The sequence below is a fragment of the Lycium barbarum genome, chromosome 10 (assembly GCF_019175385.1).
Source record: "Lycium barbarum isolate Lr01 chromosome 10, ASM1917538v2, whole genome shotgun sequence".
Taxonomy (NCBI): Eukaryota; Viridiplantae; Streptophyta; class Magnoliopsida; order Solanales; family Solanaceae; genus Lycium; species Lycium barbarum.
The window spans coordinates 120,639,314-120,709,049 of NC_083346.1; the positions used below are offsets into that span (position 1 = coordinate 120,639,314).

At 35.2% G+C, this 69,736-nt stretch overlaps 3 protein-coding genes and 1 pseudogene across 6 annotated transcripts; 1 reads left to right on the forward strand and 3 right to left on the reverse strand.

The window, feature by feature from the left end:
• Positions 1–7,734: 7,734 nt before the first annotated feature.
• Positions 7,735–41,570, reverse strand: LOC132616226 (tricalbin-3-like). Of its 2 annotated transcripts, none has more exons than XM_060330844.1 (9): positions 40,109–41,570; positions 39,264–39,505; positions 38,523–38,541; positions 38,178–38,407; positions 36,994–37,103; positions 36,768–36,866; positions 35,907–36,354; positions 35,572–35,793; positions 7,735–8,350 (listed from the first exon to the last, which is right to left on the reverse strand). In XM_060330844.1, the coding sequence occupies exons 1-8, from the start codon at positions 40,933–40,935 to the stop codon at positions 35,705–35,707; spliced, it is 2,064 nt and encodes a 687-aa protein (XP_060186827.1). In that variant the 5' UTR covers positions 40,936–41,570; the 3' UTR covers positions 7,735–8,350; positions 35,572–35,704. The 2 variants fall into 2 exon arrangements, with proteins under 2 accessions (XP_060186827.1, XP_060186826.1); XM_060330843.1 differs by lacking the exon at positions 7,735–8,350 and adding an exon at positions 32,940–33,589.
• LOC132616269 (U2 spliceosomal RNA) lies at positions 8,611–8,743 on the reverse strand (annotated as a pseudogene).
• LOC132616225 (disease resistance protein RPP13-like) lies at positions 12,456–16,336 on the forward strand. The gene is made up of 2 exons (XM_060330842.1): positions 12,456–15,509; positions 16,081–16,336. Exon 1 carries the CDS (start codon positions 12,889–12,891, stop codon positions 15,460–15,462), a length of 2,574 nt encoding a protein of 857 aa, XP_060186825.1. The 5' UTR covers positions 12,456–12,888; the 3' UTR covers positions 15,463–15,509; positions 16,081–16,336.
• Positions 41,571–46,392: 4,822 nt separating the features above from the next.
• On the reverse strand, positions 46,393–55,359 carry LOC132616231 (autophagy-related protein 9). 3 transcript variants are annotated; one of them, XM_060330852.1, is made up of 10 exons: positions 55,181–55,359; positions 50,524–51,161; positions 50,000–50,320; positions 49,633–49,855; positions 48,939–49,118; positions 48,623–48,829; positions 47,937–48,014; positions 47,770–47,840; positions 47,565–47,675; positions 46,393–47,477 (listed from the first exon to the last, which is right to left on the reverse strand). In XM_060330852.1, the coding sequence occupies exons 2-10, from the start codon at positions 51,099–51,101 to the stop codon at positions 46,643–46,645; spliced, it is 2,604 nt and encodes an 867-aa protein (XP_060186835.1). In that variant the 5' UTR covers positions 51,102–51,161; positions 55,181–55,359; the 3' UTR covers positions 46,393–46,642. The 3 variants fall into 3 exon arrangements, with proteins under 3 accessions (XP_060186835.1, XP_060186833.1, XP_060186834.1); XM_060330850.1 differs by having other exon boundaries at positions 54,534–55,359; XM_060330851.1 differs by lacking the exon at positions 55,181–55,359 and adding an exon at positions 53,822–54,445.
• Between the last annotated feature and the right edge of the window lie 14,377 nt (positions 55,360–69,736).

Consider the following 69,736-nt stretch of genomic DNA (forward strand, 5'->3'; position numbering starts at 1 on the left):
ATGCCTTTCGGATTAAAAAATGCCGGTGCAACTTACCAACGCCTAGTTAATGGAATGTTCGAAGAACAAATAGGGAAAACAATGGAAGTTTACGTTGACGATATGGTTGTTAAGTCCCTGGAAACAGAGGACCATTTAAAGCATTTGCAGGAAACCTTCGATGTGCTTCGCAAATACAACATGAAGCTCAACCCGGAGAAGTGTGCCTTCGGAGTAAGATCTGGCAGATTCCTGGGCTTCATGGTGTCAAACCGAGGGATCGAAATCAACCCGGACAAGATCAAAGCCATCGAAGATATCGAGGTGGTGAACAACATAAAGGGGGTCCAGAGGCTCACCGGGAGAATCGTAGCGCTAAGTCGCTTCATATCGAGATCCTCGGACAGGAGTCACCGGTTCTTCTCCTTGCTCAGGAAGAAGAACGATTTTGTCTGGACACCCGAGTGCCAAGAAGCTCTACAGGATTTGAAGAAATACTTGTCTAGCCCCCCTCTACTGCACACGCCGAAGGCGGGTGAGACACTATTTCTATATCTAGCTGTCTCCAAAGTGGCGGTAAGCGGCGTTTTGGTCCGAGAAGAATCAGGTACGCAATTCCCTTTCTATTATGTGAGTAGAACATTGGGGGACGCGGAGACCCGTTACCCCCATTTGGAAAAGCTGGCATTAGCACTGGTGAGCGCCTCTCGAATGCTTAAACCTTATTTTCAAAGCCATCCCATATGTGTAGTAACTACTTATCCTTTGAAAAACATCATGCATAAACCGGAGTTGTCGGGTAGGCTAACGAAGTGGGCTGTAGAGGTTAGCGGTTACGACCTCGAATACAGACCCCGAACGGCCATCAAATCCCAAATCTTGGCCGATTTCGTAGCAGACTTCGCCCCGGCCATGGTCCCCGAGGTCGAAAAAGAATTCCTACTAACCTCAGGAAAGGCCACGGGCATTTGGTCTCTGCATACGGACGGGGCCTCGAACCTTAGAGGTTCCGGGCTTGGTATTGTCCTTAGGGCCCCGACCGGTGATGTCATCCGACAGTCCATCAAAACTGCCAAATTAACTAACAATGAAGCCGAGTATGAGGCTATGATTGAAGGTTTGGAATTGGCCCGGAGCATGGGGGCAGAAACTATCGAGGAAAGTGCGACTCGCTTTTGGTCGCAAACCAGGTGAATGGCACATTTGAAGTCAAGGACGAACGGATGCAGAGGTAAGTGGTGCTTCACCGATTTAAAAAATGGACCATGCAGCATATACCAAGAGAACAGAACTGCGAGGCCAATGCATTAGCAAATTTGGGATCTGCGGTCGAAGGGGCCGAAATCAACCCCGGGTCAACGGTGCTACTTTCAAACACGACCATAGAAAGCGGACACGCCGAAATATATTCAACAGGTTTGACTTGGGATTGGCGCAACAAATACATTGATTACTTGCGTGATGATAAGCTCCCAAGCGACCCAAAGGAGTCACGCTCGTTACGAACAACGGCAGCCCGTTTTTGCTTAGTGGACGGCCAATTATACCGACGCTCTTTCCACGGACCCTTGGCTAAATGTTTGGGCCCTGGGGAAACGGAGTATGTGATGAGAGAAGTACATGAAGGAACCTGTGACAATCACTCCGGTGCGGAAGCTCTGGTCCGAAAGCTTATCAGAGTCGGATATTACTGGAATCAGATGGATGAAGACACGAGAAACTTTATCCGAAAGTGTGACGGGTGTCAGAGGCATGCCCCGATGGTTCACCGGCCCGGGGAGTTGCTGCATTCGGTGGTCTCACTATGGCCGTTCATGAAGTGGGGAATGGACATCGTGGGCCCGTTACCCCGGGCACCAGGTAAGGCACGCTTTATCTTATTTATGACTGACTATTTTTCTAAGTGGGTCGAAGCACAGGCCTTTGAAAAAATTAGAGAAAAGGAGGTTATCGACTTCATTTGGGATCACATCGTCTGTCGTTTTGGCATTCCGGCCGAAATAACTTGTGATAACGGTCCTCAGTTCGTGGGTAGCAAGGTCAACAGTTTTCTTGAACGGTTGAAGATCAAGAAGATTGTGTCGACCCCATATCACCCATGTGCAAACGGACAAGCGGAATCCACAAACAAAACAATAATCCAAAACCTAAGGAAAAGGCTAGAAGCATCAAAGCACCATTGGAGAGAAGTATTACCCGAGGTGCTGTGGGCGTACCGAACCACGGCCAAGTCTAGCACGGGCGAAACCCCTTTCTCATTGGTGTACGGGGCCGAAGCCCTTATCCCCGTCGAGGTTGGCGAACCGACTCTCCGGTTCAGGTATACAACCGAGGAATTAAACGGGGAGGCCATGGCCGTAAGACTCGACCTCGCCGATGAGATGCGTGAAAGAACATTGGTCCGAATTGCGGCCCAAAAGCAGAGAACGGAAAGATACTACAATCGGAGAGCCAACTTTCGGCATTTTCGAGTTGGGGACTTAGTACTTCGAAAGGTCACTTTGCATACAAAGAACCCAAACGAGGGAAAGCTAGGACCAAACTGGGAAGGACCGTACAAGGTGACCGGTGTAACGGGCAAAGGGTCATACCAGCTGGAGTCCATGGATGGGCAATGCCTGCGCAACAACTGGAACGTAGCCCATCTAAAAAGATACTACTGCAAAGGTATGATCCTCTCATATACCTTTTGTTAACCGTACTGCCTTTTTACAGGAAGTCGAGGACGGCACAAAAATAGAATTTAGGACTGAAAGCACGTGTTGCACTCTTTTCCTTAGTGCGGTTTTGTCCCAAAATGGGTTTTCCGACGAGGCTTTTAATGAGGCAACAAGTACAACGTGCTACACAACGAAGATAAAGGGCCAGAACTCGGGCACCCGGGGTTACATCTTCCGAGTAGGGGCTTGGTAACACTCACCCGACCCCGAAGCTCGGACAAGTGTTAGGGGGGCACAGTACCCATATCGGAGCATGAAATGATAAAGAGAAATAAAGAAAGAAGCTCATCATTTGCCATGGCAAAAACAAAGGCCGGCCACCAGCCACCTCCTCCGATGTAAGGACCAAACGATCATAATGAATCGTGTCCCATCCAACATTTGCCACGGCAAAAACAAAGGCCGGCCACCAGCCACCTCCTCCGATGTAAGGACCAAACGATCATAATGAATCGTGTCCCGTTTAGTGTTTGCTACGGCAAAGATACAAGAAATGAAAATTCTCATATGTACAAACACTTGCAATACAGAAACCATTACAATGACCGTATTTCGGCATTGCTCAATTGATACGCCCTGTACCGGACACTATGGCCGATATTAGACAAGGCCAATGAGGTCATCACAAACCGGCCATGAAAAACGCCGGTCCTAGAGAAGCCCCTATCATGGGCACAGAAAGGTCCGAAGCCCACAAAACATTTGGTAAGTCCCACGGGCAGAATTAATCAATGACTACGGATCATCTCTTCCGAAAAACGGACCAATAATTCAAGGTAAAATAAAAACAAGCACTCAAACGAAGACACAAGAGGAGTGCAACTTTCATGTACGCAAAGGATACTTTTATAAAGAGTACATTTACATCAAAAGAGTACATTTACATAAAAAATCCTATGCTACTCGGCATGGCTAGAGGCAGAATGATCGGACTCGGTTCGTTCGGAATCATCCGAGTCGGACTCGAGGGCATGGTTTGCCTCCTCCTCCATCTCTTTGGTCTGGTTTATCAGGGCCGGAAGATCAGAGAATCCGCGATCGGCTTCTTCGAGGGTGAGTCGCCGAAACTTCCACTTCTCATACTCGGCAACAATGGCAGTATGGGCCTCGGCCATTTCCACGCCTTTCCAGGCTTCTTCCAAATCGGCCTCAACTTTAGCCAACTTAGTCTCCAGCTCGGCCCGACCCGCCACTGCAATAGTCCTCATATGGACATCAGTTTCTAGCTCGGCCTTAAGAACATCGTTGGCACTCACCGCCTCCTCCAGCTCGGCTTTTAAGCCCTCACTTATCCGAGACCGCTCCTCGGCTTTCTCTTCGAAAACTTTCATGCGTTCTTTATACAGAGCGGTATCAGATTCCAGTAGCCGGTTCCTCCCGGCTAAGCTCGCTGCATCGGCTTTCACCAAATCAAGTTCCCCCCGGAGTTGGGACACGGTGGTCTCCAGCTCATCCAGCCTCGACGAAAATTGAGCTTTGTCTCAGCTAAGATAAATCTTCTCAGCCTCGAGGCTTCGGTTATAATCAGTCATGGCGGCCAACTCATTTTTCAAACGACGATTTTCGTCCTTGGCCGCATCAAGCTCGGGACGAAGGTTGGCAAGAACGGCGGCCCGACCCAACTCTTCATCCTTCTCTCGGAGGAGATGCTTGTATTTCTCCGTTTCTCGGCCTTGGGCATCTAGCTGGCCTCGAAGATCATCCATCTCGTGTTGGGCACGAATGAAGGCTTCGTTTGCCAGTATTACACTCTGCAAAGAAAGCAAACGTAAAGAATCAAGCGAAATGAGCATAAGGTCTATTGATATACAAAGATGGCCGAGAGTCTTACCCGGTTGCCCACGTGCATGCCTTCGTTCATAAGGCACTGCCAGGTGACCCCAGTCATTTTACGCTTGTCCGAGTCGGAGACGAGAGGACGCAAATAACTTGCTACTCCTACCGGACGTGATAGAAAGCCATAATCCTCGGGGACGGTGATTACGGCCGATCTGGTCCTTCTTGGTTCTACGCTCAGGGCTGGGAAGATAGTCACCAGGTTGTCTCTAGAGCCAGATTCTGACTGTCGGTGGGCCGACCTCGTGACCCGAGAAATTGGAAGATGGCCAAAACCCGCAGCTTCACCGGTAGCAGGAGGAGTAGTTGAAAACATATCTTCAAAGTCTTCAACCCTCGGGGCGGGGGTAGACGAGCTTGGCATAGACTCGATGTTCCGGGCAAGGACCGGGGGCTCCGGAGTAGAAACAGGTTCGTGGCCGGGCAATGGGCGAGCCTGAATGGGGGCTTCGGTCTCCGGAACTGGAACGGTCCTTTGATCGGTTGCAGTGACAGTCGTTTCCCCGGCTCCTTTACTCCTCTGCAGGGGAGTATCTTCCGAGGAAGTTTCACCTAAAATATCGACAAAGTCAACCGACCGAAGAGGAGCCGGGGAAAGGATTTCTTCCGCACCTGAAGGAAGAACGGGAATCAAGATACCTTCGTTGATAGAAGGCAAGGGCGGTTCAGAGGCAGTATCCTCGGGTATTGGGGCTGTTAACGGAGCCGGGTCGACCCTCCGAACTATGATGTCGGGCTCCGTTTCCTCTCTATGGGGCCGGGCAACGCTTCTTGCCTTCTTTCGTTTGGACGGCTGCCCCTTTTCTGAGGGCCGTTTTCGTTTGGTGGCTTCGGCAAGAACACGGGAGGAACCCGCCGTATCGAACGCGGACGCCGGTGCAGGGGAAGCGGCCCCCGACTCCGATCTAAATGCCACCGAGCCCTTCGGCAAGCCTGAACGATAAAAGACGTTGGCAGGTTAAGAAAACTGACGACCTCGAATGGCTAAAGATGCAGCAAGATCGAAGGAAAGTCGAATGTTACCATGATTTTGAGCGATCCATCGACCGCGTGACAAGTGGGCCCAAGTCCGGTCTTCATAGGGAAGCTGGTTGAGGAGCGTCGTGACCCACTCGCTCAGATCTCGGATAATCGGGGGAACAAACCCATTTGCTACAAAAATAAGGAAAGGGCGGTGAGAAAACAATACCATAAGCGACTGAACAGGTAAGGGCGATTGCTCAAAGGTTCGAACTTACGTTTGTCGTTCCATTTCTCCGGAAAAGGTAGATGGGCGGTCGGGATTATGTCCTCGGTTTTTACCCGGACGTAGTGTTCTAACCACCCCCTGTCCCGATCTTCGTCCATCTTCGAGAAGAACGGGTTCCGGCTGCGCTTGGTTAGTTTTATGACACTGCCCCGGAATATTCTTGGGGAATACAGGCGTATCAGGTGGCCTAGTGAGAATTCTTTCTCAGCTCTGTTGGCTAGCAATCGGAGGCAAGCAACGACCCTCCAAACAATCGGGCCGATCTGAGCCAAAGTCACGCCATAGGTCCGGCACATATCCAGTATGACCGGATCAACCGGGGGATCGAGCTTAAGGGTAAAGGGATAAGTGTATACGTACAAGAACCCTTCCCGGTGATCGGTAACGGATTCGTCTGGCCCAGGTGCAAAAACCCCTACCAGGCGTGTGTCCCACCCACAGTCTGCCCGGACTGTGTTGAGTTTATCCTCGGTTATGGAGGAAGGATATCGCCTCACGTCGTATCCCCGGTCTGAGACGGCAGAGGGCTTTTCCGCCTCCAGGTCTTTATTGAAGTTGAATTTGGCCGGTATAACATCCGAGGCCGTAGTTTCGGGGTTACTCTTTTGTTTAGTCGGGGACACAGCCTCGGCCCTCGGGGATGAAACTGAAGGAACTTCGGTAGAAGTGGTTTCAGACATGTTGAAGGAATGGAAGGAAAAGGATTTTGGGAAACAACGCAAAGGAAACGAAGGAAATAACGATTTGAAGAAGCAAAGAGCAGTTGGCAAGAATGATGACAAAATTAATCCCCCCTTCTTTTTCGTATAAACAAGAGAAGATTTGGCAACAAATTTGTAATAGAAAGGACGGATCTGGAACACAGAGGGAAGAGGAAAAGAGAAGACAGATCGAAAAAAGTGAAAAAATGAGGGAATGAGGGGCTTTATATAGGCATAAGGAAGGGAACGGTTATCGAGGACGGCCAATCGAGGATCGCCACGTGTCACGTCATTAATGCGAAACGACGCGAAACGACGTGCAAGAGGCGGTTGACAGGAATGGACCATCCGGAATAGGACACGTGGCCGGCAAAGGGGAAGACATGACGCACCCATTCCCGCCAAAATAAGGAGATAAGGATAGGTCGTCCGGACGGTCGGATGTATGATTCATTCACTTCCCGTCACTCCGATGGATCGTTGGTCCGGGAAGCGTGGGGGCTATCTGTATACGGTAAAAAACCGGATACGGGTAAATGCGGGGCAACTATGGATCGGAGAGGGAAAAGGGGCGAGAGTTCGTACGAGGACATCACCTTCCCGGATAAGCACTTTGATCGAAGCCGAGTGGAAGCGCCATCTGACTCGGTCTCTAAGCCACCGAGGGTTCGGGATCTCTTTCCGGCGTTTTATCACCGTTGGTCCGGTCTCCGTGAGTCCGTTGTTTGTTGTGACCGTTGCTGGGACGCGTCAGTGGTATCACATCATGGACAGCTACCAACTATGCGTGTGTCAGACGGCGCCGTCAGTCACATCACACCAAACCCGTGCAGGGGTTGTCCCTTTTATTACTATTTTATTGATTCACGTTGGAGAGAGCCCATGGGCTCATTACTATAAATAGAGTACTCCCACCTCCCTTAGGTCGGTTGATTCTTCTTTTACTTTCAAGAGCATTTGTAACACAATATATATATATATATATATTCAGTTCTTGTTGAACCTCTTCAATCAACTCGTCACATGTGTAAGCAGCCGGTATTTATGCTCCTTATTTGTGTATTAAAAAGCGTTCTTATCCACTCTTTGTAATCCATATTTAGGCCCAAGCACATATCCTATATCCACATACAAATTCAATTGGTTACCAAATCAGGGGTAAACAGATACATCTTTATTATGAAAAAGGTTAATTGTAGAAAAGGATTATGAAAGACACAATGTATAATGCTCATAGTTAGACTGTAGCGAATAAACGATACTTGACATTTCTACTAACTGCCGGCAAAACAAGTCATTGAAGAAATAACAAGGTTCAGGTATCAAGTACTTTCACAGGCATATGAAGTAACAAGCAATAATGGGATGCTTAAAATAATCTAGGCTACGTAAATATATTGACATTGACAGTACCGTCTTTTAATAATACCATTCCCCCTTTTCTTGCCACTTTAACAATGAAGAAAAAGCAAGCTTGAAGGAGACAACAGAGTTTTAACAACTATTTTCACTAGTTTCAACGGCTTAGCAGACCCTTGAGATTGAATCTAACTAATGCTCGCTTGTAAACACGAAAACCCCATTGTGCCACTAAAGCTGTGACAGTTTAGTATACACGAGCGTGCACACAGCGAGGGAGAGAGAGTGAGAATTTACAGGATGTAACAAATACCAAGAGAAAAAGGATGGCCAAAATTTGCCGCCAACATGAATATATACTCTCTTCTCTTTAATGTGTGTCTGGGAATTTCCTTCAGTTGCTATTGGGATTGTGGGGGATGGCGACAGGGTTTGAGTAGTTGATCTAGTTAAAATGTTAAGATTGTACAACACTTGACAGAAATTGGAGGAAGCAGTTGCCCAGCCTGCAAGAAAAGAAGAGAATAAGCAAATTTTAGTTCATTGCTCAAGAAATTACAGAATTACAACTTTACGATAACAAATGTAAACCGAGCTATGCCCTCATGTTTCTGTTTTTAGGTTAAAACATTTATTTCTCTTCTCCTTGATATTGATCACTCAATTGTTTTATCTGTCAGTAGGTCAAAAAAATCAGCATTGCAGAAGACAATTGAATCGTTTTAAAAAAAATGCTTATGAGGAGAGGAAAAGCCCAAAAAAACAAAAAAGTTGTTTGCATATTTGAAGAATGTACAGCCATGACCCTTAAGGAATGAAAAGCCAATAACAGCAAGAGGCAGGGAACTGATAAGAACAGATACTACTGTTGATCTTAGCCAAAAGGCCGACAAAGGTATACAACAAGAGTTAGAGAAATAAGTTTAAATGACAAATGCATGCGGAAAAAGTGAGTTAAGGTATAGGATCAGAAAAAAACACTCCTCGAATATAAGGTTTCTGTTCGGGCAATCCCAGAGTGGTGACAACTGTGTGGTTAGGCAGAATCATTCCCGCAGAAGCTCTATATTATATTCGTTACAGGGGCTATCAATTTTATTTTGTTTCGTTATTCATGGATTGAAAATGCTAGAACCACCGACATTGAGAGCAATTAGAACTGATTTACTTGTAATAATCGCTAGCCAAAACAGGGCTGATTCTGCAAATAAGAATGTTATTTAGACATGCAAGAAATGAGAAGAACTCTACGCATTTCCTGCAAAACAAAGAAACTGGGATTTGAACTATCTAGAACAATCAATGTACTTTACCTCCAAAATTTTCAGGAAGAGTATCAGAATTTTGCTCTACAGATCTAGTAGGAGTACGTTGTCTTGATGTTGACACTCTAGTTTTAAACTCATCTACAGATTTACCATTGCCTGTTTCAGATGCCACAATCCCTTGGAATTCCTCGCTGACAATTAACGCTGCTAATAAATCCATAAATGATTCTGTATCTGTTCCACTTGACATACTCTTCCCAAGCTGCTCATAGACAACACTATCTCGTTCATCGAAGTCGGCCAATTCATCATCTGAAGCATCCAATCCATGGATCTTGCTTCAATCTTTTCATCCTCCTCATCTTCGACATAAGCTTTATATGTCTGTCGCAATATAATCTCTCCTACGGACCTTGGTCCTAGTAGTCCCCAACCTTTGAGGGCCACAATTACATCTGTTGGTACAGTATCTTCGAGAGATCCCAGATCAACCTAGAGGCAGTAGTCATTAGCAGGATACCTTTTTATACAAATATTTTCCTGGATCATCATTAATAATAATGTGCCTCATAGAAAAAGGAAAAAAAAAGAAGCCAAAAGTATCCTTTTCCAAGTGTAATCATTTGCATTATTAGAGGCTTAGCCTTGTCACTACGGTAGAGTTGCTCTTTGTGACACTAGATCGCTGGCTTGAGGCATGGAGACAGCCTCCTTGCAGAAAAGCAAGTGACAGGATACGTACAGTATACCCAGTCTCCCCCACCCCTGCACTAGTTGGGAGTACTTTGTGCACTGTATAAGCCCTTCATTCATTTCCATTTTCCATTTGTATAAGCCCTTCATTCATTTCCATTTTCCATTTTGTGTAAGGCACATTACAAAACCAACGAACTTAGATGGATTTCCTTTCAGTAACAAATACAATAGATAATATTTTCATGTACCTCTCCTGAGCCGATACTCAAGTCTATAAATCCAAGGGAATCCTTGCTTCTATATATAGCTTTTGTCTCGTGGGGTCTGTGACAAACATGTGAAAATCCTGTCAAAAAGGAAAAGAAACGTGGGAAAAAGATGTATAAGTTACAGGCTTACAGCAGAAGATAAAGCAAGCCACCACCAATTGAATCCTATCAGCATATTAGGCCAACAGATTTATATTTAAATCACCTGATTCCATATAGGCTCTCCAGGAGGTCCTATAACAGCAGTTTGACTCTTTCTCTTTCTGCGTATTACCTTATCTCCAAGTTTTAGAATAACATATGGATCAGTTTTGCCTGAATCATAGAGGCCGGGAAAAATTCACAAAGATTAGAATGGGAAAATAAAAGAGGAAATTACATGCGCAGCAAAGCATTAGTACCTATCATCCCTAAAACAGAGCAATGAGGCTGAAAAACTTTCATCTAGAAAATAAACTTGCAGCTTAACAGGAGACTTATACCAACTAAACATCAATTTTACTACTCCTATTTAATACTCAACGGGGCCATAACATGGGGAGTTCCTTGGTCGTCCAAATTAATTTTAAATTTTCTGGGGAATGCGTACGAACAATGAATAATACTATAGTTGCTAATGTCAATCGCCATTTGATGTTATTGTTTTACTTAATCCAAAAAGAAGAAACTAAACGAAAATATACTTTAACTCTGTAGTAAACACAACTACAAATACTCAACAATAGGGAAGATGATTGTATTTAACAAACTGAAATAGGAAATTACAATTGGAAAACTAAGAAATGAAACAGTAAACAACGAATGAGATTGACAAGCTTAGACTCGAAGAAAGGAGATGAGAGGTTCACATAATCCCAATTGCTCCCACAAGGTACTATATATCACCCTGGATCCCATTCCACTGGCCCATTTACAAATACTGGTGCAGGCCCATTCATAACAAACTATTAAACTTATGCTAACTTTGATTCGACTTTCTCCTATAAAATCAAATTATTGTATAAAAAGATGCTTTTTAGGTCTCCCACTCCAAACAAACCAATTATACTACTACTACTGTTTAATACTCAATATATAGTGACGGACAATAACATGGAGTTAAATTAATTTTTGGGGGATGTGTACAAACAATGAATACAAATCCAGTTAATATTAATCCAAATTGGAAATTATTGTTTTACGTAGAATGATTACGATCAAAAGTAATATTCATATCCTGTTTCTTTTTTTTTTTCGGGGGGAACAAACATCAATTATTGAGCGTGGATGCAAGTGGCTGGTCAAACTTGAAACAATTAAAATATAAGAGTAGTTAAATGACAACTAGCAACATATTAAAATATAGGCTTAATACCCAAATGGACCCTTAAACTTGACATGTTTTGTAAGATAGGCATATAAACTTACAAGGTGACCAGATAGACACTTAAACTTACTCAAAGTGTATTTTTCAAGTTTTCCAGTTATTTTGAAAACAAAAACTATATTTTTCAAACACTCACAATTTTCATGGCCAAACAAGCCCTAAATATATCACAAAATATTTTTTTTAAAATGCAAAAATAAGGCAAACGCATATACATGAGACTATAAATGTGCACTTAAACCAATAAATACTCGCTAATCGCAATTTTGCAGCTTTCAATTAACTCGGGTTTTTTTTTTTTTACACTTGAATAATTAAAAAACAATAATTTTAACCAATAAAAATCCTTAAAAAAAGAAATTTCAAATTAAGAAATTTCTAAGTTCAGTATTTCAAGTGTAAAAGAAATTTCAAATTAAGAAAACTGTAAAGCCGAGAAGAAAATCCTTAAAAAAAAGAAATTTCTTAATTGAAATTTCTTTTTTTAAGGATTTTTATTGGTTAAAGTTATTGTTTTTTAATTATTCAAGTGTAAAAAAAAAAACCGAGTTAATTGAAAGCTACAAAATTGCGATTAGCGAGTATTTATTGGTTTAAGTGCACATTTATAGTCTCATGTATATGCGATTGCCTTATTTTTGCATTTAAAAAAAATATTTTGTGATATATTTAGGGCTTGTTTGGCCATGAAAATTGTGAGTGTTTGAAAAATATAGTTTTTGTTTTCAAAATAACTGGAAAACTTGAAAAATACACTTTGAGTAAGTTTAAGTGTCTATCTGGTCACCTTGTAAGTTTATATGCCTATCTTACAAAACATGTCAAGTTTAAGAGGAAACAGCATACAAACTTCTTTGATACGTATACATGGGTATTAAGCCTTAAATATACGTATACATGGGTATTAAGCCTAAAATATACGTATCAAACTTCTTTCTGGCAGCGGTTGCAGCCAACTTGATTTAAATTTCTCCCATATGCCTTTTTTAAATAAGAGGAAACAGCAAAGGGAACAGCGACCTTCTATGCCTGGTGCATGTATTGCTGTAACACCACATTCAAGAAGGACATAACGAGAAAAGGTTAAAGAAGGATTTAAAACTTTTTTTTTTATATTGTCCAAACAGAATTATTAAATGGTGGACCATTGTACAACACATATTATTGTTACTTTTAACTTTTCCCCACATATATTTTTCCACAAGCCCCATGTTCATCTGTCGGATTTTTTATGCTTTTATTAATGGACCATCTTAAACACTCAATTCATTAACACAAAAAACAGTATTCATCTCTTATAAAACTCACAATCAACGGCTTCAGTTTCTTCAACTTGATCTTAGTTTTATCTCCACTGTTTCTCTATCTCCAGCTTCCTTCCAATATTTTCCATACAGCCCCTTTTTTTCCAGCTCTGAGTATGCTAAACATCAAGACTGTCGAAAATGGTTGATGCCTGTGTGTCATATGCAGTTCAAAAGCTGGGGGATTTCCTCATACAGGAAGTTAACCTGCGTTCAAGTCTGAGAGAGGAAGTGCAGTGGGTTCAAAATGAGCTTCTGTACATGCAGTCTTTCCTCAAAGATGCAGAAGAAAAGCAAGTTGGAGATCATAGAGTTCAACTATGGGTGGCTGATGTCAACTCTGTTGCTAATGACGCTGTCGGTATACTAGAGACTTACAGCTTTGAGGCTAGTAAAGGCGATGACGATGGATTTGCTAGTCGTCTCAAGGCTTGCGCTTGCATCTGTAGGAAGGAGGCCAAATTCTACGATATCAGCAAGGAGATCCAATCCCTCAAGCAGCGAGTCATGGATATCTCTCGCAGACGAGAGACTTATGGTATTAGAAATATCGATAATATTGCAGGAGAAGGGCCAAGTAATCGACTAAACAATCTGTCTGCCATGGTTAGAGCACCGAGGAGAACGACCTCCTATGTGGATGATCAAGATCAGATTTTTGTTGGCTTTCAGGATGTTGTAAAAAGATTGCTAGCTGAACTTCTCAAAGCAGAGCCTCACCGAAGTGTCATCTCCATTTATGGCATGGGCGGGTTAGGCAAGACTACTCTTGCGAGAAACCTCTACAATAGTCCTGATATAGTCTCTAGCTTCCAAAAACACGCTTGGATTTGTGTTTCTCAAGAGTATAACACCATGGATCTCCTAAAGCATATCATCAAATCCATTCAAGGAAGTGACAGGGAAACTCTAGATTTGTTGGAAAATAAGACTGAAATAGATCTAGTAAGAGACCTTCAGAATCTACTGAAAGAGGAAAAATACTTTGTGGTGGTCGATGATTTATGGCATAGAAAAGATTGGCAAAGGCTGAAAATAGCATTCCCGGATAGCAAGAAAGGCAACAGAGTTATTATTACCACGCGGAATAAGGATGTTGCCGAAAGAGCTGATAACAAAGGTTTTGTCCATGAACTCTGTTACCTTAACCAAGAAGAGGGTTGGGACCTCTTTTGCAAGAAACTACTCGATGTTCGGGTAATGAGCCCAACAATGAAAAGGCTAGCTGAGGATATGGTGCACAAGTGTAAAGGCTTACCTCTTGCAATTGTTGTATTAAGTGGACTACTTTCCCATAAAAGGGGGCTAGAACAATGGCAAAAGGTGAAGGACCACCTTTGGAAGAATATTAAAAGGGACTCTGAAAAGGACTCTGTTCCTATCTCCTACATACTCTCATTGAGCTACAATGATTTGCCAATTGAGCTCAAAAAGTGTTTTCTTTACTTCGGTATTTTCCCAGAAGATCATGAGATCCCTGCTGAAGACATAATGCGGTTGTGGCTGGCGGAGGGATTCATACCAAGAGAAGAAGAAAGAATGGAGGATGTCGCTGAAGGCTTCCTGAATGAGCTGATAAGACGAAGCTTGGTTCAAGTAGCACATACATTTTGGGAAGAAGTTACTCACTGCAGGATTCATGATCTACTTCGGGATCTTGCTGTAGAAAAGGCATCGGAGGAAAACTTCTTTGGCATTGATCAAAGAAATCACTCCATATCCCCCTTATGTCCCAGACATGTCATTCATGGTCAAGCACAAAGGTACCTCTCACTTGATCTTTCTAACTTGAAGTTAAGGTCAGTTTTGTTCTTCGATAGAGATTTTTATAAGTTAAGTCTTATAAAGTTCCGTAATCAGTTCCAACATATGTATGTGTTGTACTTGGATTCTCGTGGTGACAATACATCTGTAGTGCCTGATGCCATAGGAAGTTTGTACCACCTCAAGTTCTTAAGATTGAGAGGTATCAGTGATCTTCCCTCCTCCATAGGCAACCTCAAGAATTTACAGACACTTGATGTCTACAACAATGGAAACCCATGCCAATTACCCCCCGAGACAGCCAACCTAGTAAATCTAAGACATTTGGTCTTTCCATATTCAAAACCACTGAACCATATAAACAAACTCACAAGTCTTCAAGTTCTTAGAGGCATTCATTGTGATCAGTGGAAAGATGTTGACCCCGTTGATTTAGTCAATCTTCGAGAATTAAGAATGGATGAAATTGAGAAATCTTACTCCCTAAACAACATTAGCAGCTTGAAAAGCCTTAGCACTCTCGAATTGTGGTGTGAATATGGAAATCAATCATTCCCAGCCCTAGAATTTCTTAGTTGTTGTCAAAAGCTCCAGAAATTGTTGTTAAGTGGGAGAATAGACAAACTGCCCCCATTTCCAAATTCAATCACAATGATGTCCCTTCAGAACTCAAATCTCATGGAAGATCCGATGCCTATTCTGGGAATGTTGCCAAACCTAAGGTATCTCCAAATATTAAACGGAGCTTATTTTGGAAAAGAAATTACCTGCAGTGATAACAGCTTCAATCAACTGGAGTTCCTTCGTCTTTACTGTCTTCAGAAGCTAGAAAGATGGGATTTAGCCGCAAGTGCAATGCCTCTGGTTAAAGGTCTGACTATCCATTACTGTTCAGAGCTAAAGGAGATTCCAGAGAGAATGAAAGACGTCGAGAGGTTGGAGATAAAATAATTACATTTGAAGCATATATGATGATATCCAATTTCATAATAGCAGAGGTAACGAATCCCAATCCCTAATCACCATTTCTTTTAATTGCTTTTACCCATTTCTTGTATGTTTAATTTTTATATCATGACAATTTATTTTTATTTTTTTATTTTTGTACATCACACGCTTACTAATAAAAGTCAATTACAAATAATTGGCTATAAGTAAATTAATTATGGCTGAGATTTGACAAAAGTAATTATTTTGATTTTCATGGGTATACTTTCCTAAAAAATGTTTGTTGGTGTTTAGTCGGTGAATGAAAATAACTTTAAAAATATATACCTTAGAATTACAAATTCATAATAATAATAATAATAATAATAATAATAATAATAATAATAATAATAATAATAGCACATTGGAGAGTTTCTTGATGAAAATTTGATTACTAAAAATTATTAAAATTGTTTCATTGTTGGTTGGAGCAACTAATATGAAGTTAATATAATTCTATAAAAAATGACTCTCACCATTAAGTGAACATTATAACTACTCTTTATTTTAAGTAATTGATAAATCTGTTGCCTTTTATTGAATACTAATTATTATTTATGTCTTATAATTTGGGTGAAACAGTAGAAACAACTACTGTTAGTGGAAAATAAAATGGCAGATGAGAGTACTGTTGCGAATCACTTGAAGACATTCTCATTGTAGAGGCATTAACCAGAGTTCAGGGCTGTCAATGAGAGCTTATCTCAAACATGAATATTTTGCTTTGGTTTTTGAGTGTTTAATTTCCTTTTGTTTTGGGTTTGATTGAGTGTGTGGAATTGGTTTGAATAGAATTGTTTCTGAGATTCTATGCAAGAATGATTTTGTGATGTTTTAATTAATTGTTCTGCAACAATTGTTTCCTTTACTGTCTTTTACTGCTTAAATGCAGATCCTTCATCTAGCTTATGCTTTTTAATTCTTAGACTTTACTTATCATGCGGGATCTGTCTGGTAGAGATTTTTAGATGTTTTCATTACGAGTTATATATTTGTTGAGGATTAGGACTCAGCATGGGAAAATGATTCAGATGTTGTGATCTATGACTACTATGTTGAGATTTATTACATAGGGGTAGGAAAAAGAGAAATGCGGGAGGGGATTACAACGTGGGGATTCGAATCCTCACCAACAAGGTGAAAGTTCAAGTAGCCAGCCAACTGAGCTACTAGATCCCTACGTCAACTTCCCTACGTCAACTTTACCTTTTGTTCTTATGGTCTACTTTTTAAAAGTTGTCAAACACCTATTTTATTTCTTCTTTCACTTTGTTCTATTGACCTTATCTATTACTCTAAAAAAACAATCATTTCTTCGCTAGATATTCTTGCTTCTTGTCGCTCTCTCCTTTTTCCTTTTCATTTGTTGCATATTATCCTCCAACTTTTTCCCCCGCTGTTGTTGGTTCGTTGGTTGTAGATTTTACATGTAGGCATTTCTTTTACTTTATACTTGTATCATTGAATTTGAGAATTTCTGAAAATTTGTTTACTTACATGTAGGCATTTCTGTTACATTATATTTATACTTTCTATGTGTTTAAACAAATTTGTACTAAAATGATTTTCAGGTATAATTTTAGAAATTATTTAGTCTAAAAACAAAGTTAAAAATCACATTTAACCAGCATAAACTCTTAACACAAAATAATGAATGCATAATTTTATAAGTATCAAAACAGATTTATTTTTATCTATAAATAAAATCACACGCTAAAAATATGAAAATATTATTGATTTATGATTTTTGCCAGTTGTAATTATCCTACTTTGTCATCTTAGCTTAGGATATCGCATCACTTGTGTCCTTTTGAGATTTGCTAATTTTTTTGCTTAACTTTGTTCCTCATAAATAAAGTTTTCGTTAAAAATCATCTAATTGTGTGATGAAGAAACTTTAATAATTATAAAACTTATTAATAAAATATTATTAACCTGCAAATACATTAAATTAGTTATCCAGTAGAAAAATGTACTCCCTCCGTCACAATTTATGTGATATAGTTTGATTAGGCACGGAGTTTAAGAAAAAAAAGAAGGACTTTGGAAACTTATGGCTTAAAACAAATCATAGATATTTGTGTGACTGTAAATCATTTCATTAAGGGTAAAAGGGAAAGTTTTACGTTAGATTATTTCTAAATATAGAAATGTATCATTCTTTTTTGTACAGACTAAAGGAATGTGTATCACATAAATTGAGACAAAAAGAATAGCGGGTTATAATTATTTAATAAAAAATTATATTTTTATATTTTGAGTTTGGGAGCCCGGGCCTTCCATAACTAGTAAATGTATAAGAGGAAAACAACAACAAATGCCCACAGAAATCAAAATAATTAGGGACAACTACGTATATATACATCTTAAAGAGAAATATTTACGAAACGTGACGATAGTTTTATATTTACAAAACATAACATTACAAACCCTATACAAAAAAATATTTTTTATTTATTTTTTAAAATTTTTTTTTTGCTCAAAAATTTATGTACGAAATGTGTATATCTCGCTCGACGCTTAATATGACATGTGTATATCTTGTTCAAGGCCTGAAAAATCTGCTCAAAATTGTGTGTACGAAAACAGTATGAAATTCGTATCTCGCTCAAGTCTTACAATTTCGCTCACATTTTCGTGCATAAAGTTCATGTTAGATTTCTGTAAAATTAATACAACTACAATAATATTGTATACGACTTTGATACAACATTCAAGACTTAAAATAGTCGCTCAAATTTTGTGTATGAAATGTGTATATCTTGCTCAAGGCTTAAAAAGTTCGCTCAAATTTTATGTATGAATAACGCAGTCATAAGAACTTAAATTTGTAAATATTTTTTTTAGTTATCTGAATACTAAAATAGAGTATAATTTTCGCAACCTTAAGTTGTCAATAATTTGTCTTTCAAAAGTTTTTTTTTTTTTTTAAAAAGCTTTTAATTTTAGCCTGTATGTATCTTGAATTTGAAAAATTATAGCCACTAAATTACATGTCCATTCACATTTCAAGTGAAACAAAATTACAAAGACCACAGAACTTCACGACTAATCCATTGTAACGTGATGCCAATAGTATTGATCCCTTCACAATCTGCCTCAAAATTAACAATCAGTTCCGTTAAATAGTATTCTCCAACCATAACTTGATATGATAAATAGTTAACAAATGATCACAACAAATTTTCAGTTAAACTTTAACATAAGCCCATATACTAAAAGTAAGAAAAGTTTACTGAAAGAAATTACTATCTCAATCTTTTTTCTTTATAATTTTTCGTTTTACTATATGCTTTTGGTCTTTATAATTGCGCATATTGAGAATTGTGTTTGGTTGACAATTATATTATTTGGTGTAAAAATAAAGATAAATCTTGTAAAATGATCGAAAAACAGTTTAACATTCTGTGAATGACCGCCTGAATAACCTTCCACGAATGCAATATAATTTTATTGATCGCCAAAGTAATTATCAAATAGAGCACCGACCGAAAAAAAATATAAGAAGATGAAATACTTAAATAGAGGCGTAAGTGTGAAATTTCAATTATTGCGGAAGATTTCAATCTTCTTCAACAAAAGAAATATAAGATTTAAATTGAAATATAAAATCAAGAAATAATTACATATAGTTCTTGTTTGCTAAAAAAAATAATATTAGAGAGTCTAAATTAGTAGAGCAATTAGGTAAAGCTAATGCAAGATACTTTTTTTCTTTTTTTTGGGTTTCTTAAGTTGAAATAGCTTTTGAACAAAATACACGTCAAGAGTCCTCTACTCTAAATCAATATTTTTATCTTTAAGATTTCTCCAAGACAATATTTTTCTTCAAATCTTTACACCATAAGGTGACTCTCCTATTTTAAAAATTATAACTTAAAACACTTTTTTCAGCAAAAGTTCATCCTTTTATCTACAACAAACAGGAAATATAAGTAAATTTATTTACATCAACGAAATTATGCGGCTTCTTTCCAATTTCTCAATAAATGCCAAGCAGATCATCATTTCTTGTTAAGAAGTTACGTTTTGACTCTATTTCAAATTATTTCAGTTTCAAAATAGTTATCAAAATTATATTGTATCAATTTTAAACAGATCTAATCATATTCCTAAACGAATCTAATAAAAAAGTTGTGCATTGTAAAAGAAATAAAACATATTAATAGGAATGGAGAAGAGTTTATGAATTTAGAAAGTGCATATAATTACTTCCAAAGTAATGCAACCAAAGTTGAGAGAGATATCATCGAGTATACCAGACTCCTCGATGCAGATGACATGGCACGAGTCATCAAAACTTAATAAATACGTATCGAGTAAGAAATTGTGTGACAAAAAAGTATGGACTTTTCAATTCAAACATTGGCAAACCTTTGCCCCTAAAGAAATTGGTACGTGTAAGATCAACCAAGATAAAAATCCACTAACACATAAAACTCACTAAACAAATTGTTACAATGCAAAGTAAAAAACAAAAAATACAGTGAACCTCATGCTGGAGAATTTCTAACTATTGGAGCTAAAATAGATGAATCATACTCCATATTGAATAGCTTGGCAGTATGAGGCATAGGCTAGTTCTTGTCTTTTTATCTCCTATATATCTTTGGCACAATCATACCCATTAATATAAAATTAATTAAAGGGAAGGGAGAAAACCTTAACGTTTTTGTCTTTTTGATAACCTACCCTTAGCACATTACTACACAATAATAAAATTAATTCGAGGGAGGAGAACAACCACAATGTTTAGGGAATCTAAAAGAGACCTCTAAGATTTTTACTATAAACGTATTTTCTTTAATGCAAATATAGGTATCAAGATGTAAGATATTTATAATACCAAAAAACTAAAAGCAAGCATATTGTGATGAAAATTAAATATCAAACTTATAAAGAAAAAACATTATACATATAAAATTAAACAGAAAACAAATTCAAATAACCTTCAAGAGATTAGATAATCTCATGTGATTACCTTTGTGAAGCTAACGTCTAAATGATTGGCATAAAGAGAAAACGCTAAATGCAGAAATGCTTACAAGAATGTAAAACTGATCAGTCTTGATCTTTATTTATAGTGTGGATATTTGGATTAATAAACCACTCATTTACATGTTTTTTAAAGCACCCATAATGCTTACAAGAAAGTTGAAAAACCGATATTGCTGTGGTCTTTATTTGTAGTATGGATATTATATAGCCTATCTTCAAAACTTAATAACTTTTCATCTCCGTAACTTCTCCATAACTTCTTATTTCTTAATATATGAGTTTATTACAATTTAAAGCTTCTGCCGTTTCATTCCTCCATTAGCATGTTGTAATGGATATTGAAATAGTGCTCTAAAACGGAAGCAAAAAAAAAAATAGTGCTCTAAATGTGGCTAATTGTTGGATTATTTAATTTTATTAGACCTAATAAGCACATTTCACATAATTAATTAGATAATAAAATTACAACCTTTAATTAGTGATCCCATCAACTGGATAAAATTAGTTACTATTTAAGAAAGTTAAAGGAGTGTCTTTTGAGCTTTTTGTGACATGGCACATAAATGGAAAAAATAGAAAAAAAAGATAAATAGCATTCTAGGCCACATAGAGGTGTCACATCACTTTGTCTATGCTTAACTTTATATTATATATAGATTACTCCTCCTGTCCCATAATAAACCTTACTTTTGTCAAAAAAAATTATCTCATAATAAGTGTCATTTTAGAAAATCAAAACATAAATTAACTATTTTTTTACCTCCATTCTTAGATAAAAAGTGGCAAGTTTATGTATTCGAGGAAAAAGTAATTCATTTTTATTATATAAGGGTAATTTAGTAAACTTCACATTGTATTATTGGTTTCTTAATATGCATGTTTTTTTGGGTAAGATAACATAACACTTATTATGAGACGGAGGGAGTAATTTATACTATATTAAAAGTATGAAGGGCCTTAGAAATGTTGATTGAACTTTTTGCCCTTCATTAAAAGACTCCACAATAGACAAAATTGTCATTTACTATTTCTTTTAAATTATTATTACAAAATTGTCATTTACTATTTATTTTAAATTATTATTAATTAAATCCTAATCGTAATCATGACTATAGGAATTAAAATTCTATTAGGGTTAGAAAAACCCATCTATTTATAAAAGGCTTGTGCCCCATACGTATGTTCAATGTCTTCATTCTTGTAAGTATTCCTCAACTTTTTTGATCTTATAATTCTTTGAAATATATTTCTTTATTTGTTGAAATATAATAATAAAGCTAATGTTTACCCTTTTCCTGTGTTTGTAATCTTTATAATTTTGGGTTCTTATGAGTTATTTTCTAATCAATTTATCTTGATTAAGGTATTATACTTCATCTTATATTTAGTTCAATCTTTTTGCTTTTTCCCCAATTCAATGTATTCATTGTTTTATACGGATATTTTCAGAAGTGTAAAGTCACGTAGAGTAAGTTTCAAACGATAAGTTTACATTATAAATTTTATATTTGATTGTTGTATCTGTTAATCTTTTTTTTTTCTTTTGACAACTTCCAAATCGATAAGTTTACATCATAAATTTTATATTGATAGTCGTATTTGTTAATCTTTATATTTTCTATTTATTTTTATGCTATTTCTCACTTAACTACTTTTCTAACACAAAAGTCACTTAACTATTAATTTTTCATAAAAGTTACTTAACTAGCATTTCTAACACAAAAGTCACTAAATCACTTTCTGGCCGAATAAGTTTCAAACCAATTAGTTTACATAATAAAATTTTATATTTGATTGTTGTATCGGTTATCATATATTTATGGTATGTAGTTCGTTTTTTTGCGCGAATTGCCCTTCATTTGGTGTGGTCTTTAATTTTTGCCCTTCAAATTGGTAATCTTTAATTTTTACCCCTCGCCTAACACCTTGAGGGTGTGAGTTGGAATCCCAGCTCAGTAAAAAAAAAAAATCGCAAGGCAGAATAGATTTGCAAAATCCTGCCTTAAGACAGAAATTCTGCCTGTGCCATGTAAATTCTGCCTGAAGGGCAAAATTTAAAGACCACCATTTTGAGTTAAAAATTAAAGACCACCCCCAGAGAAGGGCAATCCTGCAAATTGTTGCTCATGCTATACGCATAACAAAAGTTTTTCTTCTTTGTTTGTTTTGGTTCACTTTTAGGTGTTTTTATTTGCTAATAAAAGATAATTTTCTACCATGATTTGGTTTTACTTTTTTTAATCCTTTATTTTGTAATGTTGAAAACTTGAATCTGTTAATTTTATGTGTGCCTTAAAAATGTTGATTGAGTTTTTGTCCTTCATTAAAAGACTTTATAACATACAAAATTATCGTTTAAAATTTTTCTCAAATTAATCTATACTATATTAATTTAATTATTCCCCTAATATTTAGTGATAGACATTTAATTATCAAATCCTAAAATTAAGGACTTCTTCCCATTCATTTTAGGTTTTGGAGCCCCCACTCTGAATTTTTTTTACCTACTTTCAATTTCTGGTAGAAGTAGGAGTACGTTTATTCAGCGATATTAGGAGTTTTTTTTTTCCCTCTGACATTAAATTGTTTAGACATAGTTGGAAACAAACTATAAGGAAGAATCTTAAAAAAGGAAAAATCTATATCTATATCTATATATCTATATATATAAAAAAGGAGAGGTACAAGCAATGTGGTTAAGCCAAGTGGCAAGCTAATAACAAGCCACTTGGCAATTTTAAGACAAAGTTAATGAGAATTGTAATAACATTTATTTGAATTGATATATAAAATTGAATTAAAAGATATTATTTTAGAATTTGATTTGAAATAGAACTTTTTGAATTTGAACTAGAAGATAAGTATTTACTTGAATCTTGGGATAAGAATGAAATAATTGTCATTTCAAATTACTGTTGAAGCTAAACATTTCTAAATGATTAACAGTTCAATTCGAATGTTTTTAATAATAAATTAATCAGAAAAGGTCCAAAAATACCCTTGAACTATTGAAAAAGGCTCATAAATACCCTCCTTCCACCTTTTGGTCTAAAAATACCCTTAAGGTTTGTTTTTGGCTCAAATATACCCCTCAAACTAACAAAGTTAAAGTTAACTCTTTTAAAAAGCCAAATGACATTTTGTGATTAGACACATATATTATTTAATTTAAAAATTAAAAAATATGAACAAAACTGATTTTTTTTTTGCATTTTGTGAATTAATCAACGAAATATGTTTTTTTTTTGCATTTCGTGAATAAAAAAACGAAATAGGAAATTATAATTTTTTTTTGCATTTCGTGTATTGAAAAATGAAATAGGATAAAAAAATTAATTTTGTTCATATAAAAACAAAATTGGAAAATATATTTTGTCCAAATTTCCAATTTCGTTTTTATATGAACGAAAATATTTTTTTTTATCCTATTTCGTTTTTTAATACACGAAATGCAAAAAAAAATTATAATTTCCTATTTCGTTTTTTTATTCACGAAATGCAAAAAAAAAAAACATATTTCGTTGATTAATTCACGAAATGCAAAAAAAAAAAAAAACGGTTTCGTTCATATTTTTAAATTTTTTAATTTTTAAGTTTCCACACAATTTTTTAAAAAAAAAATATGTAAATTACGGAATTTTATTATTGGCAATTTTTTTTTTAAATCTGGAATTTTAAATTACTGGAAATTTATTATTGGCAATTTTTTTTTTAAATTTGGATTTTTTTTTTAAATTACGGAATTTTATTATTGACCAATTACAAATTGTCATTTGACTTTTTAAAAGAGTTAATTTTAACTTGTTAGTTTGAGGGGTATATTTGAGCCAAAAACAAACCTTAAGGATATTTTTAGACCTAAAAGGTGGATGGAAGGGTATTTTTAGACCAAAAGGTGGAAGGAGGGTATTTATGAGCCTTTTTCAATAGTTCAGGGGTATTTTTGGACCTTTTCCGTAAATTAATTAATAATAGCGATTCGGATAAGGTGAAAAATAATTATCTAAATCTTTGGAAAGCAATTTTGACTATTCCACATTTAAACGAATGACATATTTCATTCAATCTTATCTTTTCATTAATTAATTAATGTATATAATACAAAAATAGTAATTATTAAAAATGTTAGCAGTTTTATAGCAAACTAATAAAGTTAAAAAATTTATAAACGTTGATATATTGAAAAATGAAATTGATAAGTAATACAAGCATTGATTGGATAATGATGACAAAATTTGACTGTAAATATAAATAATTTATCTTTATCGGCTTAGCATCATCCCTGGCTAGCAAAATTTTAATTTAGCTAATTTTTTCTTAATTTGAGTTGAAAGAGGATTTCGTTGAATTTCAACTAAAAGATAAGTATGTACTTTAATCTTGGGTTAAGAATGAAAATCTTTTAAATAGCAAGATATAGCATTAGATGCCATATATCGGCTTAGCATCAGCTCCCTAGCTAGAAAAAATAACTCTCTTTTCATGTTACTTTGAAATGAATAAATTAAATAAAATACTTAACGATATTAATGATAAATTTAAAAAAAATGAAAGAATTTTGAGCAACAAAAAGAAGTTTAAACATAAAATTATTCGGATGTAATTAATTTAATATATATATATATATATATATATATATATCATACCGTCTATTTATATTATATTAAAGAGATAAGTGATCGATTTATTATTTATATTAATGACAAATAGTTATTGAAAATCAAAATAAGGAGATAAATAGAATATCACATATAGTAAGGGAGGAGGTTAATATTATGGAGGCAAAATTGAAGAGTGACTGTTTTATATTGCAATCAATTGGAGCTTAGAATATATATATATATATATATATATATATATATATATATATATATATAAAGTTTCCTCTTTCCAAAAAAAAAAAAAAATGAATATCACTTAAAACTCTCTTCTTTGGAGTTTCAAAGCCTCTTTTAAACTCTCTCTTTTTTTTTTTTTTCTCTGAACTTAAAAATCCTGTTGTTTATCACTTTAGCAATTTTTTTTTTCATGTGTAGAAGTTTTAAAAATTGACTTATAAAAATAAAATAAAAGCCTTAAGCAAAATGACAGTTTAAATATTAAAAAACATATATTTGATATAATATTACAAATAAGATATACACTAATACATTACAGTTTTTATTATTATTATGGACCGCGCATAGTTATTATTTCACAAATTTATTGACTTTGAATATGTCCATGCCATATGACAAAATTATTATTATATTAAAAAATAAGTTAATATTTCTTTATGATTAATTTCCTTTGATATCGTCCGCGCATCGCGCGGGTATGAATACTAGTATGTAAAAAAGGAGAGGTACAAGCAATGTGGTTAAGCCAAGTGACAAGCTAGAAACAAGCCACTTGGCAATTTTTAAGACAATGTCTTCTACTATGTAATAAAAAATAATTTGAATTAAAAGATAAGTTTTTTGAATTTATATTTTTTATATAGTAAAGTGGTTAAATTTGAATTAAAATTGTATCCTATATTTTAAATTTGGTGTATGTTTTCAAAATTTGAATCGGAGGATAAGATTTCTTTTGAATTTGAACTGAAAATATCTTTCCAAATCTACATAGTTTGAAGTCAAAGATAGTTATCTTTTAAAAACAAATCAAATAATTGTCCTTCATAAATTAAGAAGCAGTCAAATTTCCAAAAAGAAAAAAAATGAAGTACTTTAAATCAATTTTTGTATGTCAATTTTTCACGTCTAGGCTATACTTCTTTTTCGTTTTTCTTTTTCCTCTGAGCATACTTAACTAGCAGAAACAAATACACTCTTTTTAACGATTTTGTAGGACTAATATCTAATGTTTTTTTCTTTCAAAATTTGAATTTATATTTAAAATTTAAAATATTTGAATTCAGATTAGAAAAAGTAAGTTTAATTAAATTATAAGATAAAAATACTTGAATTGAGATAAAAGAAATTTTAAAGAAAGATAAGAAAATCTGAATTGAGATAAAAGAATTAAAATTTTAATTTTAATCCACAAATGAGATTTGATAGGATATATCTTATTTAACCATAGAACTTATCAAATCTTATCCTAACTCATTAGATTAGCACAACAGGTCATTCAAATTTTAAATGCATAGCAATACACTTATATAAATACTACAATGGAAAGGAATGAAGACGTGCAGTTCTTCCCATCCCTCTGTTTTACTTTACATTGATAGTTTATTTATTATATGACATGTATTAGTTTTATTATGGTGAACTCTTAATTGAAGATTCATCTTTTTACTGCGTGTATCCTAATTTTATAATCTTATATCTTGATTAACGTGATTTTGCAGGGCTAAATTAGAAAGGAGAAGAAGTTGATCCTATGTGTGACTTTTAAGGTTCTCAACACTGAATTCATTATACTTTTGATATGATTTAGAATTTTTGAATTGCTAAATTTGACTTTTAGCTAAATCTTTCAAAGTTAATCCAACGTTCTTATCAAAATATATTCTATTTTGGAATTTGAATTGCAACACATAATTAGTTGAATAGATAATCATCTAAATTCAAAATTAACTAGATAAGTTTTTTTTTTTTTAATTTAAATTGGTTTGAATGATTATCATTTCTGCGAAGGAGATGAGGCTTCTTTTAAAATAAGTTATTATTTATGTGGCTTAGTAAAATAATTAAATAAATAAATATTAAATGGATTATCAACTTTTTAAAGTAGTTGGGTTCCCTAGCATATTTATTATTTAGTAGAAATATTATTTTATACAATATTATGTATTAATTAGAGAATTGATTTTAAAAGAATCATATAAATTCTATAAGTTCTTGTTGGGTACGTTTTACCATTTTCTAAAGATAAGTATTAAAATTTATTGTGCATCAACAAAGTAATTCATTTAAAACTTATTTGTTATCAGTGAAGTAAACTTTTGGTAATTTGAAAGGAATATTTATAACGTTAATAAATAAAGTTTTTGAATGCATCAATGCATTTTTAGGTTTGTTAGCGTATAAGTGTGTTGATAAGTTTTTGTATGGAAATTAAATGGTTAAAAGTTTAATATATCCTTGGACCTCATTTTAGGTTTTTTAGCGTATAAGTTTGATTCAAAGTTGCATATCTTTTATATATACGATATAGTGATATTTTGTTGATATTATCAATTCTCCATGATTTTTTTCTCAAATTTACCGAATTAACACCAATAGTAGAAAAAAACTGTTATTATTGACTGAAATTATTCAATATATAGATGGTAAGTTAAACATTTAAAGAACGCTAAAAAAATCATTATATCTTTCGACATGTGAAATTGCTATAGATGTTATATGTTTGCTCATATATAAAGATTATCATTAACTTCTATAATATTTAAATTAACAAGTATGGTGGTAATTATTTAAGAAAATAGTAGGACCATTAGCTTGATTCATACTTTAAAGTTTTCCATATTGGATGAGTTATTTCTATTTGTGGTAGAAGAAGGGTTATTTTATTTGACTTTACTCATTACTCTAGAAGCACTGCTCAAATAAAATTTTATTTTTTGTTTCGGTGTATTTGTTTTCTATACTAATTAATTGTATGGCTATTATAAGTGCATGTATATCTTTTTTCTTTATTACTATTTTATATAAGCTTTTCTTTTTAAAAGGTCGTATTTGTTTTGATTAATATGACATGATTTAATAAAGAAGTTAAACAAAGACGAAATTTGATGCAATTGAAACCTATATGTTTTGTAACGCACACGAGTATGTATGATTTTTTTTTTGTAATGTTGGTATTTTTTGATTAAAAAAATATATCCTGCACATATGAATGTTGTGTGGATTCGCAATCAAAGTCAATGTGTAATTTTGTTTCCATATCTCATTACTCTATTAAAATTGAAAAAAAAAAAAGAAGGATGCCAAATTAGACATGTGAAGAACGTACGGTCCTTTATTCGGGGAAGTGATACAAGTTAGAATCCACTACTTGGTTCATTGTTGTAAGAGAATAAATGAAATAGTATTGGAGCGTTGAGAGATCATGCATATTGGATGGTGGGGGAGGGGGGGGGGGGTATATAATGTTATTTATTGAGAAAATGGCTTTAAAAAAAAAGGGGAGGGGGAGGGGGATGAGTTGTTTTTTATACTTCACTCAAAATGTTTGCCTTAGTACTTTTAACAAGTAACTTCTCAGAGTATAAAGTTTATTAGCATTTAAAATTAAAAAATATTTTAAACTACGGAGTATTATTATTATAATAAGAAAATTATATTATAAATAAGATCTTATAACAAAAGACTTAATAAATATGACCAGAATTAAAAATATCGGATATAAATAAATCCGGTACCACATTAAAAAATTGAATATAAAAACTAATTTGTCATATGGATAACTCTAAAACATAGCATTCATAAGTTCTTTTGCTTTCAAAATCACATTTAGAGTGAGTTGCTAATTATAGTTGTGTCAAATAAATCTTTTCTTTTGTAATGATATGACTTTTATATGTCATAGACTTAAAAATTAATGAGGATTGTATGATGAACAAAGTTAAACCTAATAAGATTTGAATTTTTGTTAAATTAATGTAATCTGATGTGTTAAAATAAGTAAAATTAATAATTTAATATGTTACAAATTTATTTAAATATGTCAATGATTAATAATGATTTTTTTAGTTATATCAAATAAATAAGATAATAATTTTTTTATGATTAGTTTCATTTGATACCTGCCGCGCATCGCCCGGGTACGAATACTAGTTAAGGATAATGAGAAAGACAAAAATTCTTCCATTACAGGTATTCTAATTTAAATTGCAATGTAAATTTACCTTATTAATATTTCATCTTACATGTAATGAATTGTGAAAAATTAAATTCTTTTAAAAAATATCCTTAGCAATATATAGTTCAACTTGTCCTAATTATTATAACTGAGTATTTTCAACAAATTTCATTATTTAGGAGCCATTTGGACATGGTTTGAAACCATGAGATGAAATCATGATTTGAAACCATGTTTGGACATGCAATTTGAATTTCTTAAGTTGTATTTTTTCTTATAAACATAAAAACCCACAAGTTGTGAAAACTATCAAAATATTTTCAATTCTTTTACAATCTTACCAAATGAGCAAGTCATATTTCATAACAAAATTAATACATTACTAGAAGGCCTTTCTAAAAAATATAACATCAATTGATCAAACTTTAGTTTAATAAAAAAGAAAATTTAACACGGATAGTAATGTAATTACTCTTTAATATAATCCTTACACATGATAGACATAAATAAAGGTTAGTAAATGGTTGGTGGGAGTAATTGTTAAAAATATCTACCAACTTATGGGTTTTTTTTTTACAAAATATAAACTTATGGGTCAATTTTTATATTTAAAATTTTTGAAATCCCAAATCATACCTTTTTGGATGATTTGGGATTTCAAACAATGATTTGAAACTATGAGATGAACTGCATGTCCAAACGCTGATTTCATCTCATGATTTCAAACCATGGTTTCAAACCATGGTTTCAAATCGCATGTCCAAACGCCTACTTAATGTTAGAAATTTATTGATATGAGAATTTTCAAGTGAAAAGAAACACAAAAGATATCAACAACAATTATCAGATGAGCGAATTAATGTCTTTATAACAGTAAAGAAGAGAGGAAAATGGACAAAAAGAAAGGCTAAATAGAGTAATATCTTTCAATGATAAATTTGTGACTCGTGATTCTTTATGAACCCTAATCATAAATATGTTCACATTTATCATATTGAAACTTCCAAATTTTGTTAATTTTTATATTATAACGCAAACACGTTTCTTTAATATTATTTTTAAAAATTTATTTTCATTGGTACAAGGGACACGCGCAACACGCGTACGCTTAAACTAGTTGTTAAAAAATGTACGTAGTTAATTTGACTAACGTTATGCGTTTATGTTAGCTTACGAATTTTTCTTCATTTGAAATGGGAGAAATTTTCCAAATAGTGTTTATACGTTTTTTTTTTTCATTTGCTTTTTGTTTCTTTCCACTTTATCTTTTTTCTTTTTACTTTCTTGTCTTTTGTTTTATCTTTTCAAGGTTAAAAAAAATATTAGCTAATTATTTATACAACAACAAAAACAATAACATAACCAGTGCAAAGCCAATTATTTATAGATTAATATGAATATAAAAAAATATTAATAATTAGATCACAACAAGAAGTAATTAAAAACGGAAAAGAGCCAAAATTAACCCTGAACTTTGGGAAATAATTCATCCATACCATTCGTTATACTTTATGGTCAATTATTCTCTTACCGTTATACTATGGGGTCAATTATACCCTTATCTCTAACAGCTGCCACGTGGCATCATCCCAGCCCTTCAAAATTATTTTTTCTCCTTAAATAATTTTTTATCCACTAAAATAACTCAACCCGATCCATTTTTTTTCCAGCCAAACTGATACAGACCCAACCCATTACTTCTTGGCTGGAAAAAAAAAATCGAATCGGTCGGGTTCCTTATGTAAACCTGAATTTTGTACCTACAATATCCAGGTTGGCAGCAAATTTGGAGAGAGCACGCTGAAACTGGGATCAATACTAACCGATGGGCAAGTGGGCAGGTTTGGTGACATATTACCCGTTCAAGCTTCAGGCTTTCATTCCTTCTTCACAGCTGCCAGATCAGAGTAAATATTGAGAAACTTTTAATGGCTTTATTCAAAAAATGAAATTGACATAAGTTGCTTTTCCCGGAAGCAGAAAGGCTAGTTTGCTAAAGTTCAAGAACATTAGGAGATGAATATTCATTTTTGAGAGGAATGTAGCATAGCCTCGTTTTGGTTTTAATTTCATATTTTTGGGAATTTTACTCTGTAATTTATGATACTGATTGGAACCAGCCGTTGATGAGCTTAATCTGCATGTATAAAAGGGGATAAATTTATAAAAGTTTAGTGGGTAAAAAATTATTTGAGGGGAAAATAATTTTGAAGGGCTGGGATGATGCCACGTGGCAGCTGTTAGACATAAGGGTATAATTGACCCCATAGTATAACGGTAAGGGTATAATTGGCCCTAAAGTATAACGAAGGGTATGGATGAACTATTTTCCAAAGTTCAGGGGTAATTTTGGCCCTTTTCCGAATTAAAAAATTATCAGACTAAAGTAACTAGCTTTTTATTAAAATCAAAACTAATTGAAACATATTTTTATTATTTCTTTATTTTAAAAATGCAAATAAAGCTTATATTTAAAATAAGACTCTACTTTTTCTGCTTTTTCCACAAGTAAAAGTTACTAAAAATAATATAAAAGTTAAAATATCAAAACGAACTTGTCCTCCATGATACTTTGTTAGTATATGACATATACCAGGTTAGTATAAAGGACTGAGTTTTTCTTGAAGGAATGAACCAACCGTGTATGATATACCCTATGAGTATATAATATATCGCATGTTGGTATCATAGAGGACTGGACTATTTTTTGGAACGAATGAATAATTCCTCTATGATACCCTATCAATATATAATATATATCATGTGAGTATCATAGAGGACCGAGTAATGCTTTTTTTAAGGATAAACCAATCTCTATGATATTATGTCAGTATATAATTTATATCATGTGGGTATCATAGATATTGAGTAGTATTATTTTTTGAGGAATGAATATGCCATCTATGATACCGGGTTAGTATATGATATATATCAGGTGGTATCATAGAGGACTAAGTGTTTTTCTTGAAGGAATTACTATCAGTCCTCTATGATACCCTATCAATATATGGTATATCAGGTTGGTACATAGAGGACCAATCTCTTATGATACCCTGTCAGTATATGGTATATACCTAAGACAATAATTTTTGCTCACTTACAAATACAAGAAAACAAGTGAGAAACTACTATGAAGGATAATATTTTCCTACTTAGCTTGACCGACCAAATTCAATTTTGATTAGTATAAAGACAGCACATTTATTTTGAGCTGAAGGTCTATCGGAAACAGTCTCCCTATCTCATTAAGGTAAAAGTAAGGTCTGCGTACATCCTACCCTCCCCATACCCACTTGTAGAATTACAATAGGTATGTTGTTATATTAGTACAAAAGCTTTTACCAGATTATCGAGTTTAGACGAGAATGCCGGTTTGAATATTTTTTTTATACTGGACTTGTGGTTAATATTTATCGAGTTTCATCTGGAAAAACTTAGCAAGCAAGATTATATGATATAAGTACAAAAATACTCAACACCTCTTACTGTATCCACTTAATTCTCAAAATATTACAGAATACTGGGATAAATAAAGATAGGATGATACATCCTCATTTTGAAAAAGGCTGATCGTAGAAAAGGATAATAGTTCATCAATTACGATACACTGTTAAATCGTATATGATGTTTCATAGTTAGACTGTAGAGAATAAACAATATTAACCCCATGTACTTGACATTTCCACTAACTGCAGGCAAAACAGGTCATTGAAGAAATAACAAGGTTCAGGCATCCAGTACCTTCACAGGCACATGAAGTAGCAAGCAACAATTGGATGTTAAAATAATCTAAGCTACGTAATATCGTGACATTGACAGTACTGTCATTAAATAATACTATTCCCCTTTCACTTACCACTTTAACAATGAAGAAAAAGGAAGGTTGAAGGAGACAACAGAGTTGCTACAACTATTTTCACTAGTTTCAACGGCTTAGCAGACCCTTGAGATTGAATCTAACTAATGCTCGCTTGTAAAGACGAAAACCTCATTGTGCCACTACAGCTGTGACAGTTTAGTATAAACGAGCGTGCACACAGAGAGGGAGAGAGAGTGAGAATTTACAGGATGCAACAAATACCAAGAGAAAAAGGATGGCCAAAATTTGCCGCCAACAAGAATATATACCTCTCATTGTAGTATATTTTTAATGTTCTCTTCTCTTTTATGTGTGTCTGGGAATTCCCTTCATTTGCTATTGGGATTGTGGGGGATGGGGGCAGGGTTTGAGTTGTTGATCTAGTTAAAATGTTAAGATTGTACAACACTTGACAGAAATAGGAGGAAGCAATTGCCCAGCCTGCAAGAAAAGAAGCGAATAAGCAAATTTTAGTTCTTCGCTCAAGAAATTACAGAATCACAACTTTAAGATAACAAATGTAAACCGAGCTACACTCTCATGAAATAACTACTAAATTCCCTTATGTTAAAATCCATATTTTCCTAGAGAATTTCTCCGTGGATATGATAAGTGAACATCATCATCCAAACCAGGTTGGGTTATCCACCAATTGTCCAAGATACGCTCTCATGAAATAACTACTAAATTCCCTTACGTTAAAATCCCTATTTTCCTAGAGAATTTCTCCGTGGATATGATATGTGAACATCATCATCCAAACCAGGTCTTGGGTTATCCACCAATTGTCAAGTCACACTATATTCTTCAAGAAGTTGGGAATTGAAACACCAAACAAATAATTGTAAATCTACTAATTTATACAGTTTCACTCTGAAGTTAGATCAAATAGTGGGTCATAATTGTCAATATTCAAGATTATCATGGTATTTTTCATGGTAATTTTTGTTAACGTGGCACGTTAACATAATGGGTTCAAAGTTTGGTTTGTGTTATTTCGAATATGTTAAATAATATTTGAAGACTATTACAATGAACTGAATAAGTGTTTGTTTTGCAATCGGGTCCATTATTTCAACTTCAAACTTGAAATACAGACTATGAAGTTTGAAAAACATGTTTGAAGAGAAATAACAGTTTCCACTCACAAAACTTCAATTTTTTTTCCTAGGGAAATTCATGTCCAACAACCTAGTAACCTGTTCAAGAAGTTAGGCTTCCTAACAAATGAACTAGCTCTTTCAATTGAGAATTAAAACCCGAAACTCAAAAAAGTTGTAGCAACCAGGACCAAAGCATATAAGTTCACAACATAAACCCGCTATAATTTCACATGCACCTTCTGCTAGCTTTGTCACTGGTTGCTATAATTAGTTGCATATAAGTTACACTACGTAAAACCATCCCAATTTCCTATATGCAAGCTATATGGAAGCTTTACTATTGGTTGCTAAATTTAGTTGCATATAAATCACACTTACTCCAAATTTTTGTAAATTACAGATGTTCCTATTAAGAACTACTGTTATTGTCCACTAAAAGCATAATAAAATATGGAATGTATTTAAGAAAATGGTACAACAGGAAACGCCAAAAGAAAAAAGTTCTTTTTTACTTTTTGTTGTTGCTCAAGATGAACTGATTTTTTACTGTTGGTTTCTTTACTCGGTGTGCATAGCGTCATGCCAGCTACAGAGGCTAATTTTTCTACACTGGGTAGAGTTGATCAGAATAAAACGTGGACGGGCTCCCTTCTGCCTCATATCTAATTTGGGAATAGAGGGTTGCTTATGTGTTACTGTTTCCGTTTTTAGGTTAAAATTAATTTCTCTTCTCCTTGATATTGATCACTCAATGTTTTATCTGTCAGCAGTGGCGGAGCCACACTGTGCCGAGGGGGTTCGTCCTTTTTATCTGTCAGCAGTGGCGGAGCCACACTGTGCCGAGGGGTTTCGGACGAACCCCCTCGGCGGAAAAAAACCACTGTTTTTACAAGGTTAATTTTTTTTATACATATATATATAGAGAGAGAGTAGATGTTGAACCCCTTAGGCTTCTTCGTATGTTTATTTTTTTATATTTTGAACCCCCTCGGCGGAAATCCTGGCTCCGCCACTGTCTGTCAGTAGGTAAAAAAATCAGCGTTGCAGAAGACAATTGAATTGTTAAAAAAAAATGCTTATGAGGGGAGGAAAAGCCCAAAAAAACAAAAAGTTGTTTGCATATTTGAAGAATGTACAGCCATGCCCTTAAGGAATGAAAAGCCAATAACAGCAAGAGGCAGGGGAACTGATAAGAACAGATACTACAGTTGATCTTAGCCGGGCCGACAAAGGTATACAACAAGAGTTAGAGAAATAAGTTTAAATGATAAATGCATGCGGAAAAGTGAGTTAAAGTATAGGATCAGAAGAAAAACACACCTCGAATATAAGGTTTCTGTTCGGGCAATCCCAGAGTGGTGACAACTGTGTGGTTAGGCAGAATCATTCCCGCAGAAGCTCTAAATTGTATTCGTTACAGGGGCTATCTATCAATTTTATTTTGTTTCGTTATTCATGGATTGAAAATGCTAGAACCACTGACATTGAGAGCAATTAGAACTGATATACTTGTAATAATCGCTAGCCAAAACAGGGCCGATTCTGCAAATAAAAATGTTATTTAGACATGCAAGAAATGAGAAGAACTCTACGCATTTCCTGCAAAACAAAGAAACTGGGATTTGAACTATCTAGAACAATTCAATGTACTTTACCTCCAAAATTTTCAGGAAGAGTATCAGAATTTTGCTCTACAGATCTAGTAGGAGCACGTTGTCTTGATGTTGACACTCTAGTTTTAAACTCATCTACAGATTTACCATTGCCTGTTTCAGATGCCACGATCCCTTGGAATTCCTCGCTGACAATTAACGCTGCTAATAAATCCATAAATGATTCTTTATCTGTTCCACTTGACATACTCTTCCCAAGCTGCTCATAGACAGCAGTATCTCGTTCATCGAAGTCGGACAATTCATCATCTGAAGCATCCAAATCCATGGATCTTGCTTCAATCTTTTCATCCTCCTCATCTTCGACATAAGCTTTATATGTCAGTCGCAGTAAAATCTCTCCTACAGGCCTTGGCCCAAGTAGTCCCCAACCTTTGAGGACCACAATCACGTCTGTTGGTACAGTATCTTCGAGAGATCCCAGATCAACCTAGAAGCAGTAGTCATCAGCAGGATACCTTTTTATACAAATATCTACCTTGATCATCGTTAATAATAATGTGCCTCATAGAAAAAATAAAATGCCAAAAGCATCCGTTTCCAAGTGTAATCATTTGCATTATTAGAGGCTTAGCCTTTTCACTACGGTAGAGTTGCTCCTTGTGACATTAGATCGCTGGCTTGAGGCATGGAAACAGCCTCTTTGCAGAAATGCAAGTGACAGGATACGTACAGTATACACAGTCTCCCCCATCCCTCCACTAGTTGGGAGTACACTTTGTGCAATGTATAAGCCCTTTATTCATTTCCATTTTCCATTTTGTGTAAGGCACATTACAAAACCAACAAACTTAGATGGATTGCCTTTCAGAAACAAAGACAATAGATAATATTTTCAAGTACCTCTCCTGAGCCGATACTCAAATCTGTAAATCCAAGGGAATCCTTTGCTTCTACATACAGCTTTTGTCTCGTGGGGTTTGTGACAAACATGTGAAAATCCTGTCAAAGGGAAAAGAAACATGGGAAAAAGATGTATAAGTTACAGGCTTACAGCAGAAGATAAAGCAAGCCACCACCAAATAAATCCTATCAGCATATTAGGCCAACAGATTCATATTTAAATCACCTGATTCCATATAGGCTCTCCAGGAGGTCCAATAACAGTAGTTTGACTGTTTCTTTTGCTGTGTATTACCTTATCTCCAAGTTTTAGAATAACATATGGATCAGTTTTGCCTGAATGATAGAGGCCAGGAAAATTTCACAAAGATTAGACATGGGGAAATAAAAGAGGAAATTACATGCACAGCAAAACAGTAGTATTTATCATCCATAAAACAGAGCAATGAGGCTGAAAAACTTTCATCTAGAAAATAAACTTGCAGCTTAACAGGAGACTTATACCAACTAAACTTGTGTATCATGTAAACATGAAGTGGAGGTATTCATAGGTAACATGTTCCTTTCTTTCCTTTCTTTCCTTTTTTTTTTTTTTTTTTTTAAACTAGTATTACATGTATGATTAAAAACATGTTAAAATCGAGATCCTTGTGCTACAAAGTTTTGCTTTTCCCGATTCCTGTTTGATGTGATAACCTGATCTAAACATCTTATGTGCAAGGCTCTCCATGTGCTAGCCTAGCATCTGGAAACAAAAACCTTTCACTTTTGATAAGTACCTATCATTGTCTCTTGGTGGTGGTCAATATCACTGAATCACATATAGACCATATTTTCCAGTTTACAAAGGCAATATGTGTGCAACCTACCTGTGGTTGGAAGTAAAAAGAAAAGGCAAAAGGGGAGAGGAGGGAGCAACAGGAATTTAAGGAAGTCACTTATTTGTGATAAGCTGTAGCTACACAATTGTGTTAGATTTGTTAGTGAGCATAGTCAAAAGTCTTCACATTTCCTTCATAATGTGATTTCATTTGGTACTATTTTCCTGAATTAGCGATTTCATCCAGTAATTATTTGATTTCAAATAACGATGATAGATTATGTGTCCACTGGTTCACAGTGATCACTGGACCAAAATGTATGACTTTTATATTCACTTAAAGTAGTTTCACATGCAATGGAAATCACATTCTTTTGGATCTTCAACTGATTTTCAAGTAAATACCTTCGTCCTTTTTCCTTTCACAAACTAGAACATGTACACAACAATTTTAACTATTGAATTAATATGAAGAGAGAACCTCATTTAATAGTTTGTAGTCCATGACAAGTTTCTAGTGTTACTAAGAAGCAAAAATATCAGAACTAGGAAAGATTGATGCCACTGATGAAAGATGAAAAAATTCATACCATAGATGATATAAGAGAGTTTCCTTGCATCAACAAGAGTCACAGATAGTTCTCCAGCAAAGTCCTTATTTCCTTCTTGCATTTCTCCAGACTTAGGAGGTTCGTTTTGACCAGACTTGAGATCATTCGGAACAGGGCCAACTGCCTTCCCTTTCTGAAAATCCAACACAATTTTTTTCGGACGGACAAAGAGACGAGGTAAATCTTCAGTAAGAAGTTTCTTCAAGAACCTGAAACATCCGTAGAAGAAATAAAAACTCAAAGTCACAGCTGCAGTGAGAAAATGAGATACTTCCATACAATATTATAATAAGAACAGCAGATAATGGATAAAGTATTACTTACATTGATAGAACAGGAATTGCTGGTGTCGCCCAAATACATGCAAGGAAAGAACATAAATATGTGAAAATCCTCATATTGGCAACATCAAAAATATCACTCACCTAGTTTATTCAATTAATTTTACGTATCACTATCCCATCTTAGAAACTATAAAAAGAAAACCAAATAGCAGGCCAACAAACGATGACAACTCAGCATCAGTAAGTATTCAACAATTCATCACTAAAAAGGGCAGCTGGGTGCAACAATTCATCACTACGTACTGGAAAGATCTCACTTCACAGTAACTCAACTAAAAGAGTTGGTATTCACTAATCCTAAAATCAGGTTTTACGGCAGAAGAAAGCTAGTCTTGGGAGCTGATTCCATAGAGAAGATTACACAGAGCAACAAGGAAAACTAGATAAAGAAGAAAGCAAATATGTTCATAGGTAAAATCTTGAAGGTATCGGCTTTAAAACACTACATCTTCTCTTTATCAAAAAAAAAAAAAAAAAAAAAAAACACTATCTTTTTAAATCCAAGCTAAATAATGTGCTCGCAACGTTTCATGAATAAGACCTGTGAGTGGAAGTGTTGGTTAGAGAACGAAAGCAAGCAAGATGAACTAGCATGAAAGATCTATTTTCTAGATCCTTTAATTTTCTCGAACTCTTATGGCTTTTCCTACCCAAAGACCAAGATTCACATCTGTCACATGATTCATCTCATAGATAAAGCTCTAAGTCGAAATTCACATACCCATTAGGTTGAACAAACGGAATGGTGACAAGTCAAGCTTTATCTTCGGAAGGGAAACAAAAGCCCAAGAAGCAGCTCCAATCCAAGGCTCTGTTTGTATTAATCGTAATTTGACCCAGAGTTCACCATCAATGTCAAAGTTCCTAACGCCGACTGGCACAACAATGGGGATAACTCCAAATTTTAGGGACAGCATTAATAGCATGCGAGCACCACCAGTGTATCGGAGGCCTATCTGATACCTAGACAGCATTAAACAATGCACATATCAGTTGATTTCCATCAAAAAATGAACTTTCACCTAATAAGAAAAAGATAAGGAGTTGCGCTTTTATCATGTCAGTTTGATCGGAACTAGAGATATTTATAGCAGGAAAAAGTAGAGAAGATCATAGCCGTACACCCATTTTTTTTTTTTGGTAAAGTAATAAAATTCATTAGTAAAACATCAAGAAGATGCAAGGTTACAGATGGGAAAAGCTGGCAGCCGTACACCCATTATAATTTCAAATAATGAACCATAATTTATTCTAATTATTTCCTCAATAGAGCAAAAACACCAAATCTCTATATTGAGAATGAGAGAAGATATTTTCCTCCTAAATAAATTAAGTATGTATATTTTCCTTCTATTCTAGACATCAACTAAACAAGGAATGTATGCTAAGGAGATAATATCAGCTCAACTGCTTTCAACCAAGAAAATTGCACAAGGAAAGAGCTTTTCTCTAATACCTTCCTTTTATTTCTACCAAGAAAATAGAACAACAGTTTTTCTAATTTTAACTTCAAACTCTTTCTTTTTTTTTCAGTCAGAAGAGGGGGTTGCAAGAAATGTTACTCACTGCAAATCATTGACTCGACGAGAAGTTCTCCGCTCCACGCTCCTAACAGAAAGAGGCTCATCCCCGAGCGAAAATTGCTTTATCTCAACTCTCTCTACATAATCAGGCTTTTTCAAATTGTCAATAACAGGCTGAAGCAAACCAATGATCCAATTCTCAATTCCAGGTCTATAAACCTTCCACAACTTCCCTAACACCATATTCACCCATTCCACTGATTCTTTCCTTTGCAAATCTTTCTCCAACAACAACAACGACGAAATATTCGTTGGGACACGCGGTGTGTTCCCTCGATTATCTACCTTAGAATTTCCCTTTCTAGATGTCCAAACCTTATCAAAAACAACACCAACGAAGAAAAACAACGCGAAAAGACCAAAAATACTTCGATTTATTGGAGGTGAAGGTAATGGATGCATCACCCCTAATTGAGTTCTTAACTTATCTACAAAAGGATCTTCTTGAAAACTACTAGCAAAATTGTTTCTTGAACTACTAGAACCTTCTAACTCATCCAATTCATCAGCAACTCTCTTAATTACAATATTTCTAGCACCTCTTCTAGCATTATTTGTAATCTCTATAGTATCAAAATTATGGTGGTCTCCAAGACCACCACCATTCACACAAGCCCGAATTACACATTTCGGGCTAATCCCATAGCCCGAACTCCAATTCGGGCTCAAATCCAAATCTGAACCTAATTTCCTCAAACCCCTTTTCTTCCTTTTTGTATTCAATAGTGAATTGCCATTACTTTTACATGGGCATACCAAAAATAGGCTAGGCAAATCAAGGGTAATAGCAGAAACTGATTCAAAAACCATTAATTACAAAAACCCAAAAGCCTTTTGAGCTATAATTAACAGTTCTTGAAGTATACCAGTAAACATGAATCCAAACAAGATTACAAAATCTATCAAGAAAGACCAAGTTTTGAATCTTTACGTCTAAAACAAGCCAAAAAGAATTTGTGGCTAGAAATTATTTCATTAAGGGTATAATAGGTATTTTAAAATTATATTATTACTAAATATAAAAAAGTTGTTTTTCTTTACGAGACTGATTAAAAAAAGAGTGTCATGTAAATTGGGACGGGCGAGTAGTAGTTTTGTTCAAAGCTATATCTTCAAATGGTATAGAAAACAACATTACAAGCTATAAAATTAACAATTTTTAGCACAAATGGATGCATTGGAAGTGCATAAGAAAATGGAAAATTGTGGGACTTTTTTTTCTTTTTTGTGTGTGTGAGAGAGAGAGAGAAAATGAAGATAGGAAGAGTGAAAAGGCCAAAAGGGAAAGTACAAATGTGGTGTTGAAATCAGGAATTTGATCCTACACGATTACAAGGGAATCGAAGAGGAAGTTTAAAGGCCGCAAAAATATTTTGCAGCAATATTTGCATATGTGATGTAACACACACCACTACGTGTGAAAGTAAGCCAACCCCACAAGCTGCTAAAGGAATATTATATTCGTCCCAATTTATACTAAGGTATATGATTGAGTAGTACTCCCTTCAGATTAAAAAAACATTGACTTAGCTATTTGCACACGCTTTAGGAGAATGGTAATTTAACTAAACTGTCCTTAATTAAATAGGTATGGAATTTGATTACAAATACTTAATAGAAACAAATTTGAAAAAATAAGGTTAATTTTTTTTTGATTTAATAAGTAGATACTCTCTTTTACCTAAAACAAAAGGGCTGAATGGATACTTTTTTTGATCCAGAGGAAGTAATAAATTATCTTATTAAAACTAAAAAGTTAATTTGTTACTAAATATAAAAAAATGTTATTTTTGTTAAATTGATTAATAAAAAAAGAGTGACATATATTGAGTCAAAAGAAGTAATGGTAACATTAGGGAATTCTCATGAATGGTGATGACTCAAAATTCCCAATATTTTGATTGAAAGTGATGATGCACTTGTAACATTATTAAAAAGAGTTAAAAGACTGCTACTTTTACTTTTTTTTTCCTATTAGTCGCACTGATCTCCAACTAAATTTGAAGTTGGCTGAAAAGTGTCACACATCGTATTGGGCTCGACTAAATCTGAGATCGCGTCAGGAAGTTTCACGTCGAAGATAAAGCTTTTGTTAATAAGGCGACATATCTAGGGCTCAAACTCGAGGAGTACTTACTGCTGACCGTAATTCTTGTTGGTATTAATTTAACTTATGCCAGACAGATTTATAGTGTGGCTCATAGATTTTGATAGCTTTTATTTTGATCTTGTACATATATTATACTCCCTCCGTCCTAATTTAAGTGTTTTATTTTACTTTTTGATCTATCTTATATTTAGTAAGTTTTTCAATTCAAACATTCTATACGACAGTTTAAGACTACAATATTTAAAGGACTAAACACATTTTTGATTTAATACCATAAGATTCAAACGTGTCCATTTATTTTTTAAACTCCGGCTCAGTTAAATTAAATTAAGACACTTAAACTGGGATATAGAGAGTAAAACTTTATCAAATATTTATGAAAATTTAATTATTATTATTATTATACTATATATTAACATAGGGTCGTGAAATAAATTCAAAATTCAAATAGTAGGTCGGCCTATGTATCAATCCTTTGTTATCAACGTGTTTGTCATTGTATGCAAACAAATAGTTTGGAACTTTCATACTTTATATGCGTGTTTTAGCTTACATGTCGTCACTTTCTTTTCCATTTTTATTTCTTCCATAACACCATGTCTAGTCAAATACGTCAAACCAAATTGTATAGAGAAAGCGATATACTCCTTTTGTTTAATTTTATATGCATTGTTACTATTTAGAGATTTAAATAAATATATCTTTAGTTATAATTAAATATTTTTACATATGTCGATTATTGTTACTAATAGGAATTTTTAAATGATTTTTATTATGTAAATCTTATTTTAAAACATTTAAATTGATTTAATTAGTACTCTAATCTCGCCGTAAAAAATGAAATGGAGGAAGTATTAGTGATAACGATAGAAATATTAAAATGATGAATAAAGTTGGTTCAGTAAAGAAAACATGAAGTTGTATAAATTAGTATTGAAAACGTACCAAACTAGAGGATTTTTGTATCAATAAATCAAATTATATAAAAATCAAATAAGTTTCACATGGGTCGGAATTGACGCAGTTTTGGACCTTTGACTTTACTTTCTTACACGGTTTGTCCATCGCATTTCACAAGTTAGGTGGCTGGCCAGTCATTTGTAAGTCGGGTCATGTTTGAGTTAACGGCCCATTTAAAAAAAAAGTAAAAAAATGATTTTTGATTCTAAAATAAGTTCTATTATTTGGTGTCCTGACATTTTATTATGGTATATCAATGTTTGACTTCTTTTTATTTTTGGCGTATTTCTTATATAATTCCGAGGGTCAACCGGAAAGTATTTCTACCCTTGTAGGGTACGGTTTTCGTACATCTTATCATCCCCAGATTCACTTATGGGATTATAATGGTATGTCGTTGGTTGTTGTATTTCTTAAAAGGGTAGACTGATGCACTAAGCTCCTGCTATGCGAATATTGTGCGCTGCCTTACGCTACATTTCTGTAAGAGACTGTTTTCCCGGCTCTTATATACAATAAATTACTCTATACAAGAGATAAATATCTTTCGAACAAATATAATATACTCCATCTATTTTAATTTATGTGAACCTATTTGACTGGGCACAGAGTTTAAGAAAAAAAAGAGAACTTTTAAACTTATGGCGTTAAATGAATCAAATATGTTTTGTGCGGTTATAAATCATTGCATAAATGTAAATTGTTTCCAAATATAAAAAAGTGTCATTCTTTTTGGCACGAGCTAATAAGATAATAAGTTCACATAAAGTGAAACAAAGGGAGTACCTAAATATATTATACCAGTATGTTCATATCTTATTAATCAACGGTATGCTTAAGTCTTTAGTTCATTGAACAAGTTAAATATTAACAGTGTTTGTGATTCATTGAACACATTACTGATTTACGTGTAGTAAAACGTCAAGTTTGTGATTCATTGAATAATAGCGTAAGATTAGTGAAGTAATTGTAATTTATTGAACTCACTAGTAATATTACGCATGGTAAAACAAAACGAGTCATTAGCACAAATGTCCTTATTTTTGGCTGGTCTTTAGTTTTTGGCCCTCCTATCTCATTGTTTTAGTTTTTATCCTTAACGCTTTAAGTTAATAATAAGTGGACGAAACTACCCCTCCCATTCCACATAGCTTAGGTTTTTTCTCCAACCGTGGATTTCAAATTTTGCCGTCAATTTCTCTATAACGGTTCGAAGCTTCCATTGGCCCTATCCAAACAATTTTTTCTTTAGTAACTACCCAACCAATTAGGTAACCTGACTTACAGATCTGAAAATACAACAAAAAAGAAATGGAGAAAATCGAAAAAATGATATCATTAAAGCTATAGAAGTGATAGATCTAATTCGAACATTTGTACAAATGGCCCAATCTGGTGTTCTATGTTGGTCAATTTGAATCTAGGGTAGTTAAATGAACACCACTAGTTGTTCATCAATTTGTTGTGAGGAATCTTTACTTCCTATCAAATTTTGTTCTCTGGAGAGCCACCAGAGAGATATAGATACATGGATTAATTTCTTATTTGTAACAAAAAGGTGTTTGTATTTTTAGCAAATGGGTTCATGTGTTTCAGTGAACAAAGACTCTAAATCAGCCATGAAATTTTGTCTTTTTTTTTTTTTTTTGGTTCCAAAAATGGTAAGCTCGTGATTTGACTTACTTTGGAATATAAAGATAGGCGTTAAGGCCTAATTTGACTAATTGTGAAATATAAAGTTATGCATCAAGGTCTAACTTGACTAACTTCGGAATCTAGAGTTATGCCTTAAAGCCTTACTTGACTAACTTTGAAATTTAAAATTATGCCTTAGGCCTGACTTGATTAACTTTGAAATCTAAAGTTATGCCTTAAGACCTAACTTGACTAACTTCGGAATCTAAAGTTATGCATTAAAGCGCAACTTGATTAACTTTGGAATCTAAAGTTATGCCTTTAATACCCAACTTAGACTAACTTCGGAATCTAAAGTTATGTCTTTAAGGCCTGACTTGACTAACTTCAGAATATATACGTATGTCTTAAAGACAAAACTTTCTATCATATACAGTTACAAGTTTTGCCCAATAAGGCAAACTTAGTTTGATGATCGTTCTAACTTATTTATTTTACAAGTTCTGCCCAACTAATATATACACTTACAGCTTAGTTTGATACTAAATAACCTACAATTTTATACGTTTTTACACTTAAACAAAGTATGAGAATAATTTCTTTTTTAAAAGAAAAAAGTTAAAATATAAGAAAATATTATCTAAAAAGGTAAAAGTCACGTCTCCCCTTGAAATGGGTGGGATAAACCTCACCTTAAGCTTTAACCTATCTAAAATCTACACCCTCCGTTTCAATTTATATGAATCCATTTGACTGAGCACGATATTTAAGAAAGAGGAAAGACTTTTAAAACTTGTGGATCAAAATAAACCTTGAAAATTTGTGTGGCTGTAAATCATTCATAAAGTGAATTTATTTTCAAATTAGGAAAGATGTCATTCATTTTGGCACGGACTAAAAAGGAAATAGGTTCAAACAAATTGAAATAGAGAGATTATAACATACAAGCATAAGAACCGAACGTTTTCTCCAAAATAATGCCCACAACAACTGAAGATTTGTAATTAACAACCAAAAGGCGGCATCTTCAGAAGCAATTAGCAAAAACATTTAAGAAAATTACATAATCAATGGTGGAACATATTAGTTGCAATTGTCAACTCTTGGATAGCATTAGGTGTTTCTTGGAATAGAGGAGGCAGACTCGTAAATCTGACCAATAGAAACTTTAGCTGGGAGATAATAATACCATAAGATAGAAGAAAAAGGAGGATGAAGTTGCAGAGGAAGAGAAGAAAAGGAGTTGAAGACGAAAGCTACGCTATTTGGGATGGAAGAGTATTTGCGTCACAAAAGTTTCATTAAAGGGCCCTTCATTAAATGAAGACAAGCGCAGAAGTTAAATATTTTAAAACGAAGGGTAAAAATTACCGACCACTCCTTTTGAAGGACACTCAGCGCAAAACCTTGAACAAAAGTCTGCCTCATTTCATCGCACACTAATTCTAATAGAAGTATTATCTCTATCATTTTAATACATTTGTTTTAATTATCATGAGATACAAGTGCAATGCACGGATTCAAAGCTAGTAGTAAGTAGTAAATAACCAAACGCCAAGGGATCAGGAAAGGAAATACTAGCTAAATTGCATTATGTACAGAGAATGTCTTCCATTGTTAGCAGCTCGGTGGTGCTTACATTTTTAGAAGGATCAGTGATGACATTCACATCCAATCAATTTCTAGTCCAGAAATCTAACCTCACAATCAACTATGCACAATAAAGAATGTAAATCTGAACAACTTCCTTGAAAGAACACAGCTTTGAGACCCAGAAATTCATAACATTTCCTAGTGTCTTTAGAGATGAAATCAAACAAGATCTGAAGGATCTAACTTTCTTGTGGTGTGTTCTGAGGGCCTTCTATAAATACCATCGAAAGGAAGGTTGAAATCTCCATCCGAATCGTCCATGAAGAAGGTCTTGGCCAACCTATTAGAACTCTTCAAGTCAATGTGCTCGTGCTCTTGCTCATCTAGACTTCTGTCGGAGAAATTATCATAGAAATCATGAGGATTGCTGTTGAAATTTGGAGGTTCAAGGAAGCTTGTCTGGGGATCTTCGACTTGTGGTCGACTTCTAGTCCACCACTGGCTCCTGGTAGACTGTGCCATGCTACTTGAATCATCATGATGTAGGATGCTCTCCCTCAAAACAGGAGCTGATGTGGTTGCTTCGAGATGACTTTGTGCTCGGTCATCAAATAGGTGGCCCCAGTTGTCATCAACTGTATCTTCCTTGATTTGCACGAAATGAGATGGCATCCAAGGATCTTTAAGGAGTTCATTATCACTATGAAGAGGAGGCCTGGATTCAATGCCTCTTGAATCACTACTCGTATTGCGAGGATGCGAGGTATAATACCAATCAAGAATGTAAGGATAATTCCTCTGTCCACCTTCTATCAACCACATTGAGCCAAATCCAGCTCCCAAGTTGTTGAGGGGCATTTCCCTGGAGAACGCGTTGTTTCTATCGCTCGAACCTCTAAAGTTGGGTGAGGCATTCCAGTGCTGTAACTCAGAAGGTCGATATGCAGGTCCTATTTCATGCACCTGCAGCTTCTGCTCTCTGAACGTTTTAAGTGTTGATAGGAACTGTTTTCCTTGATCATTAGGTTCCCAGGAAGGGTAGCTACTTTGAAAGCTGCAATCATTTGACATGTACTGTTACATTCAAAAGCTCTTAAATCTAACAATAATCTCAAAACAGGCTACAAGTCATAAGACCAACCTCAGGAATGATTTCTCCATTTTCCCTTGAGAACTTCTCTGTGAGCAGTGGGAATTAAATGGCGATCCATATTTCCTATTGCCATGATTCTGAAAATCAAACAAGCTAAAGCTGCACAGAGAGACATTAACATTATATCAGTGTTTAAAGATTGAAATGTGTGAGATGTGAAGGTATAAGCAAGCAAGCTGGTATAATTACTAACCTGCACACATGACCAACACCCTCAACATGAACAGTGAAGTCCGCAATGAAACGCAAAATATCATCTACCCTCTGTGACAACAAAAAAATCCGAATGTCAGGGACCATCATCTCAAGATTCTCAAGCTATGTAAGATGAGGAAAATTATCCTCAAAAGATGAGATCACCTTTGGGACAACAAATAGCAGTAGACACGGTGTAAGAAAAATTGAGGCCATCTCCTCAAGTAACATCATTCCAGTATACTGCACGGTGAGTGAATAAGAAGTCAATAACAATCTCACGGTACAATGAAGTACTACACAATCTATCCATCAATAGTGAAAGTGTGAAACTCTTTCATAACCTGATTATATATCAACGAAATTCTTCTCTAACAAAAACACCAACATTACATTCCAGAGAAGATTATGACCTACTACTGGAGATACTTTTGAAGAAAAAAAAAAAAGTTAAAATATGGAAAGCTAAACAGCAGAGTCAAATTTTGAATCTAATATAGAAAAACCAACCCACCTCAAGCAAAAGGAACATGAAAAGAACTAAGAAGGTTAAACTGCCAAAAAGTGGAATGAAGGAAAAATCATGACAATGGTCTGCCTAGTCGTGATTTGCTGTGTAAGATTGAACTCTATTAAAGCAATATTAAGTTATTAGCTCTAAAACTGATTGTTTAACGAATCAACCACTTATTGTGGTAAAAATTATTTGTTAAAATTAAAAATGACTTTCTTGGAAAAACTAATAATATGTACGCTCTAAATGAAATCCTTGAACCTAGACATGAGTTACTTCAATGAAGTGCCCGTTTTCACATTTATCTGCTTATAAGAAACCATAGGGAAAAAAGCACCTGAAATAAAGTTTCAAACTCATTTCGTACGGCCTCAGTGTTTTCTTTCCCTCGCCATCTCTTTGGCATATAGTGTGTATGTTGGACAACAAGTGACATTGCTCCCTGTGGGTCAAGGACAAGAAGCTCATCTGTTATTGCAGCCCGGCTTATAGCTGTTATAGTTCCAAATACAGCAGCATACCAGAACAAGTTGCGACCAAATATCTGCAAGATTTGAAGCAAAAGATAAGATGCAGTATCAGATTGCTCTAACAGCAAAAATGAGCAGCTTTGCAAACAAGTGTTTGCTGGCTGTGGAAGTTAAGTAATTTACATGGCCTTCCAGCAGAGATTCTTCTAGAAATGCAATGATAATAAGAACAGCAGCAAATCCACCAGAAACAAAAGAAATGAACTTTGCGATGATAGATATAATAGGCGATGGAAATTGCTTTAGATAATCAGAAGCATGTATGACACTGCTGTTGATGCGATGCTTAAACAAATGGTCAACCTGAAGACAAAGAAGATGGCACATAAGTATAACAGTTAAGAATGAAGACAGAAAGCACCTACCAAATCGTGGAGAAAAAGAGCTTAAAAACCATAATTTCACATTCTCACTAGAATGTTACCTCAGTACACACAAAAACAACCAGACACACAAAACCAATCAATTGCCTCAAACCAAACTAGTAGGGTTGGCTGTATGGACCTGTTCATTCAGCTCAACCCATTCCATTTAGCTAAAAACATATATGTTACATAAATATGTTATAAAATGTCTATTGTGCAATAGAGGGTGTATGGAAAATATAGAAGCAATGTAAAGCTGTAAGGCAACACGCTTGACAAGTTATAGTGTACCCATATGAGTAACCTGAAAGCAGGAGAGAAAAACGCAGTACACTAAACAGCTTTGCCCTCCCCATTCCCAAAACAACCGGGACCAAGAAGAAATAAAGAGAGATCAAAATAACAACTTCTATGTTTTTCAACCTATCAAGTTCATACCAGAGAAATGATACCTCGTTGAATTCCCTAAACATCCACTTGGAAAGATTTGACCATCTTCGAGACGATGCTGTACTTGGATGGTTGTAGAACTGTTCAGCATGCCTCAAGAAGAGATACACCAGCATGAATATGACGAGAAATGGAGATAAGAGAAGCATTATAACTCCAACAATCATAAGCCTTTTCTTTAATGTTTTAGGATCAGAAATGAAGTCCCTCCGTATACAAAAGTTTCTGCAGAAATAAAACACCAGTTTAGATAGTAGAAGTGGAGAACAAAATAGGGAAGATGTGTGGACAAAAACAAACTTCAATTACTTAGATTACTAACCACTGCATGGAAATTTGACTTCAACATAGGTGTATACTGTCACATACCTGTCAAACATGCTCTGCAGTATGCACCAATTTAAGGTCCATTCAAGGGTTTTTGTCAGTATTAGACGACTACCCACATCATTGGGGCCACAACTGATAGCTGGACCAGCGCCAGGTACCCAGTGAGAAATAGGGAAAGCAAGGAGCCCTTTGTTAAGCATTCCTATCAAATAATTTTCCTTCCGCATTAATCGCATAACAACATCATGAATAGAAAGATTCTTGACTACACAAAGTTGTTGCAATTCTTGCAACTGAACAACTCTTTCAAGAATAGATGCCCATGGAATGGTTTGTATCTCATTGTCTGTTACATGAAGACTGCACACAAACATAACACCATTGTGATTAGCTAGAGGAATGACGAAAGAAGTATTGGCAATGAGCTGACAACATGCAACAGAGAAAGACAACACTCAGTCAACATCCTGAGTTCCCAGTAATTATAACTAAAGCAAGAAGAAGAAATGAATGATATTCCAGAAAAATTGAATTTCAGAATCTTTTAAAATATTTCAGCTCACCTTCTGTAGTAGAACTGACGGATTGCCAGGGTTTCTTTTAGCTGTGCGAAAAACCTTAAGAAGCAAAATATCCAGTAGACAGAAAATATCCCCAGGTAACCCAAAACAATGGCTTTAAAGAGTGTGAGAGGCTTCAATGGGTGCAGATGGAGAGCTTCATTGGCCAGATCACAAGGCTTAATTCCAGATTCCACAGCATCCATTCCACATTTGGCGTTGCGGAGCCCATTCCAATCAACGTACAACAGGAAAAACCCAGAAAAGCATATGGTGAAAGCTAGGCTCAGAAGCTCAAATATCCACTTTATAATAATGCACCATAATCCTTTCTCGCAATAATAGTTGTAGAGCCTCTCGAAGAACAAGTCCAGATCAGCAATTGGTTCAACATTCACGCTCTCACCATTAAGAAGCCCAGATGGGCTTTCACTACCTGGACTTGGTGTTCTGCGATAGTCCGACAGTTCGATTTCAGGAGGCACATTATCAAGCAATCCTGTTCTCAAAGATGATTCGCCATGCCGTTTCCATTTGAATATGTTAAGGCCATTAGCGCCTTTTTGTCCACTGAACATCATTCATGTACGCTGGCGATACGCAAAACCATTCCCCATGGACCAAGTAATTAAAATATAGCACTGAAAAGTAAAGGGGGGGAAAATGTCATTCTTCAGATGGTCGTCAAAGTATGAATAAGTATTTCATGTTTTAGCATTCCTTAAATGGTAAATCCGATCTCAGATGCGTAACAAAACATTAATAATTGATTTATCTAAAGTTTTCTTTTCATCATATAAGTTACTACCTCTGATTGGAAATACTAACATTAAAATATATGAGTCCCCAGAACTCCAGCCTTTTATGCTATTAAAAGGGCAGCCCGGTGCACTAAGCTCCCGCTATGCGCGGGGTCCAGGGAAGGGCCGGACCACAAGGGTCTATTGTACGCAGCCTTACCTTGCATTTCTGCAAGTACCAAATATTAAAAAACAAAAGGGAAGCAAATTGTCTACTTCAGCCTTGAGTACTATGTCTTTTGGTCCTAGTTCTGCAAGTCTCAGTTACCAAAGAAACTCAAAGCATGAACCACGGATAACATGAAAACAAAGGTCATAACTCATAAGAACGGCAGATTCAATATTTTGAAAGAAGTTAGTTAAGGAAATACACTTGCTTGTTGGACTTGTAGTTGAAAGCTGCTGGACCTTTAAGACTTTTTTTTTATCAAGACTGCTGGACCTTTTAGAATTTAGACATCCCAGTACTCAAGCACATTTTAGTAATTTTGACACATTTTAAAAAGTATTCAGCAGATCGGAGCTGGTTCATGGATCTCTGCTTTTTTACATATGGGGTTGCATGTCTCTACTCAATCATAGGAGAAGACTAAGTATTAAAAGTTCCTTCCCTCCTAGTATTTTCAAGGGAAAAATCAATGGGGTTTGATGTGTTAATTGGCGTGTTTGGGGTTTGAGGAGGCATTGAATTTTTTTATTGATGATTAAAAAAGAGTAAACCAAGGAGAAAGCGCTAAAACTGCAGATAGAAAAAGCGCTAAAACTGCAGATAGACCTAAATACTAGGAAAACGAGAAGGTGGGAATAGAAGAAACATGAATGCTTGCACAACCATGGGCAGCAGGGAGCAGGGGGGAGTAAGGAAAGGTAAGGGAACTTCTCTAAGTATTTTGTCCATGAAACAAAGAAAATCATGGAAGGTGTGGAATTTAAATGACCCAGATAGACAGCGATAAGGTGGGCCTCATCAACAAAATGGAGCATGATAAAGTGTCACCAAGAGCTGGCTACTTAGTTCCTACAGCGTTCCTATTATCCAGTCCAGAGACAAATTGGAATACATAACAGATAAGGTAGTTCAGAGCATATGGAAAGCCGTTCCTGGAGTACACAAGCCTAGAATTCATAGGTCAGCGGGAGATTTTGGGTGATCGGAATAGCCGGATTGTGTCCTTGTTGGAGGAAAATGCTCTTCTCAATCTCCTCATGTAAATCAGATATAGTAGCTAATACTTTTTTTTTGTTGTTGTTGTTGCAAAAGATGTACGCTAATACTTCAAGAGTTCATTTTCGGAAGTACACAGAATGTAGATCCAACAATGAATTATTACAGGAGTCACCGGAAGTAAGGAGGACAAGACTTTTCAAATTTCATTGATGAATTTGGCTAATTAACTTACTAGTATCAGGAGAATAGTTTATATAAACCAATAGAATATTTGCTCCCCGCATTCACAAAATAGAGAATATATGCTGAATTGAAAGTGAGCTGATATATTACTAAAAACCATGCCGGGGCAGGTATCTGATCATGAGCTGATAATGCTCGATTGCACGGAAATATTTAACAGTCGAACACATCTTAAATTTAAGTACATAACCACAACATAAGGACTTTAAGGCCGAAGAAAGCATAGTGGGACAATTATGGAATTATAAAAGACCGATTACAAACGACCAAACAAATTGAAGATACAAAAGTAGGATTTGAGGAGTTGATTAAGGAAGTTCCAGAAGAGTAGAAACTAATATCGCCAAGATACTTGACAACTTAAGCTTACGTCAAGGATGATTGGAGTCACCTAACCAAAAAAAAAAAGCTTATGTGACTCAGGTGAAAAACGAGCAAGAGGGGACATTGTTGGAGGAGGAGAAGCTACAAGGGGGCAGTTGAAAGGACAAGTTGGGAGATCTTAGTAGCACAGAAGGTGAGCTGTAGAAAAAAACGAGGATGACGAGGTTAAGGAAGGGAAAGGCAATACTTAAATTTCTCTCCTAAATGTTCATGGAAATAAAACTCTACCAGGAAAGATTGACCGTCGTGAACTTTAGGAGAAGAAGGAAATCCGTGAGGGAGCAGTACAAGTTTTTTTTTTTTTTTTTTTTTTTTGTGAGGGAGCATATCAACATTTATCCACTGAAATGCAAGGGTAGATGCCGATTTTAAATGGTGTGCGACGTGGAGCATCAATCATCCCGCTTTCTCTTCGGTTTATTTTATTGCGTAACTAACATGATCATTTACTCACATAGTTGAGCAAGGTTTTTCAAAAAAGATAATGCAGCTATCAGTTACAGTAGTCAATATAGCAGTCGATTGGTCTGTAAATAAAATTGATGATTCATATAACCAATTCCAACTAATTTGGAATTAAGGCCATCCTTGATTGATATCTTACTGGTTAACAATATTCCAAAAGCTATAACTTTCTAATTACCAGTCCTGATTATTTTTGTATCCATCATGACACTGCAAAATACAAGAGAACAATGACATTTACCAAAACTTAGATTCACTATCTCCACCAATACCCAGCTGAAATTCTCAATATACCAGAAAGTAAACAACTTGATGAAGCAATTCGAGAAAAAACCCAGTTGGGTAAACTAAAAAATCCTTCTTTTAATGATAATTGTGCTCAAACCCGTTTTCCCGTCCACATTCAAACAACTATGGTGCCTGATTCTCAATAATTCAAGAATCCCAGTTGGGAAAATGATCTTTTTTTCTTTTGATGATTATAGTGTTTGTACCAGCTTGCCCTATCTCCTCCAATATCCAAACAAGCAAAGGTATCACATAAACCAGCCCACTAAAGCTATGATATAAACTAAGAAAATAGGTTTTTCTCCTACAATTCAAGAATCCCAATTTGGAAAGCAATCTTTTTTTGTTTCTTTTGATGATTATAGTGTTTGTACCAGCTTGCCCTACCTCCTCCAATACCCAAACAAGCACAGCTATTACATAAACCAGCCCACCAAAGCTATAATATATATGGGCTCAAACTGAGGATTATAGTGGGGATTTAAACTGAAATTTCTAGGTTTTTCTCATACAATAAAGTTATAAAGTCGATAAAAACAATAAATTTCCTTCAAGACCCTTATATGCATTGCAAACTATATGAAACTAAGTGTGCATTATCCTGAACCCTAACAGAAACAATCCACAATACAAGATAGATAACACAAGAGAACAATGCTATTTACCTGAACTTAGATTCACCAATACCCAGCTGAGTAAACAAACTTGATGAATCAATTCCAATCAATTCAAGAAATACCCAAGTTGGGGAGACTAAAAATCCTTTCTTTTAATTATGGTTGTGCTCAACAATCCAAAAACCCCACTTGGGAAAGTAATCTCTTTTTGTTTCTCCTTCTCAAAAAAATGATCTTTTTTTTTTTTTTTTTTTGATGATGGTGGTATTCAAACCAGCTTGCCCTACCTCCTCCAATACACAAACAACCACATGTATCACATAAACCTGCCAACCAAAGCTATTATATATGGTCTTACACAAGGATTAAAACCTCAAATTTTCTAGGTTTTTCTCCTACTATAAAGTCAATAAAAAAACCCAGTTGGGGATACTGATTTTTCTTTCTTTTGATAAAGGGAATTCTCAACAATTCAAGAATCCCAGTTTTCTCAAACAATTCAAGAATCCCACTTGGGAAAGTAATTTTTTTTTATTTTTTTTTGATGATGATGGTATTTAAACCAGCTTGCCCTACCTATTCCAAATATCAAAAACAACCCACCAAGGGTAAGGGTTATATTGGTGGATTTAAACTGAAACACTTAGGTATTTTTCTCATACAATAAAGTCAAGATAAAAACTATAAATGGAAACCTTTATATCAAAGTAACGCCGTCGTGATAGGGTGGTGGAAGAGAGTTTTGAGGGGTTGCGTGGAGAATGAAAGGGAAAAGGGAATTGGAATTACGTTGTTTAGTTTTCGTATACTATTGTAGATTGTTTTCTTCTTGTTTCTTGTTTCTTTCTTCTTCTTTAAGTACCAAAAGCGTTAATTAAATTGAAAGAGTTTTTTTCTTTGTTTAATTATATTTAAGGAGACGTGAAGATGGCTTGACTTGGCTTTCTCCTCATCTACTCTTTACTACTCCGTAAGTGCAATGGGCTTTTCACTTTTTTTTTTTTACTATTGGTATTAATATTGGAGCTCGATTATATTTAGATTCGCATTATATAGGGTTTCGTTCTGGAGAAGCGCTCACTACTAAGGAGTTTTTCATACGTAGGGTTCGAATTTGAGAACTCTGGTTAAGGGAAGATAAGCCTTATTGGTGTTTTTTTTTTTTTGGTACAAATGATACTCTCCCCGTCTAATTTTTTATTTATTTACATGCCCCTTAAGGAATACTTTCTTTGTCCCATAATAAGTGTTATTTTAACCAAAAAAAATTGTCTCATAATAAGTGTCATCTTAGAAAATCAAGACAAAAATTGTCTAGTTTTTTCAACTCTACCCTTGAACAAAAAATGAGAAATTAAAGTAACATCTAAATAATGATTGTACAAGCCATGTAGTAATTTAGTATTATTGGATTTCCAATGTCAAAAGGATTAGTACTTGTGCATAATCTAATCAAGAGGAGAAAGTAATTTATTTTTATTATATAGCGGTAATTTAGTAAACTTTATATTACATTATTGATTTCTTAATATGCGTGTTTTTGGCTAAGGTAATACTTATTATGGGACGGAGGAGTATTAATTACGAGGGATATTTTACTAATTATTTATGTTTAAGTTATAGTCTCTCTCCATTAGATGTTTAGTCTATTTATGTGTCATTTCCGTTAGTGATAAATTTTACTGAAAATAAAATAAGTAAAAATCAATTAATTATGTTTTAAACTTTTAAAACAACATATAATTTAAAACGGGGAGATAATTGGGGAGACGTGAAGATGGGAGTCCGGAACCAAAATACCCAAAAAAAAAAAAAATTTAACCAAAATACCCCAAAAAAAAAGTACCAAACTACTTTTAGTAGCGCAGTAATTTACTGCGCTAAAGCAGTTAATGGGGACGGCTCCGTTAAGTACTATAGTGCAGTAATTTACTGCGCTATAGTGTCCCTTTTTTTTCCGGCCCTTTTGGTTAACCCTTCTTCCATTACACTTTTTAACGTATTTTGACCATAGATTAATCATGCTTCGAGACCCCGAAACTTCAATATTTTATATAGAACTCTACTTATTTTTGTGCGATTAATAAGGCAGGATCAATACATCAAGGATACACAAAAGTTCGGATGGCCGTTTTAGTGGTTGAAAAGTGCTCGAACGCCATTTTCGTGAAGGCTCGGTGACATTAGCTTGAAGTTCTTTACGAATACTTAAACTTGTTCATTAATAATTAATTAAAAGTTAGTCAAAATGGCAGCATTCATACAAAAAAAAAAAACTTAATTAAATTGCATCATTCATAACCTTGAGTAGATGAAAATACTTAAACTTATTCATTAATAAGAAACCCAAACTTTTTAAAATACAATCATCAAAGTAAGAAAAAAACTTAAAAAACATTCATCAATGAATGCCCTTGAGTTGATCTTCCGACACCACCGCGAGATGTGCTACCACCGCGAGATGTGTCACCACCACTAGAGGTACTTCCACCACGAAAGTTTCCTCCACCATGAGAGGTACTTCCACCGCGAGATGTAGTTTGACCACCATGCCGTAAGGGACACTTGCGTTTATCATGACCAACATAATTGCAAAATGAGCATTTTCGAGTGTATCTCCCCGGTGGAACATCCATTTCATTATGAATTCGCGAGTATGCATTCTTTCTGAATTTACGGATAAATGCTGTATTTGCAACCATTGAAAATGGATCCGGTGGCCAACAATTCTCACTACCAAGTGGGTAGAACCTTCCAGCATACGTTCTTGCATAATTTTCAACAGTATATTCCTCAGCCATGTACGGGGAGGCGTTCTTTCCCATTGCGATAAAACACTTGAAGGCGTGAGAACATGGCATGTGATATGATTGTCACTTGCCGCATGTGCATGTTCTTGGAATCTCACAAATTGTGTGGACGTTACCTCTTTTACCTTGGTGCACACTTGTTGTGAGTTCAAATATGCGCTCTGCAGAGTTGTACTCCATCCAGTCATGTTTCTGAGCCTTGTATTTGTGGTACTCGAACAGTTTTGACGGTTTTGGCATCTATGTTAGACCTGTTGTTGCATGTGCTTTGGCCTCTTTTGGTCTACTGACGAATTGCTCCACAACATGCTTAAATGTCATTCTCACCATTGCAGTGACGGGTAGTCCCCATGCAGATTTCAACAAGCCATTGAATGACTCAGAGTTGTTTGTTGTCAGCATACCCCATCGCCTACCTTCATCCTGGTGTAATGTCCATTTGTCTTTATCAATTGCATTCAACCAGTGGAAGGCTTCCTCATTCGCCCGCCTAATAATGTCCATCTGCAGGTTAAACTTCTTCTCCTGATGCTCTGTTGCAGCCACCCACATCCAATTGCAAAGTGCTGGGATTCGATATGTCTTTTGGAAGTTTGCCTTCAAATGCCTTAAACAATAACGATGGTAGGCAAAGGGTGGCTGCCACCCCTGCAAATTGAACATATTGTGCAATATACCAGCATTTATGTCTGATATCACACATATTCCCATGCAATCCTTAATAACGTGTTTCCTTAAGTAGTCCAAAGACATACCCCACGTACTAATGCTCTCATTAGCTGCAATTGCAAAAGCTAGAGGGAATATAGCTCCATTTGCATCCATTCCAACTGCTATTAGCAGCTTTATATCATACTTCTCGTACACATGTGTTCCATCTATTGATATTACAGGCCGACAATGAGCAAAACCATCAATGCATGGTTTGAAGGCCCAAAACACAAAATCAAAAATATTATCGGGCACACCAGACTTCGATTTGAGCTTCCATTCAACAACAGTACCATGATTGAAGTGTTGTAGAGCCGCTATGTATCTCGGCAATGTCTTGAAAGAGCCCTCCCAATTGCCGAAGACTATCTCATGTGCACGCCTACACCCAAGATATGCCTTCCTTCTAGTAACAGTTTTGCTATATACTTTCAGGACGGCTCTAATACAATCTTTAATAGGGAACCTGAAAAAGTTGAAATATCAGCATAAAACAACGAGGAACATTATATTAACACCAAAAATAAAATAAACTTAGGAGAAGGGGATACCTTGGGTTTTCTCTAATGTCGCCAACTAATACACACGCAATCAAATTAGTATCTAGATTGCAATGATCATCTGGGAGGTCACTCATATCACAAGTGTGCTTTGTGTAGAACTTTGAAATAGTCCACATCTTTTCAGCAGTTTCCTTACCACGGAGCATCCATTCACAGCCTTTCCCTTGTAGACCAATCACTAAAGTTTTCGTGTGGAATCGTCAACTTTAAACTCCTTCGTCCCCTGGATGCAATAAATCTTAACAGCCCTTTGCAATGATTTTTTCGAGCTGAAAATCATTCTTTTTTCAATATAAGCCTTTTGTTTTAAAAGATCCACTAGCTCTTTCCACAAACTTCGTCGAATACGATCATCATCCCTAGTAAAGACAAAGGCATCTGGGCGATCTTAAAGATGATCAAGATAGGGGATCTCATCGGAATGCCACTGAATTGGGGTCAACTCTTGCTGTTGAAATTGGCTTTGCGGCTGAACCGGAGTCGACTCTTGCTGTTCAAATGGTTGCTGTGAATTCAGTTCCTCCTCATGTGTCGGACTGTTCATCATGTCTTGTAACAGTTCTACTTGATGTTGAGGATTAGTTCCAACCTCAATCTCATCGTCACTTTGCTCATCGTCACTTTCCTCCGCATTAGGTATTTCCTCACTATCACTGGATGATGTCACTATATAATTCGGATAATCCGGACCATCCATAGCAGGCCTTTGCCTATAATTTGGTGCAACCACCACATTCTCCCTACATAAGAAATTAGGGTGTTTTAACTACTACACATCAAATAACACTATTGATGTTAAAAAAATAGACGTGCCGATAGTAACCAACTGCACCGAAACTTGAGGAACCATTGCTTTGAGTTGTTGAATAGGCTGAGGATGTTCCAACCTGATTCATCCATCCCGATTGAGGAGACCGTCCGATATGATCCATATCAGGTGTGTAACCCCTAAATAATATAATCGACATCATTAGTAGCATTCAAGTGCCACTAAAATAATGTAAAAAATGAATATTTACCACTGCCTGTCAAATTGCTGACTTAAACTATCCAGAGGCATTTCGCTAGTCAAAATGCTTTCATAGGTACTCATGATAGGGTAATTGTGTTGATAAGTAGGTTCCGCTTGAGTGACTTCGGCCTGAATTATAGACGGGGCTTCCCGATAAGGTCTATTTCGGGCTTCCCGAGGAGCCCTAGCCATGAATTCAAGTCGATTAATGGGGACCTTCTCTATATACATTTCAAGGACGTTTAAAGTTATGCATTGCCTATAATCATAAGGCGCCTTCAAATAATCAGTCAAAGAATCATCGTCTTGAATGTACCACTGTCCATAACTAGTTACACCTTGCGGCGTAAATGACATTGGATATTTTCCAATTATATTTAGATCAAAATCACTTCTACTAACTTGTAGTCTATTATACAAGGCTTGGAGTAGTTTTGAAAAGTTTAAGTCAAGTGAAAACATTGTCGTACCCCATTTTAACCGGGTTATAATTATAAGTACAACATATTGGTGATTCCTATTGGTTTTATTTAAGGAGTTGCCACCTAATTGATTTTAAAGGTGAATTAGGACACCTAATTTATTAACTAAGGTAAAGCTAGCTAAACCTCGTCAATAGTCTGCTTAATCAGTGTGATTCTAGGTAAGGGTTTTATATTATCCTAAAGGGAAGGTGTTAGGCATCCTTTAGAATCCGTTAACTACGGTTATCCGGCCAAACTTAGGTTAATTAATTAAGAGTAAATATAATGCTTAAAAAAAGGGTTCACAAATGTTGCTAAAGTTTTAAAAGGAAAATAATATTAGTGAAAATAAGATTTACAGAAAATATAATATAAAAGATAAACTTTGAATGCCATTTTTAATATAGGACTTATAAATGTCGCTAAGACTTTAAATGAAAGTAATAATGATTTCATTTGAAATAATACTTGTAGAAATATGATGTATGGCATAAAAAGAAGATTTTAAATACTATTTAAAATAAAACTTGGACATGCTAAGCCTCGAATGAAAATGTAATAATGTTCTTAAAAATAAGACTTGCAAAAATATAACAACTCGCCTATAGCCTTTTAGTAAAATGTGAACTTTAAACAAAATTTGTATTATATTAATATGGTGATGTAGAAATACCTAGACTTATTTTCTTTAAAATGTGATGAAAAGGGTATGAGTTTTCTTTCTTTTATATTAACTACACTTGGCTAAAAGACGCATAGTTAGGTAACTCTTGAAAAAAAATTGTTTGTAAATCATACTTGAACTCGTATTTTGCAATATTAGTGACGTTTTTAAATTTTAAGATAGCAAGAACAAATCATGACTCTTTTAGCTCAAAAATATGTAGTCATGCTATTTTGAAAATCAATTATTCTAATAAAAAATAAATACTATAAATAATTTTAACATAAAAAGGGAATGAAACTTATGGAACTAATGTTAGTTCCTTTTTTTTATTAACTACCCATCATATTAAAACTAAACCACTAATTTTACTAGGATTCATTTAAGTTAAGAAAATAAAATAAGATAAGGTGTTAGTCATACAAAGCAAATAAAAATACACAATAATAAAAATAAGGTAGATGGGGAGAAAATTGAATGGATCTAGCCCATTTTATGGCCCAACTGCTGCGGACTGTTTTGCCATTGGGCTTTAGCCCAGAATTCCTTTCTTTTTGTGTATATGCTGCGGATGGGCTGGACACGAGAGAGACTCGATAATATTACGTTGGGCTTTTAGCCCAACATAGAATGCGGAAGAGGAACGAGTCCCTCGGACTCGTATGCGATGGTCATGCATAAGACGAAAAGAAAAGGATTAGTATATAATCGATGAATAAGGTCAAACATGTAAAATATAAGCTCAAAACAGATCAGTAGATTATGTATATAGTATATATATTAATGTATACCTCATGTATATACAAATCAGCCACCACACACTTATGACATAATAACAGGGCAGATTCATGATATACCAAACATCTACTGAATTTAGGAGGGATATTTATGGCATTCAGGCACATTTCAGTTCATTTTTCTTTGTATTAACGTGGTCAGACACCAGTAGTAATAGCAAAAATTATCTCTGTCCGTGGCTTATAATACTAGAGCGATAGCAGAACATCATCGCCTCTCAGTTCACATTATACAATCGGTTTCTCATTTATCACGACCATATAAAGAGGAAAACAAAATGCTGAGGCAGAGACATAACACAGACAAGTAGCTAGAATAACAGGCCTCAAAGTCATTTCTTGAAACAAGTAATATATGATAATGTTACGGCTATTGAAAACGCAGACATACACCATACATGATTGACTCACAGAACACTTTTCAGATAAGGGAGTAGGCAGGTGGAAGCTCAATAGACTAGTTCATATATGCTGAATCGTCTTACCACTTATTTGCGTACTTTCAGTAAATGACAAAGAAAATGCATTATCAAGTTAAAACAATTGTCATAGTTACCTCTTTTCTCCATATCATTACAGGTATCCAAATTAAAACAAATAACAAAATACAAGATCACAAAGGTTGTCAGGATTATCAAAATACAACTACTGCAGTTAGTCAGTAGAATAGGTGGTTTAAGAAGTCTTAGATTTTATGACATAATTTGGCATGCTTCATATCGTATTGGATTCAACTACTTCAACAAAGTGATACTAAGCTAGCAAATAATTCAAAGATTTCAAGGGAGATACATACAACATGTATTCATACAACTTGGTCAAAATAGGACTCAAGATCATAAAAGATAATTAGACATGTACAAAACACAACCAACCTTTTCTTTAAAACCTGACAAAATAACATAAGTGTGTATATAATTCATGAAGACGACAAGACCCCCTAGAGGAGACTAAGAACCTAAACTTTTAAAAAAAAAAAAAAAGAAGCAAGAGGTGAAAGAAGAATGCCAAGCATAGATATATGACCAAACAGAGGAACCAAACTTCCTTAGTTAAACTAGTGTACTCATTTTTCCCGGTATCCACGTAAGGAGTAAAGAATAAAGTGGATCATGGCTTAATGTCTAGCTCACTATTTAGTTGAAATCCTTTTAGCAGAGAAGTTTAACCATAACACAAGGGAAACAAACTCTAATAGAGAAAGGAACTTGTACATGATCCCTAGCTTTAAAAAAAATGGTAAAAATATAGAATCATGGTAGTTTGGGCACCACATTACACTACAACAACCTTTAGAATATTAAAACCCATTTTAGGTTTATGAACTCCAACACACACAGACCAAACCTCAACCATTCAGGACCTTCTCTGTTTATGTCCCTAGATAAATGGTCAAAGACAAATGAACCAAATCAAATCAATATTGCCCAAGATAAGGGCCAGACAAGTCCCTCATTCTTTAATCAATCAACAAAAAGACATATGGAACATAATGGTTTTAGTCTTAGCATGAACAGAATCAACATGGTATTCATGAAATTCTTTATTAACACATTTGAGAGTGTAAAAGAAAAGATTTCAGCATTTTTTTATTCTCAGCCTGTGTATTTCAACCAGTAAGATAACAACAAAGAAGTAAAGATACAAAGAAGGAAATCACATCAAAGGGTCAGTTTTGTTAGGCACATTCATCATACATGTTCAAAAATAGGAACTTCACACAACTCAAATAATGACAGTCACTTCCTCATCTTCAAGATGAATGCAACAGAACCTACTTAAACTTACTCAATGATAACATTCAAGTTACCAGAATAAAAAAAAAAAAGAAACAGCTTGTGATTGAGATCATGACTCAACTACTTGTATTTTAACTAGTCACACATTATTCCCTACTGATTCAGACATTCTATTTCACCGATTTGTCTCCTATCTTTCAAATGTTGGTCACACAGGTTAACCTTAACACTCATTTTTAGATTTTTATAACATACCAAGGAGGGGAGCACTTAACTGATTTCATACAAACACAGGAAGGCAACATCATGCATGAAAACCATGGCAAGTAAGTTTCATTCAAGGCAGGGGAAATGCCAGAATCACAGTAAGGAAACAACAACCTCGACAAATTGAAAACTTCCTTTTTTCTTTTAAATATAGAATCCAACAAAAGGGACAGAACTGAATTTAAATTCCTATATCCCTTTAAAGAAACATATTCCGAGATCTTCAGATACTAAACCCAATAGCGAATTAACAACACAGACCACTGATACTGAACAGACTGAAATCATCTAAAACAGGCCCTTAATAATCCTGAACGACCTAGACGGGTTCATACTGGATTAGGTCTAACTCAATTAAACAACCATAAACAACTATAAACAACAAGTGATTATACATGCTTAACTGGTCATTAACCAAATTAACTAGGAATGAAACCTAAATAAATCCGTACCCTTTATTAGATTGAATTATCAGCATGCAAATAAACATTATCCAAACTAAGCCACACACGCTGAACTAAATAACAACAGCAGCATCTGACAATATCTAAACTAAGCTAAAACGTAATAATGACTTATCTAACTACAATAGCTAAGCTAGACATCAAACTAAACCATAAAAAGCACATAAACATACAAAACTTAAAAGGAAAGGAATGGGATTTACCTTCTTCGGGTGCAGCGAAGTGAGGCGAAGGGGTCTCCGATTCACCCTCGAAACTACCAAATCCGAGCTTGCTGTCACGACCCAGCCCCGTGGGCCGTGACTGGTGCCCTACTTGGACATCCAAACAGACATACATATCAAATCGTCATCTTATAGCTTACTCAGATTTCATATTCATCATTTTAAACAGAACTGAAGACGAACATTGTCTTAAGCGGTCGCGTGTACAAAAATATCATATCAAAGCCAAAAGAGGCGGCGTAATGCACATCGCCGAACATATGCATATATACAAATATACAGGCCATTTTGGCCGTATCCATATCTGATAGGTTGGCGGAATATACATCGCCAGATACATACACGTATACAGACAAATGGGTCGTTTGGCCATAATAGTGAACGGGACCGCATTAAGACGCAGATCATAGACAAACGAACACACACGTAACCCATTACCCACATATATGATTACAGGCCTCTACAAACTATAACGGAATCATATGGCGGGACAGGGCCCCGCCGTACCCCAAATAATCAAATATACAGAAATATATACATCACAAAAGATGTGTACCAATGTAGGGGTTCCGGATCAAAAGGAGCACTCTGTAATAGCAGAATGTGTGGCCTACACTGGCAAATCACGAACCTCTGTACCTGCGGGCATGAAACGCAGCCCCCGAAGAAAGGGGGTCAGTACGAAAGATGTACTGAGTATGTAAAGCATAAGATACAGAAAACCAAACTATAACTGAAGTGAAGGGTACAGAGAGAAAATACCGGATCAAAATATCGAAATTTGTACTGAAGACACATGTACATAATGCAAATAGAAATCATGCATAAGGCTCAGGAACGTGGTCACCACTCCGACGCTGGTGCCACAACACATCATACTCCAGAAGGTTTCAAATCTCCGTACAACCCCGAACACAACATATGATCACAACATATCATATCATCAAACATATCATAAGCCATATCACATCATAACTCCATAAACGGAACCCGACCCTATGGCGAGGTCTCGGGAACCATAACACATCATACTGCCGAATTTATCATGGTGCGCACGATCACGAACCGGCCCGGGAACCGGCGAACGATATCATAATAATAGGCACGAGCAGAGTAGTGCGGAAACCATATGCATATACATAATTAAATTTCAAGACTCGACAAATAAATACACATATGTATATATATATATATATATATATATATATATATATATATATATATATATATATATATATATATGTATTGAGATCAGACGGTTCAAAATAGGTATCGAGTCTGCCAGAATTAGTATACACAAAAATATGAGCCTTTAAATTTACAAAACTTTCGAAAAATACTTCATAAGCCATTTTCTGAAAATTCAGAGTCGTTCACATTTAGGAGCTTTCAAATAACTTATGGAACAAATCAAACGGAGTTTTAGATTCATAGGCAAAAGTCCCATCTTTATATCGTACGGAAGTAGATTAAGTTAGACAAACGAAGGAAGTCTCGGGGCTAGTGGGCCCACCTCGGGTCAAGTCGAGGTGGCGGATATAAATTACGAACATTAGACTCTATGGAGTCATCCATGTAGGTTTCAAAGCGATTCTATCACATTTGTGCAAATTATGGATGTTCGAAGAGTTTTCCAACAAAACATTAGAATTATAATTCAATTACACTGAATGAATAGTACCTAAAATCAGACTCGGATTTCTAAGAACAGAATTATCCCCGAGGCTCAAATCTCAACCTAGTATAACTAGGACATGCCAAAAGAAGAAAAGGGATAGCTTTACATACCTTACTTGCGCCTTACGCTCGCCCAAACTCAATTCCCGTTTCGTCCAAAATCTACAGTTTGGTCACATTTACTAATTGTGAGTTATAGCTTCTAAGAATTCAACTTAAATTCATATTTGTCTACCGAAATTTCGGCATCATTTCCCCTATACATATAGCATCCCCGAGACTTAGCTCGGCCCAATATATCAACAACAACAACCCAACAATGCCAACAACATCAAAATCATCACAAAACGCATTATAACGTAAATAGTTCTCTTTACTACATAGTTCAACAACTTTCATTCCAACTTCCCGTTATCAAACTAATATTAACATTTTCCATATCCATCAATTAATTCAAGATTATTCAAACATGATTCATTAGCATTTCAAGCAATACTCATGGATTCAAGCATTCCCGCCAATTCCATATTCTTTCCAAACCTCCACAATTGCCACAACATTAACAACTAGCATTGTTTCCTTCCAAATTCATTAACAACAACCCTAATTCACATTTAGAGTCTTACTTTCACAATTATATAAAAATCACATAATTTCCCATAATAACATACAACCATTTTCAATACCAACTTAGCTCGTTAACCCTTTATTTACGTCATAAATGTCACAACGACACAACTAACATACTAAATGAACTTCACTTCACCTTCCCATTCACCACACTAACCCACAGCCATGCACACACCTAATCACACACACGGCCATGCACACACACATCACACTTCCATCATTCTTATAGAATTCCAATCATTATAACATCTATACCCATTCCATAACATAAAAGAATAGAAATCTTACCTTTATCTTCAAATTTCAACTTGCCGCAAACGTGGTCCTCTCGCTTAACTAATTATACCACGTCGGAGAGCGTCTTGAACTTAATAAGAATTCAAGAAGAACAAGATTTTTGGGTTGAAGTTGAAGGACTTGGAATTTCTCTTCTTTTTTTTTGAAAGGTTTGGCCGAATGGCCCCTTGGGTGTTCTTCAATTTTTGCTTTGTTTCAAGAATTTTCTTGAAGGTTTGTTCTTCTTATAATTATTAATCACATGATGAATTAATAACATGGGCTTGGGCCAAGGCTTCATGGTCGGCCACCCCTATTAAGTTGGGCCTCAATTTCTCTTAATTCTTTTGAGCCCAATTAATTAAGGATCTTGTTTGAAATTCCCGAAATTAATTTCCGAAATTTCAATTTTGCCCTCGGCTTTCCTCCGTATTTTCGCATCAACACTTTTCATGAACTACACACATATACTAATTATAGTCAACATATGACCTTATTTCTTACAAGTCAAAATTATTTCAAATTTTTCGAATATGCGAAAATACGGGATATAACACTTGCGAGGCTCGGATTCACAGCAACAACAGAGCAGACGAAAAAAATTGTTTGAGTATTTTTTGATTCGATAATTTTAACTATCACAACGAACTGCAAATTTGATATTTTGGAAAACTTTAGGTGACTCCTAGATCGGTTGCGAGAGCCCCTTATTCAACTGGCAAAACGATTATTTATAGGATCGATTAGGGTTTGAGCTAGGGTTTTCTTTGTGAAGAAGAGAGAGAGGAGCGTGGGGGACAGAGGGAAGTGGGGGACAGAGGCGTGGGGAACAGGGGGAAGAAGGAGAGAGACAAGAGCGGCGACTGAAAAAATGGAAGGAAACCCTAAGGGTTTCCTTTTTGTTTTGAACGAATTGGGCCGTCGGGTCGGGTTGGTGGTGTGGGCTGGACCGGGTTTAATGGGTAATGGGCTGGTCCGAAAATGTTGGTTAATTATTTGGGCTGGGGTGAATTAAATTGGGCTGGTAAATTAAAATGATGCCAGGTGAATTAAAATGTGGACTGGTTTTGTACATTGGTCCGAAAATAGTATGAGTTGATTGAGCTACTACATTTAAATAAAAGACCTATTTAAATAAATTGTGTTAAAATATTACTTAATATAAAATATGCAATTATTAGTGCTCAGATAAAAATGGCGTTGTAATAGCCATGCAATAGTATTTCGAAAATTCACAGTAAATAAACACTATTATCTAATTATGCAAAGATAAATGCGATGCGTGTGCGTAAGCTGGTAAAATACCGAAATGATAAAAATTGTGAATTATAGTAATAATAATAATAATAATAGTAGTAATAATAATAATAATAATAATAATAATAATAATAATAATAATAATAATAATAATGGTAATAATAATAATAATAATAATAATAATAATAATAATAACAATAATGATAATAATGGCTAGTAACTGTAATAGAATAATGAAACGTCGGTATTGATAAGAGGCTAGTAATTATAGTAAAATATAATCTATATATATATATATATATATTTTCCAAAAATATTAGAAGCGTAAATAGGTATTTCGGAGAAGAGGCGGGACAAAATTGGGTGTCAACAAACATAACGTGGTATTTTGGGGAAGAATCATAGCGCAAATTATTTTCGTCGAATATAATTTGTCCGTCCCAGAATAAAGAAACTCTAATTCTTGGAACATCTGCCATATTTTGAATAATTTAGGAGGAATACAAAATGCAAAAACTAGATGAAACTTCAATTTTTTTGCTTTTTTTGCCTTATACGAACTCGGTATTAATAGGATTTGAAGTTTGAATATAGAACCAACGCATGCATGCAATTACAGTGTCTTGCAATGTTACGTCAAATCAAATTAAGAACGGAGTGTTGCATAACGCATGAAATAACTGCGTTATATCAGAATAGCGTAGTAAATTACTGCGTTATTCTGTCACAACCCAGTAAAATACCGCGTTATGACAGTATAACGCAGTAATTTAATGCGTTATACTAGTATAACGCACTATTTTACTGCGCTATACCCCTGCAGCACATCTTCACCTCAACTGTCAAATAGAAAAACGTCATGATTCGAATCAAACTTTATATAACGTAGTTTGACGAATAGTTGTTACCCACCACACAACATTTCACACAAAATTGAGTTACTATGTCATTTTTTGACCAATTTAGAGATATTAGTCGTGTTATATCGTTCACTCCAGCAAACATATTTGAAGCAATGGGTAGAACCTGGGAACTAGATGATGATTATTTTCATTACTCAAATAACCCTAACGATAGATTCAATCGAGAATACAATAATAAAATGAGAGAGGAGTGGGATTGGCGTGTTAGGGAGGCTGCAGCACAAGTTAGCGTCAGTAGGGCTTAAACGCCCAAAAAAACGTGCTATGTCAATGCCTCGCGGAACTCCACAAGAGTTTAATTTGGCTCTTAATCATTTTCGCGAAGAGAACAATCGGATGCAAATACATTACCATAGGGTAGAATATGGTATACATGGTAGCACAAGATTTAGATCCAAGTGGGATTCGGACTGTGAAATGTCCGATGAAGATTAAAGACCCTCCCCTTCCCCCCTCCCCGAGGGCACTTGGGGGTTTGCAACTATATAAGTAGCCCTTTCTTTTGTTATTAGACTACACCATATTCAATGTCAAGTAGTAGAAACTCAGCTTGGTCTTTACTCCTTCCAAAAGAACCAAATAGCAGTGATGATGAGAGTTCAAATCATAGCAGTTTTTCGAACGATACCAGTGATTTCAAACTAGATGAGCTAAATCCCCACCTTTTTATAGAGCGTAATGATGATTTCTGCAGTGTGAAATATTCAGATCCGCGGGAATATTATTGCGGTTTACGCCGAGAATGATCACATCGGCTTGCCGAATCAGAACGT

Excerpts from the sequence above, each read along its gene's own strand:
- LOC132616231 (XM_060330852.1), bottom strand. The coding sequence starts at position 51,101 with ATGATGTTCAGTGGACAAAAAGGCGCTAATGGCCTTAACATATTCAAA. Across the intron at positions 49,119-49,632 it reads TGTTTAGGGAATTCAACGAG|GTTGACCATTTGTTTAAGCA; the intron begins GTATCATTTCTC and ends CTTTGTCTTCAG. Across the intron at positions 48,015-48,622 it reads AGTTTGAAACTTTATTTCAG|TATACTGGAATGATGTTACT; the intron begins GTGCTTTTTTCC and ends CTCACCGTGCAG.
- LOC132616226 (XM_060330844.1), bottom strand. The coding sequence starts at position 40,935 with ATGGTTTTTGAATCAGTTTCTGCTATTACCCTTGATTTGCCTAGCCTA. Across the intron at positions 36,355-36,767 it reads TGAGTATCGGCTCAGGAGAG|GTTGATCTGGGATCTCTCGA; the intron begins GTACTTGAAAAT and ends TACTGCTTCTAG. Across the intron at positions 35,794-35,906 it reads TCTTCCTGAAAATTTTGGAG|AATCGGCCCTGTTTTGGCTA; the intron begins GTAAAGTACATT and ends TTTTATTTGCAG.
- LOC132616225 (XM_060330842.1), top strand. The coding sequence starts at position 12,889 with ATGGTTGATGCCTGTGTGTCATATGCAGTTCAAAAGCTGGGGGATTTC.